General features: G+C 43.1%; 1 protein-coding gene and 1 non-coding gene across 3 annotated transcripts; both read left to right on the top strand.

Moving 5' to 3' along the window:
* Positions 1-14,720: 14,720 nt before the first annotated feature.
* Positions 14,721-45,004, top strand: Dbx2 (developing brain homeobox 2). 2 transcript variants are annotated; one of them, XM_001053826.6, is made up of 4 exons: positions 14,725-15,355; positions 29,142-29,237; positions 37,164-37,351; positions 44,357-45,004. In XM_001053826.6, the coding sequence occupies exons 1-4, from the start codon at positions 14,833-14,835 to the stop codon at positions 44,681-44,683; spliced, it is 1,134 nt and encodes a 377-aa protein (XP_001053826.1). In that variant the 5' UTR covers positions 14,725-14,832; the 3' UTR covers positions 44,684-45,004. The 2 variants fall into 2 exon arrangements, with proteins under 2 accessions (XP_006242348.1, XP_001053826.1); XM_006242286.4 differs by lacking the exon at positions 29,142-29,237 and having other exon boundaries at positions 14,721-15,355.
* An 18,430-nt stretch (positions 45,005-63,434) lies between these two features.
* Positions 63,435-63,538, top strand: LOC120093922 (U6 spliceosomal RNA). Its single transcript, XR_005487635.1, has one exon. It is a non-coding gene; the product is annotated as a U6 spliceosomal RNA (small nuclear RNA).
* Positions 63,539-71,915: the final 8,377 nt, after the last annotated feature.

Below are 71,915 nucleotides of genomic sequence, written 5' to 3'. Positions count from 1 at the left end.
AGCTCTGGTTGCTTAGCATTGTTGTACATATGGGGTCTCGAGCCCCTTCAAGCTCTTCCAGTTCTTTCTCTGATTCCTTCAACAGGGGTCCTATTCTCAATTCAGTGGTTTGCTGCTGGCATTCGCCTCTGTATTTGCTGTATTCTGGCTGTGTCTCTCAGGAGCGATCTACATCCGGCTCCTGTCGGTCTGCACTTCTTTGCTTCATCCATCTTGTCTAATTGGGTGGCTGTATATGTATGGGCCACATGTGGGGCAGGCTCTGAATGGGTGTTACTTCAGTCTCTGTTTTAATCTTTGCCTCTCTCTTCCCTGCCAAGCGTATTCTTGTTCCCCTTTTAGAGAAGGAGTGAAGCATTCACATTTTGATCATCCGTCTTGAGTTTCATTTGTTCTAGGCATCTAGGGTAATTCAAGCATTTGGGCTAATAGCCACTTATCAGTGAGTGCATACCATGTATGTCTTTCTGTGATTGGGTTAGCTCACTCAGGATGATATTTTCCAGTTCCAACCATTTGCCTACGAATTTCATAAAGCCGTTGTTTTTGATAGCTGAGTAATATTCCATTGTGTAGATGTACCACATTTTCTGTATCCATTCCTCTGTTGAAGGGCATCTGGGTTCTTTCCAGCTTCTGGCTATTATAAATAAGGCTGCAATGAACATAGTGGAGCACGTGTCTTTTTTATATGTTGGGGCATCTTTTGGGTATATGCCCAAGAGAGGTATAGCTGGATCCTCAGGCAGTTCAATGTCCAATTTTCTGAGGAACCTCCAGACTGATTTCCAGAATGGTTGTACCAGTCTGCAATCCCACCAACAATGGAGGAGTGTTCCTCTTTCTCCGCATCCTCACCAGCATCTGCTGTCACCTGAGTTTTTGATCTTAGCCATTCTCACTGGTGTGAGGTGAAATCTCAGGGTTGTTTTGATTTGCATTTCCCTTATGACTAAAGATGTTGAACATTTCTTTAGGTGTTTCTCAGCCATTCGGCATTCCTCAGCTGTGAATTGTTTGTTTAGCTCTGAACCCCATTTTTTAATAGGGTTATTTGTTTCCCTGTGGTCTAACTTCTTGAGTTCTTTGTATATTTTGGATATAAGGCCTCTATCTGTTGTAGGATTGGTAAAGATCTTTTCCCAATCTGTTGGTTGCCGATTTGTCCTAACCACAGTGTCCTTTGCCTTACAGAAGCTTTGCAGTTTTATGAGATCCCATTTGTCGATTCTTGATCTTAGAGCATAAGGCATTGGTGTTTTGTTCAGGAAATTTTTTCCAGTGCCCATGTGTTCCAGATGCTTCCCTAGTTTTTCTTCTATTAGTTTGAGTGTATCAGGTTTGATGTGGAGGTTCTTGATCCACTTGGACTTAAGCTTTGTACAGGGTGATAAGCATGGATCGATCTGCATTCTTCTACATGTTGACCTCCAGTTGAACCAGCACCATTTGCTGAAAATGCTATCTTTTTTCCATTGGATGGTTTTGGCTCCTTTGTCAAAAATCAAGTGACCATAGGTGTGTGGGTTCATTTCTGGGTCTTCAATTCTATTCCATTGGTCTATCTGTCTGTCTCTGTACCAATACCATGCAGTTTTTATCACTATTGCTCTGTAATACTGCTTGAGTTCAGGGATAGTGATTCCCCCTGAAGTCCTTTTATTGTTGAGGATAGTTTTAGCTATCCTGGGTTTTTTGTTATTCCAGATGAATTTGCAAATTGTTCTGTCTAACTCTTTGAAGAATTGGATTGGTATTTTGATGGGGATTGCATTGAATCTGTAGATCGCTTTTGGTAAAATGGCCATTTTTACTATATTAATCCTGCCAATCCATGAGCATGGGAGATCTTTCCATCTTCTGAGGTCTTCTTCAATTTCTTTCTTCAGTGTCTTGAAGTTCTTATTGTACAGATCTTTTACTTGCTTGGTTAAAGTCACACCGAGGTACTTTATATTATTTGGGTCTATTATGAAGGGTGTCGTTTCCCTAATTTCTTCCTCGGCTTGTTTCTCTTTTGTGTAGAGGAAGGCTGATTTATTTGAGTTAATTTTATACCCAGCCACTTTGCTGAAGTTGTTTATCAGCTTTAGTAGTTCTCTGGTGGAACTTTTGGGATCACTTTAATAAACTATCATATCATCTGCAAATAGTGATTTTTGACTTCTTCTTTTCTGATCTGTATCCCCTTGACCTCCTTTTGTTGTCTGATTGCTCTGGCTAGAACTTCAAGAACTATATTGAATAAGTAGGGAGAGAGTGGGCAGCCTTGTCTAGTCCCTGATTTTAGTGGGATTGCTTCAGTTTCTCTCCATTTAGTTTAATGTTAGCAACTGGTTTGCTGTATATGGCTTTTACTATGTTTAGGTATGGGCCTTGAATTCCTATTCTTTCCAGGACTTTTATCATGAAGGGGTGTTGAATTTTGTCAAATGCTTTCTCAGCATCTAATGAAATGATCATGTGGTTTTGTTCTTTCAGTTTGTTTATATAATGGATCACGTTGATGGTTTTCCATATATTAAACCATCCCTGCAGGCCTGGGATGAAGCCTACTTGATCATGGTGGATGATTGTTTTGATGTGCTCTTGGATTCGGTTTGCCAGAATTTTATTGAGTATTTTTGCGTTGATATTCATAAGGGAAATTGGTCTGAAGTTCTCTTTCTTTGTTGGGTCTTTGTGTGGTTTAGGTATAAGAGTAATTGTGGCTTCATAGAAGGAATTCGGGAGTGATCCATCTGTTTCAATTTTGTGGAATAGTTTGAATAATATTGGTATGAGGTCTTCTATGAAGGTCTGATAGAATTCTGCACTAAACCCGTCTGGACCTGGGCTCTTTTTGGTTGGGAGACCTTTAATGACTGCTCCTATTTCCTTAGGAGTTATGGGGTTGTTTAACTGGTTTATCTGTTCCTGATTTAACTTCGGTACCTGGTATTTGTCTAGGAAATTGTCCATTTCCTGTAGATTTTCAAGTTTTGTTGAATATAGGCTTTTATAGTAAGATCTGATGATTTTTTGAATTTCCTCTGAATCTGTAGTTATGTCTCCCTTTTCATTTCTGATTTTGTTAATTTGGACACACTCTCTGTGTCCTCTCGTTAGTCTGGCTAAGGTTTTATCTATCTTGTTGATTTTCTCAAAGAACCAACTTTTGGTTCTGTTGATTCTTTCTATGGTCTTTTTTGTTTCTACTTGGTTGATTTCAGCTCTGAGTTTGATTATTTCCTGCCTTCTACTCCTCCTGGGTGTATTTGCTTCTTTTTGTTCTAGAGCTTTTAGGTGTGCTGTCAAGCTGCTGACATATGCTCTTTCCTGTTTCTTTCTGCAGGCACACAGTGCTATGAGTTTTCCTCTTAGCACAGCTTTCATTGTGTCCCATAAGTTTGGGTATGTTGTACCTTCATTTTCATTAAATTCTAAAAAGTTTTTAATTTCTTTCTTTATTTCTTCCTTGACTAGGTTATCATTGAGTAGAGCATTGTTCAATTTCCAGGTATATGTGGGCATTCTTCCCTTATTGTTATTAAAAACCAGTTTTAGGCTGTGGTGGTCTGATAGCACACATGGGATTATTTCTATCTTTCTGTACCTGTTGAGGCCCGTTTTTTGACCAAATATATGGTCAATTTTGGAGAAAGTACCATGAGGAGCTGAGAAGAAGGTATATCCTTTTGCTTTAGGATAGAATGTTCTATAAATATCCGTTAAGTCCATTTGGCTCATAACTTCTCTTAGTCTGTCTATGTCTCTGTTTAATTTCTGTTTCCATGATCTGTCCATTGATGAGAGTGGGGTGTTGAAATCTCCCACTATTATTGTGTGAGGTGCAATGTGTGTTTTGAGCTTTAGTAAGGTTTCTTTTACGTATGTAGGTGCCCTTGTATTTGGGGCATAGATATTTAGGATTGAGAGTTCATTGATTTTTCCTTTGATGAATATGAAGTGTCCTTCCTTATCTTTTTTGATGACTTTTAATTGAAAATTGATTTTATTTGATATTAGAATGGCTACTCCAGCTTGCTTCTTCTGACCATTTGCTTGGAAAGTTGTTTTCCAGCCTTTCACTCTGAGGTAGTGTCTGTCTTTGTCTCTGAGGTGTGTTTCCTGTAGGAAGCAGAATGCAGGGTCCTTGTTGCGTATCCAGTTTGTTAATCTATGTCTTTTTATTGGGGAGTTGAGGCCATTGATGTTGAGAGATATTAAGGAATAGTGATTATTGCTTCCTGTTATATTCATATTTGGATGTGAGGTTATGTTTGTGTGCTTTTCTTCTCTTTGTTTTGTTGCCAAGACGATTTGTTTCTTGCTTTTTCTAGGGTGTAGCGTGCCTCCTTATGTTGGGCTTTACCATTTATTATCCTTTGTAGTGCTGGATTTGTAGAAAGATATTGTGTAAATTTGGTTTTGTCATGGAATATCTTGGTTTCTCCATCTATGTTAATTGAGAGTTTTGCAGGATACAGTAACCTGGGCTGGCATTTGTGTTCTCTTAGGGTCTGTATGACATCTGTCCAGGATCTTCTGGCCTTCATAGTTTCTGGCGAAAAGTCTGGTTTGATTCTGATAGGTCTGCCTTTATATGTTACTTGACCTTTTTCCCTTACTGCTTTTAATATTCTTTCTTTATTTTGTGCGTTTGGTGTTTTGACTATTATGTGACGGGAGGTGTTTCTTTTCTGGTCCAATCTATTTGGAGTTCTGTAGGCTTCTTGTATGCCTATGGGTATCTCTTTTTTTAGGTTAGGGAAGTCTTCTTCTATGATTTTGTTGAATATATTTACTGGTCCTTTGAGCTGGGAGTCTTCACTCTCTTCTATACCTATTATCCTTAGGTTTGATCTTCTCATTGAGTCCTGGATTTCCTGTATGTTTTGGACCAGTAGCTTTTTCTGCTTTACATTATCTTTGACAGTTCAGTCAATGATTTCTATGGAATCTTCTGCTCCTGAGATTCTCTCTTCCATCTCTTGTATTCTGTTGGTGAAGCTCGTATCTACAGCTCCTTGTCTCTTCTTTTGGTTTTCTATATCCAGGGTTGTTTCCATGTGTTCTTTCTTGATTGCTTCTATTTCCATTTTTAATTCCTTCAACTGTTTGATTGTGTTTTCCTGGAATTCTTTCAGGGATTTTTGTGATTCCTCTCTGTAGGCTTCTACTTGTTTATTAATGTTTTCCTGTGTTTCTCTAAGGGAGTTCTTCATGTCTTTCTTGAAGTCCTCCAGCATCATGATCAAATATGATTTTGAAACTAGATCTTGCTTTTCTGGTGTGTTTGGATATTCCATGTTTATTTTGGTGGGAGAATTGGGCTCCGATGATGTCATGTAGTATTGGTTTCTGTTGCTTGGGTTCCTGCACTTGCCTCTCGCCATCAGATTATCTCTAGTGTTACTTTGTTCTGCTATTTCTGACAGTGGCTAGACTGTCCTATAAGCCTGTGTGTCAGGAGTGCTGTAGACCTGTTTTCCTGTTTTCTTTCAGCCAGTTATGGGGACAGAGTGTTCTGCTTTCGGGCGTGTAGTTTTTCTTCTCTACAGGTCTTCAGCTGTTCCTGTGGGCCTGTGTCTTGAGTTCACCAGGCAGGTCACTTGCAGCAGAAAAGTTGGTCTTACCTGTGGTCCCGAGGCTCAAGTTTGCTCGCGGGGTGCTGCCCATGAGCTCTCTGCGGCGGCAGCAACCAGGAAGATATGCGCCGCCCTTTCTGGGAGCTTCCGTGCACTAGGGTTCCAGATGGCGTTTGGTGTTTTCCTCTGGCGTCCGAGATGTGTGTGCAGAGTGCAGTCTCTTCTGGTTTCCCAGGCGTGTCTGCCTCTCTGTAGGTTTAGCTCTCCCTCCCACGGGATTTGGGTGCAGAGAACTGTTTATCTGGTCTCTTTCCTTCAGGTTCCGGCGGTGTTTCAGGCGCAGGGGTCCTGCCGCTCCTCGGCCCTCCCCTATGGGAACCCAGAGGCCTTATACATTTTCCTCTTGGGCCAGGGATGTGGGCAGGGGTGGGCAGTGTTGGTGGTCTCCTCCGCTCTGCAGCCTCAGGAGTGCCCACCTGACAAGGCGGTGAGGTCTCTCTCCCACGGGGTTTGGGAGCAGAGAGCTGCTGTGGGCCGGGATCCGCGGGTTTGGGACTTCCCCGCCACAAGCTCTTAAAAGCCACATACATGATTACATCTGAGACCAAACAGTAAATTTTTAATAGCACCAAATGTTCAATCAGTGCTCAAGTGTTCCCATGTGTCTTTCTACCATTAATTTGTTCCAGTGAGGATCCAAGCATTGCTGTGTTGTGTTATCAAAAGGTCTTAGATCTCTCTTTAATCTATTAAAGTTCTTCTCCTTTTCTCAGCTTTATGAAGAAATGGATATTTGTTGCCTATAGAATGACCCGCATTCTTTGGAGGTCTCTCCGAGGGATGAACACACTTTTCTGTTCTATGTGTTACTTGAAGAGATCTGGTCGGATCCAACTATTTATATTTCTCAGCAAGGCACCATGAGAGGCTGGCATCTGGCTGGTTTAGGATGATCTCAGCTGGATCAGTTCTGAGCCATGCACTGTGTATTTGTCACCCCATGTTTCTGTCTGAGGTTGGAAGAAGAAACTCCCCTGCATTTTCTCCAGCCCACACTTATTCTATACTTGGCCAACAAGACTTTGCTTAGTTAGAGTGGAAGGCCTGTAGACTGAACGGCCAGTACTCGAGCCTTTGTCAGGAAACAAATAACACAGCATTGTCTCGTGAGATGAAGTCGACATGCATTTGAGTGTCCCGTGCCCGATTCATCTCTCTTCTTTGTAATTAGGAGACACTAATTCCGTCATTCCTCCTGCATTTGTTGTCTTATATACAGGCTCCTCTGTGAAGGGGTAATCACCCATCATCAATTGCTTGATTATGCTCAAGGACAGAATAATGTTCCAGTGTGTGTGCTAGTGAATTAATATCTTAGCACTCGACACTGCAAAGGAAGTAGCAAGTTTTTTTGTGTTGCTATTGTTATTATTATTAGCTATTTATTATCATTAACCGTGAACTCGCAGTTTTCAAAAACTCTTTGTGTGCTTCAGATCCATGTCGTGGACACTCACTTTAATACACAAGTCATTCCATCTTACCAGCGCCGTGCCATTTCAATGTGATCCCACACGGGTCTCCTTCTCTCTTACAGGAGTAGGTCTTCCAGGCCCACTGTGTCAGAGAAGCAGAATCGGACATTTCTGAGCATGTGTCTCCACATGTTATGTGGCTCCTGAAGCCACAAGCTGAGGCTTGAAACTATAGGTATCATGTAGAGATGACATCGTAGTCTTGCATTATGGGATGGACGGTGCACACAGTTGCTGTTTGTTTTAGTGTACCCACCTCTCTTCAATTTTTGCAGGAATAAATATCACCATATTCTTGGTCACTGGTTCTTCTCAATAATCGTTTATATCTAGTCATCCCAGCCTGCCTCTCTAGGTCCAAGTGCAGACATGTTATCGACGCTTTTGCTAACATCATCTGTACTGCAAATGGAGAAAATTAAGTTGCCGGCAGTATTCTGAGACTGAAGCTCTGGGGTTGTCATTAACCCTACTTTTCCTACCACATGTAAGAAAGTTGTCCTTGATGACTCAGTTTCTACAGGGATATTTCATCTAATGCCTTGACCTCAAATGTCTCTGACTTCCTGAAATGTAACTTTTAATTTTTTTTAAAGCTCTACTTTTAACGATGGTTTTTAAATGCTTTAACATCCACGATAACCCACCATCCACCAGAGGTGTGGAAGTCTGCCTTAGTCTCTCACCGGTGTCTGCTTCAGTGAAACGTTCCTTCATGTGCTTACAAAACATCCAATACAACCGACTTTCCAAAGAACCCTGAAGTTTCCACTTCACTGAAACCTTAGCCTGTCACTTGCTCCCTTGATTGTATACTGAACAGTCTCGTTAGTTTGAACTTCTTTGTCTTAGAAATCTTAGCTATTTAAAAAAATTATTCTTAAAAGTTATTCTTTGAAAATTTCGTAGATGTAGACAATGCATCTTAATTATAGGTGCCTCTTCTTCCCCAGTATATCTCCTTTATAGCTTCAAGACTACTACTACTACTTGTTCTTGTTCTTGTTCCTCTTGTTCTTCTTCTTCTTGTTCTTGTTCTTGTTCTTGTTCTTGTTCTTCTTCTTCTTGTTGTTCTTCTTCTTGTTGTTCTTCTTCTTGTTGTTCTTCTTCTTGTTCTTCTTTTTCTTGTTCTTCTTGTTCTTGTTCTTGTTCTTGTTCTTCTTGTTCTTGTTCTTGTTCTTCTTCTTCTTCTTGTTCTTCTTCTTGTTCTTCTTCTTCTTCTTGTTTTTCTTCTTGTTCTTCTTGTTCTTCTTGTTCTTCTTGTTCTTGTTCTTCTTGTTCTTGTTCTTGTTCTTCTTGTTTTTGTTCTTGTTCTTCTTGTTCTTGTTCTTCTTCTTGATCTTGTTCTTCTTGTTCTTGTTCTTGTTCTTCTTGTTCTTGTTCTTCTTGTTCTTGTTCTTGTTCTTCTTGTTCTTGTTCTTGTTCTTGTTCTTCTTCTTCTTCTTCTTGTTCTTGTTCTTCTTGTTCTTGTTCTTGTTCTTCTTGTTCTTGTTCTTCTTGTTCTTGTTCTTCTTGTTCTTGTTCTTCTTGTTCTTGTTCTTCTTGTTCTTGTTCTTCTTGTTCTTCTTCTTCTTCTTCTTGTTCTTCTTGTTCTTGTTCTTCTTCTTGTTCTTCTTGTTCTTGTTCTTCTTGTTCTTGTTCTTCTTGTTCTTGTTCTTGTTCTTGTTCTTGTTCTTCTTGTTCTTGTTCTTCTTGTTCTTGTTCTTCTTGTTCTTGTTCTTCTTGTTCTTGTTCTTCTTGTTCTTCTTGTTCTTGTTCTTGTTCTTCTTCTTCTTCTTCTTCTTCTTCTTCTTCTTCTTCTTCTTCTTCTTCTTCTTCTTCTTCTTCTTCTTCTTTTTCTTCAGAAGGAACTCATTGAGTCCAATCAATGTTGTACATTTGCCTATGACTCTGGGGGTATTCAATGGGACATTGACAAACTGCTATTGCCACTCCTTAAAGAAAAGTGACTCTTCTAATCCCATAGTAGCCAACAGCTGCATATAGCTTTTCATCTAGGGGTGGGGCTTTGGGAGCACTTTCAACCCCATGCTGGAATTTTTAATTGGTTTGATTTTGTGCAGAGAACCATAGTGGTTATTAGTTCCATTTCTCAGACCCATCCCCCACCACTGACACCCTGCTTCCATGATGCTCTCTGAGCCTTGGGGTTGGGGCAGAGAGTGTCTATACAGACGTTTCATGGCACTCGAAGTTACTGAGTCTCAGCATTTAGATCAGTTATGTGTGTCTGCATTAACCTTTGCCTAGCAATAAGAAGCTTCTCTGCCAAGGCTGGGTACAGTGCAAATCTATGGATAAAAACACAAATATTTAAAAGACCATCATACAACTTGTCCCTGTAGCAAAACAATGTTAGAAGGTTCCTCTACCTTGGACTGACGAGTCCCTAGCTACGGGCTTTGACAATCTTACCTCTCAGTGATTGTAACCATTTATTTAATAGTCATTCTACTATTCTACTACTGGTCTCTGCCTCCCTGAGATGTGTTCTGTCTCTCCTATCTCTCCTCCCCATTCTACACCGTAAGATCCATATCTTCAGTGATACATGGTGTTATCTAGGTCCCTTTGGAAAATCAGCTTGCTAGGAGAACTAACTCACTATGGGTAGGTTATCATTCCTTCAACTAGTAGGTCTTTTTGGAGTGGATAAGATAATAATTATCTGCTCACTGAAATAAAAAAAAAGAATTAGAACAAAATTGCAAACTCATATTCTCGAGCCTTAGCCCTGTTCTTCTCATCCGCACTGATTCTATTGTCTTGCCTTTACCCTCAACGAATAACCTCATTTTAAACTTCATGTTAACCATGAGTGTGATTTGATCCAACTGACAGTGGCATCATTGAGCAAGATTTTTAAAAGCAAAACACAGGGCAGCAGCTTTATGAGTGAGGGATAAATGCATCATTACCAATAAGGAAACAGATCCCGAGGAAGGCAAAAGTCTATTGTCCTGAGTATTCAGTACAATTTGAGTAACAACCCACCTGACTGTCTGGTTTAAAACAATAACCCTTCGTTCTTTCTCATGAGTTTGGGTCCATTGGTTGGATCTGTCGCTCTGGGATGAGCTGCTGACTCATGCAACTATCATCAGTTGGGATCTGGCCTTTCTCTCCTCCAAGGGAGGAAGAAGAGGCTCCCACGTGCTTTTTCCAAGACTCCACCTCTCATCTTGGCAATGAAAACAGATCGTGTGACTGGGCCCAGTTGTAGAACAGTGAAGAGTACAAGATATGGATATAAAACAAACCATATTAATTTGGATTGTCAAGGAAACCAAACCACTACGTAAGGAACATCAGGAGCTGGTGGCTTCCAAGCCCAGCTCCAAGCAAAGGCCCTCTCTTCTCCACAGGCTGTTCACCACAGAGATAGTAGCTGAAGGGCAGGAGCAAAACTCTTGAGATCCCTCTATGCTTCCTCAAATTCTCTCAGAAAAGGGTAAGATGTGTTCATTCCTTCTTGATTTAAATTGTCCCACTTGAACTATGGACGCTGCTTTCTCTCAGCCTTTAAGGACAAGGACCTTGATAATTCAAGCACTCTATCTCTACTTTACTTCAGTTCCCTTCAGAATAACATCTTTCTCCTCGTCACAGATGCTGGTCTCTTCTTTCTGCTCCAGAACTCCTTGTGTTGGGACACTGCATAGCCATGGCCATCCTGGGATCAGTAGCAATGATTACACATACAAAATCCTCACAAGATTGGACCCACATTTCCTCAAGGAGAAGACAAAGGGCTCATGGACTCAGTAGGCAAAATACAGGGGACTCACGAGGTGGTCCTACCAAGTGTCTCATAAGTAGGGTTGAGCCCCACTCTTCCTTGAGACTATATAAGCAGTTAACGGTTGTTGACAAGGAGACAGACTTCCCTTCAGCAGCTCATGGTTCTGTAAGTAACTCCTCATCTATGCTTCTGAAAGTAACTTGAGTAAACTCATTGGTTCATCCAGCTGTGCTCAGACGAAACCATGTATTTGGGCAGTTGGTGGTTTCCTGTGTGGGGTAAGTAGATGTTTGTTTGTGTTTCCCTGGAAGAATAATGCAACATTCTCTTTAGCCTTCCTCCTGTTTGCTCCTCCTTACTTAATTACCTCTTCATTCCCCTCTGTTAACCCTCAACAGACTTTCTTTCTCTTAAAAAAGTTCTGGCTTAAGTCTTTAAGGAACAAGCTGCTCTCTCTCTGTCTCTCTCTGTCTCTCTGTCTCTGTCTCTGTCTCTGTCTCTGTCTCTCTCTCTGTGTGTGTGTGTGTGTGTGTGTGTGTGTGTGTGTGTGTGTGTGTGATTTCTGGGATAGCATATTAGAGTAGTCAAGGATACACTTTGGAAAATGATCCCTGAGTCTTGTCAGCACTATTCAATCAGAGTTATTTTTAATCAAGGTCCTGAAGGCCCTGATCTACAGGCACAGTTGTTTATTGGTCTTCTGTGGACATGGAGGTCTTGGGTAATTCTGGCTTTGGCATCAGCATTCTCTAGGGACTCTGGTGGTTCTTAGTTAGATCTCTACATCTGAAGTGGACAAAAGCACAGCAAAAAAAAAATCATGTCTACCTGGATTTCATCAGACACAACCCATTGTATAAGGGAGACAGATGCACTGTGTTTGGTTGTCTTTTTGATGAAGGAAAGCAGTAGGCATATAGTCCTTCGTAACCGGGCCCCCATCCTTTGTTGTTGAAACATCCTCATTGACATCATTGTCTTTAGTTTTCTGACTTAGTCTATTTGAAATTTTTTTATAACAAAACAGAATTCTGGGTAATTTACAAAATAGAGAAATTATATCTCAGCATGGTGGGGCTACGGACGTCTAATATCAAGGTTCTAGCATCTTGCCAAAGCCTTCCTGTGCCATCCCTTGGCAGAATGGCAAAGTGAGGGAGACAGGTGTATAGAGTGAACTTGAAGCCTCTGGTGTTTTCATCCTGAGTATCCACCCATTCATGGAGGCAGAGTTCTCATGGCCTCATTGTTTGTGCTGTAAGGATTTCTACCTTCAAGCCCTTGTTGCTTTTCAGGTTTGCTCACAGTTTCCGTTTGCCCATCTCTCCAATGTTGGCATTCTCCAGCATTTTCTTCTTCGTCTCTCTTCTCCCCATGTATTCACACAAGAAGACTTCACAGATACCAGCACACCTCTCCACATTTTAGATCAACGTCCCGATGTAAAACTTGACCCCAGCCTGCAGGCTCCCATGCTAGCAAGAGGAGTCATCAAACCAAAAAAGCAGAAGCAACCTTGCCAATCCTGTTGTCTTCCACAAGCAAGCTCACTTGGCCGTGACACTGATGATTGTCAGATCAGACAATTCTGTGCTGTGGAAGCTAGCCCGAACATTGTAGGATGCCTACCAGGATCCCTCACCTCTATTAACAAAATTCCAGGAGACATCCCTGTCGTGCGTTCTGTCAGTCCCCTAGATCTCCACAGACTGCTGAATATCCTTGGGGAACAGGCACCTGACCCTAGTTCAGAGCTCCAGTCATAGACTCAACCTTTGCAACATTGGTCTCTGCCATTCATTTCTTCTTGTCACCGATTTTATTAAACCCCCTATCATTTTGTATCTTGATTTCTCCAACAGTGGTGAGCACGCTGGCTCAGTGAACAGTCAGTCTTGATTCAGATCCTTCTTGTCCACTAAAGAAAGAGGAAGGCCTACTTTTCATCCTCACTTGCACAAAGCAATAGGTGACAATCCAGCATGGCACCTAGGCTCACAAGGAGGGACACAGTGGAACTAAATGGTTAAGAGAAAAGCTGTAGAATCCCCACTTGGGATTAGCTCAGCCTTGGTATAGTTTTGTCTCTGTTACTCTGGCCACACTGGGCTCTGCAGTAGTACCGCCCCAATGGTAATGTAAAGGTGGTGTAAATTAGTAAATTAGCTAACATGGATAAAACATATGCTACCATGCCACCGTGAAGAGACGGGGGATACCATGTAGGAATGACAGCAACCAGCTAATCTCTTCCACCACTCATCTCAATAGTTATAACTCCACATGTCCATTTCAAATAATACTATAGTTATTTCAGAGACTCAGTTCTGGGAAGACTTCCAGAAGTCTCTCCCTCCCATAGTCCCTCCAGTGTGAAATCCTCCCACAGACATTGCTTATCAATTGCCACTGGGCTGAGAGTTCCTACAGGGCAAGGACTAGGTCTTTCTACCAGAACCACTACCTGCAACAACACATTAAATATCCAATGAAGGTCTGTGGGTTTAATCATTAAGTGAATGTATATTGATGATGCATATATCAGCCTCACAAGTAATTTTTCTCAATTACTATTGTGATAAAGGTGTCCACTATATCAGACAGCGATAGCAACTTCATGGATTCAGCTATCAGAGGTGATCTTTGAGAAGGATCTTTATAGTAAGTATAAAGGAACCAACTCACTGAAAGATGAGACAATAGCAACCAATTGTGCTTGTGGTGCGTGTGTGTGTGTGTGTGTGTGTGTGTTTTCTGTGGCACTTGTGTGGAAGTCAGAGGACAATCTTTGGAAGTCAGTTCTCTCCAACCACATGGGTTCCAGAGATCATCAGGCTTGGTGGCACCTTTACCCACTGAACCATCTTGATGGTCCCCAAAGGATGAAATCTTAAAAGGAAAATTGGCTTTCTAACCTGGCAACTCAAAACAGGGTTGTAAGTAAGTTGAAACCAAGCCCAGGTTATTTTTAGGGCAAGGAGTAGAACTATACATTTGACTCCAATCTTTGCAGAAACTCTAATGAAGTCTTATCCTAAATAAATCTGTCTAAATTAGGGAAGGAGAGTAAGTGTTAATTGGAATCACAGTTTTAACACTCCATTGATAGTTTCCAAAATGAGAAGTTTTTAAAGCCTTATAGTTAAAGACCTGTCCCTTCCTCCCTCCCTCTCCCTCCCCCCCTCCTCCTTCTTTCTTTCTTTCTTTCTTTCTTTCTTTCTTTCTTTCTTTCTTTCTCTCTCTCTCTCTCTCTCTTTCTCTCTCTCTCTCTCAGGCTTTTGGTCTGCCCAGTCTCCTACTGATATTGATTAGGGAATAAGATCTTTAGAAAACAAAAAGAAAGATGTCCCTTTAGGTACTTGTGGCAGCCAGAAGAGGGCATCTAATCCCCTGGAGCTGGAGTTACAGTGGGCTGTGAGCTGGGTGCTGGGAACCGAACTCAGGTCCTTTATTAAGAGCAGCAAGCAGAGTTAACCACGGAGCTACCTCTTTAGCCCCATCTGTTTCTTTAGATCAAAACTGATTACATCATCTCTTCTAGACTGCAGGTGTGGCCACCTCTTTCCAGAACCCTTTAAACGGATCTTATAAAACTTGAGATGAATCACTGGAAACGAATTTTTGTAAGAAAATAATCCAAGAAAAACACATTTCCTTTCTTTTTAAAACAGAGGCACCCATAAAACCTGCAAAAAAACCTTGTCACTGGTACTAAGTCAACGTTTTGATTCTCCCTGATGACAACCACGCTTCAGCGACCGAGTTCATGTCCAGTGGAGTTCATGATAACCAATATCAGAGGGCCGGGGGGCTCCAGCAGCAGGGTCAAGGTTCGGCTGGCAGAGTGGCTGGCAGAGTGGCAGCGCCCCTTTCGCGTTCCCTCCAGGCCCACCTCCTCAGCGAGAGTCCCCTCCCCTCGCCGGAGCCCGGACTCTCATTGCGCTCATTGTTGGCCGCATCTGTCACTGTGGGCTGGATGACATGAATGGATGGGTCGGACACACCTTCCATCCCGGTCGTGAAAACCCAGTCCGGATCTGCAGACTGTTCCAGGACGCTGCCAGAGGCGCTGCTGAGGGCTAAGGACGCACTCCGCAGCCCGGATCCTGCCGGCGCCCTGTCCCGGTCCCCGCGCACTCGCTCCCCAAGGCTCCCAGGGCAGCGGGCGCGCACCATGCTGCCCAGCGCTGTGGCCGCCCAGGCGGGAGCCTACTGGGATGTGGTGGCGTCCTCCGCACTCCTCGGCCTCCCTGCGCCTGGCTTTGGCAGTCTGGGCAAGAGTTTCCTGATCGAGAACTTGCTGCGCGCAGGGGCCGGGCCCACGCACGCGCCCCCGTCCCCGCGCCCAGCTGCGGGTCCCGAGTGTCCGCAGCTGCGGTCGCTGCCTGCCAACCCAGTGCCGCTCAAGCTGTGCCCGGCCGGACCCTTTGGTGCGCGCTGGGCCTTCCAGATGCCCCCTGGCCGGGCTCCGGGGGAGCGGGACAGTGCCTTCCAGCCCTCAGCCCCAGGTGAGCTTCGGTCGAGGGGAACTTCGGCTCAGGAAAGCCTTGGTTCTGGAGAGACTAGACCAAGGGGAGCCTCAGTTCAGGGGATCCCTGAACCAGGGGAATTTCAGTCCAGGAATGCCTCAGCCCTGGGGAGCCTCGATCAAGGGGAGGCTCAGCCCAGGCGAACCTCAGACCAGGGGATCCTCAGTCTAGGGGAGACTCAGTCTAGGGGAGACTCAACCCAGGAACGGGTCAGCGTAGGAGAACCTCAATCCGGGAAAACGAGGGAAACCTGGTTACAGGTGATACTCAATCCGGAGAGAGCCCTGTTGCCAGCTTCAGGGCCAAGCACAGTGGCCACCTGTGAGCCCTTCACCGCAGGAGTGCTGGCCCAGGTGGCCCACTGCAGCGGACTGAACTGGGGTGCAGATGCCATCTGCAGACACCAGTTCTGATTCCTTTTCTCTCTACCCTATCCTGCCCTCCTTCTTCCTGGCATCCTCCCTCAACAGGTTGACTGGGCTACCTGGGCAGTTTGATCCCTGCAGGTAAGCTCAGGGATTTGACATTTCTAGTTGACCAGCTCCTGTCCCCAAAGTTTTCTCTGGAAAAGTTGGCAGGGTGGTGCTGCCGCTTTGTAGGCCCGGAGACTGCCACTGCTTTGATAGGGGCTTGAAAAGATGTGCAAACTTTGGATTTTCCTTACTTTCCCAGTTTGGATCTCCTGAGGTGTAAAGTATCAAGGCCTACGCTTGCAGCTTGCATCGTGTTGAGCTCGCTGATAAATACTGGGTTGATAACTCAATTAGGAAGTTCACATATGAACAGGAATTTACCGAAAGAAGGGCACTTTGGGTTTATTTAAGTGCTTACTGAAGAAAACCTAACTAGTGTGATTGGGAGGAAGGCTTTGGGCAACGGAGTTAAAGGTAACGCTGAAACCAGCCATTAACAAAGTCGCCAAGCAATTGGGAAACTGAGATCCAATTTTTTCCCCTTACCGCGTCCTTAGATGATCTTAACTCATTCTTTTAATCCCGGTGGGTTTGTCCGGAATGACTAACACGTCTTTCAGCAGTTTCCATTGTCCCAGCAAACTGCCAGATCAAATTTATTGCTAATGGCTTTATAGAATTTAGCCTGTTTAGAACCTGTCCTGGCCTTTCACTTGAAATAGCCACTAACAGAATGGAACAAATGAAATTATTAACACCGGTCTCATTCACAGAGTGTAAAAACTAAATTGCTGGGAAAGCCATTTGCGCCCTGGGAGAAGAGCAGACTCTAGTTAAGGCAAGCTCGGTGTGCCTTGGACATGTTTCTATGCCCTGGAAACGTGAACACTGCTCTTTTTGAAATATTATGAAGTCAGAAGTGTGTGAGATAGGGTCACATGATCATGAATAAGTAAATAACGTCACACAAATAACAGTTCAAGGCAATTTGGTGGTTTGCATGATTTGACGGTTTGGAATTGTGTTCATAGACGTTGTTTTTAAAGACTTTTTAAGTTGCTGGTGACTGACTTTCAGGCTTGTAAAATTACTTAATGGTAACCCTTGTTGACCTCTCAGTGGTCATTGGTAAATTAACATGGACAGCTCAGTTACTCACAAAATGATTTCATATACACAATCCACCCTAACTATTGTAATTAATGGAGAAAGGATTTTCAACACTCATTTACAAGAATGTATTAATTCTGGTATACTTACTCAAGTGTCCAAATGCAAAAAAAAAAAGTGTTTTTTAGGTAATTAAGAGGGTATAACTTGAAATACCCCACAATCGTCTCCATGTATGTTTTACCAAATGTTTTATTCAATCCTCGTTGAGTGAAACAGATCCTTTTGTTCCACTTTCTCCTGGCTTAATTTTAATTTGAACAAGCAAACCTTTGTTTCAAAACATACTTTTTGTGAAGAAAGGACCCACATTTTGAAGCTCCAGAAAATATCTAAAGACAGTAGGAAATACCACTTCCCCCCACCCCCAGTAAATCCGTGGCCACAAATATGCTGCCTAAAACCGGATTTATACTCCTTTATGTTTATAATCTAGAAGAGAGTACAGTTTTCTGAACATGGCTTCCTTTCTAAATGGTGCTGTCCTGTTTTAGTAAATACAGGAACCCTTTCATCCAGCAGTTTTAAGTTGTAAGCTGACAGTAACTTTAAGGATGGATCAGAGGGGGGTCAGGTGAGGGGGTGTGGCCAGCCTCACTCCCTCCGCTGGGGGCTGACCTCACAGCCTTACACATGCTGTGCAACCCACCCTGTAAGTCTCCAGCCTCTGACTGACACTCTGGACGCTTCTTAGAAGAGCTCTTCCCCTCTTCCAAAGACAGCACTAGATCTCTTTTGGAAATCACGAGTGAGGAATTAGTAGTTGTGTTCTTTTGTTTGTTTGGTTTGGTTTTGGTCAGTGGTAGGCATAGAATGGGTGCCTTATGGGTGGCATGCAAACATCCTACCGTTTTCTGTTGAGCACTCTCAGCGAACTGGTGGGGAATTACCACAGTTGCTTTCCACAGATCACACGGTCCAAAGTCTGATCCACTGTCTGTATCCTCTCACTTCATTAATTTGGTTATGTCCCGTTACCGACACCATAGATCTCATTCACTCGGCAAAGTGTGAGGTCCATGATGTGTCCACCTCTGTTTTGGGTGATTGGCACGGTCACTGAATGGGCAGCAGCTTTTTCTACAGCCGGTGCTCTCAGCTACCAATCATTGGCACAGTGGCTAGTAGCTTCTTCTAATCCTCAGAGTAGGCCAGGAGGTAGCTGTTGGCACCGCACTTGTTTTCCATAATAAAATTATTTCACTTGCTAGTTTTGTTCGTGGCCTAAGTGCCATTTTAAATGTGCATGGATTCCCCAAAGAGAAAACAAACCAAAAAAGAAACAAAAAACCCCCAAAAAAACCACCCCCCCAAAAACCAACCAACCAAGCAAACAAACAAACAAAAAACAAAAACCCAAAAGAAAACCCCCAGTCTTCAGTTTGCTACCTCTTCTTGGTCCTGCATTGCCTAAAAGGGATATTAAGACCTCATGGAGTCCAGCCGAAGGAGTAAACCGGGAAAAGGGTCTGTAGCTGAGAATGGGTTCCAGCTCCACAGAACCTGTGCAAGCAGAGTGTCCCTGCCTGGTCCCTGAGAATCAACGAGTTCGAATACTTCAGGGAGAAGAGGCTCTAGGCAGCGTGCCCCTGCCGCCAAGCAGCTTCTGTGGTTTAAACCTGGCAACACCAAAGGCCTCTCTGAAGGATCCGGGGAGACATACTTACTGACAGCCGGTGAAGAACAGAGTCACTTCTACTTTTTATCTGAAAGAAAGACGTCTCCGTTATAGCTTATTAGTGGGAGACAGAAGGCTTTGCAAGTGAAACTCTAAATCTGAAAGATAACTCCCCTCACCCACAAAGCTTTTTATCTGGAGAATACCATGTACCTTAGAATGTCCATGCCCTTTGTATGTAAAGGAGTGTCTTGAAACTTATAAAAGAAAAAAAACCCCATGAATTTCTCGTTAGTTATGAGAATGTGATGTGAATTTCCTGTGGGTGACTGTGCCAAAGATTTTCTTCCCATTAGGTGTAACAAGTAACTGTGCGTTTTAATGACGTTTGCTTAAAATGTTTAGAAAGCATTGGATACAAAAGTACTTTACTAGTTATCAAATACCATTTGTGTGTTTGAAAGGGTTAGAAAGCAAATTTTTACCCTGGATAAGTGAGTCAAACATTGCCTAAGTTGTCTTAATTTGTGTGTTGTATTGTGTAGCCCAGAAAAGCAAGATTGGTGGCTTTTTTTCCCCACCTGTCATTCATCTGGGGTTGCTTTTGACCGTGAAACATTTAACGTGTTTTCTATCTCATTTATCATTCATCTCTCCAGAGAATTGTCACCCTGTGCATCCTTAACTCTGTCTTACCTTTGCACTTAAGCCTTGCATAATGAATGATATTCTAGTCCCCCTTCCTTGAGATACACCGAGACTGTGACTCTATAAAACTGTTTTAGGTGCTTGGGGACAAATGGTTCGGAAGTCTTTAAAATCGGATTCTGTCCACAGCATGCCATGTTTACTGATAAGGCCTTCCCTAGCTCTGTCCTTGGTGAATCGAAACCTTGGAACCAGGAATGTTAAATGACGCCGACCAGAACCAGGGCGTCAAGAGCATGGGATTCAGAATGAGATGGTAGCCATTAGCCGAAATTTGCTCCAGTCTGCAAATCGCCTCTGGCAACCTTGGCTGGAAGTCACAGAACCGAATTCTTAGTATATCTGCATATTTTAGCACGTCTCTGTGGTTAACATAGACTTACATGACTCGTAAAAAAATTCTGAGCCAAATATTTGGTTGCGTACTCCCCAAGTTAACCAACTTCTTTAGATTCAAGAAGCAGTTCATATCATGGGTGGCATTAACAGGCCCTTCGGTGCTGATGGAGAAAGCCGCCCTCCCTGCCTGATTTGGAAGAGTGTATACTCGTTGCAGTTGCCCTCACCACAGCACCTACTTGCCTCCCATCAGCGAGCACAGGCTTCTTTACTCTGACGAGGGAAACTTGTATGGAAGCCATCGCTGTTTCGTAGCACACAGCAGGACCAAGTGACCTAGACAAATTTTAGTTCTTTTCACGTAGTTCCTACTTTAGTGACTTCAGGGGTTAAGAGGTACAATGGCTTGAATGTCTACCACATAGAATGTAAACAGAATTCAGGACGGTTGTGGCTGCACCAGATAAGGGTGCCACTCATGCTGGGCAAGTTGAGATGAATCCAGGGTGATTTTATCTGTCCTCTGGTGCTAGGATTTTACTTGAGCCCTGTGTGTCCTACGCAGTGCTGCATCACCTCCTCTTTATGTCTGTGTCAGATTCCGCTGTCTCCCTTCTCAGTGTGCTGCTTCCTTCCTGCTCTTTTTCTCAGCAGAACTCACCTCTGCTTACTCTAAGATGACTGTGCTTAGCCAGGTAGAAATGATGCCAACGTATCAGGAAAGGACCGTGGTCCATACCTAAGTTCTGCTTAGTCATTGTGTTTGAAAATGCTTTCTGCCTCTTTGGTTGCAGAAGTACATGAGGGAAAGTTTTAAGGGGCAAACTCGCCCCTCTTTTCAAGTGGACAGTAGTTCACTTACTCTACCCTTTCACGACCAGATTTGTGTTGTTGACGTAGCCTATGACTTCAGACTCCGTCTCATTCCTTTGGATTTCTGAACCTGGATCTCACGACATAACCTATTCAGGCTTGGAACTATTTCTACTCTATACAAATTTAGACCTTTGAACTTGTGCTTCTTCTGCCCCAGCCTCCCAAGTGCTGAGATTACAGGTGAGTGCACTCTTACAGTGATTCAGCACTCTTAAAGTTTTCCCTGACTCACGCTCCCCAACCCCCGCGGAGGAGTGCATATAACAAAGTGCACAGCTTTCTAAAGTCAGTGTGAATATGTTTCCGTGCGAATGCACCTGGCGTTTGCCAGTAGTAAAAAGGGCAAACTATAAACGGAAACAATATGATTTTTATCTAAGAGCTGCTCGTTATAATCCTCATTTTAAGGCTTCATTAGATCATTCCTCTGTTTTATACGACCCGCATAAGAAATTGGACTTTTTTGCCTTAATAGATAGCACGCTCGCTGGGCCCTTGTATATTTTATGCCAAAGCACTTTGTGTTACTTTCAGTAATGTTTCCACTTTTAATGGAATCTCCGTCTTTCATTCCCTTTAGCCTCCAGTCAGTACTTAACTTGGCAGGGCTGAGCGATTCATCACTTTATACAAGGTTACCATAGCTCATTTCCTTTTTAATAACATTGTTCGTTTTTTTGTCAACTGGCTATTAGCTGTGAGTGTATCGGGGTGCGTTTTTGTGAGTTATGTGAACAGTAAACTTAAGACGCTGAGGTTCTTTCTGAAGTCGGAGATCAAAAAAGCTGCCCTGGAGTTTCGGCCCTCTCTGTTTTTAGAACTATTGGCATCTAGGAAAAGGAAAGGAGTAAAGGAAGAAAGAAAAGAAGCCAAGAAGTTTGATCCTTTTCATGTACATTGCGGAATAGTTAACAAACTTCTCAGTCTATACACGGTCCTGAGAGGGTGGGATTATTCAGTTTTCTGTTACGTGGGCAGGTATCCTTGGCATCTTTAATTTGGTTAATTCTAAGTGACCATTGGAAGTAGAATGAGTGATATTATTTAAAGCTGTGACAGCCAGGAGACTACCCCAAACTTAGTTGGGTCACACCCGTTAACTTCATAGTTACACTGAGTCTGAAGTCTGAAATGCCCTCTGAGCCTGGAAAGGAGGGACAGGATCACACAACATATTCCCATATTTTCTATAGGTGCTTTGCATTATAGATCAAAACTCAATGGCTCGTAGATATGTCCTGATACACAAAGCCCACGATGTTTACTTTCTGGTCCATGCAAATTTGCCAACCCTTCATCCAAAGCAAACAGGGCAAGTTGGGGATATCTCAAAGTATCATGACAGTGTCTGGCTCTTGAGCAACTGACCATGGTTTTAAGGTCTGGATTCCAGTGCTTCTTGTTACTGGTTGTAGAGCGCAGAGTGGTTCCAAGATGCCTCATTTTGAAATGAGAACAGAGGTTAGCAGCAACATTTACCTTTGAAGCATATGCCTCAAATGCCCCTTGATAAGAGACGGGAAAAAGAGCCGAGAGGCGTTTCCTCTGTGTTATCATAGCTAAAATACTGTAAGAATCCACATCAACATTTTGTAGATCAGGGAAAAAAAAATCCCAATTTATTAGTTTTCCTTTCTTTGGTGGGCTGAGTGAGCTCAGCTGAGTGGCTTTTACTTGGGATGTCCTGAGGCTGTGGCTGGATGTCTGGGTTCTGTGGGCTGCATGTCCACGGTGCCACCGCAGGACTGGTGGTTGATATTGGCTGCTGACTGGGTGTTCTGCAGGAGCTTGCCGTCCAGAGTTTGATTCTTTAATGTCTTGACTTTTTCATTATAAAGTTTCTGGGCTCTAGATGGGAGAGATCAGAAAACAAGCCCACGATGCGTGGTTTTGGAGCGCTGGACATTCTGGAGCCTCTAACTAAACACGGCATGCCCTGGAGGTTCTAAAACGTGACCCTGTCAACCCCTTGATCGACAGCATCACCGAGAGCGCTCTATGTTCCAGAGGGGAACAAACAGACTGCCCTTCTCTGTAGTAGGGAGACTATCAGACTGCTGTAGCCATTTAAAATCTGCCAAAAGGGATGGCATGAGCCCTGTTGGACCCAGCTTCTGGTAGACCTGCATAGGAATTGATCACAGAGTGTTTAATAGTTGGGATTCAGGGAGATTTCACAGAAGCGATGTTTGGGGAGCTACGGGCGCCATTGTTCAATAGTATTCTCTGTAACACCTACTTTATGGTACAAAGACCAAGACATGGCCTCAAATCCAGCTAATTTCCTCGGAGCTGTGTAACGGACCATGCTTGATGAGACAGCAGAATCAGCGGTCATGGACTCCTGCGATAAGGGTCCAGGGTGCTAGTAGGTTGAGGGGAAGCCAGGCGATCTACTTGTTGGTCTTGGATCAAGATGTTGGTGCAGGGAGTTAAATATATGCTTCTTGGTAGCTGTAACCACAGTGTGGTGTCACCAGACGAGGCGCTTGGGCCCCTTTCAACACTGAACCAACACTGCCCATCGAGATTGTCAAGTGTAGCTTTCTTCCTATCACCAAGCTAGTCTGGAAAAGACAGTTATTCCTTCGACCGGAGATAGAATGAAAATACTTGCTTTGGGATTAAGACCTTCCCCTCAGCAGCTCCATGGAACTGTTGTTAGCTACACTTTGTGCTGTTCCTTCCTTTGACCTGGTCTCAAGCATCTGGACTGCGGTCCTCAACCTGCCCCACAGTCCATTCCTTTGTACCTGTGGTCTTTCCTAGCTAGAATGCCCTCCTCTTCCTTTGTCCATTTTAGGACTTTCCAAATGATTTTCAAACATCCAAGGATGGTTTTCATACCTAAAGACGCTGTTAGCCAAGCCTTCCTAACTATAGTTTTTTTTTGTTTCCCCTCTCCCCCTCATCTTACATTTCAGAATGCAGAGATTACAGGTGTGCAATCTCTGTGTCCAGCTGCCTGCTTAAATATTTCTGCAGAAGTCTGGACTGGACTGTTTCTTTCCCATGTTGGCACCGTATCTCCCTTCACTCACATGCGATCGAGACAGGGGGAAAGGCTACGGTCAATTGAGCGCTACAGTGTGTAGGTCTTGTTTCGTGTTTATTCACTGATGCCATCCTGGGTGGACATTACAATCACCTGTGGCATTTCTGAACCAATGTCATATGAGGGGCCTCTTACAGAAGAAGTCAGATTTAGCCTAGTTGGTGTGGAGCGTGGGCATTAGTATTATCCCGATGATCCTTTTTTTTTTTTAAAGATTTATTTATTTATTTTGTATAGGAGTACACTGTAGCTGTCTTCAGATACACCAGAAGAGGGCATCGGATCCCATTACAGATGGTTGTGAGCCACCATGTGGTTGCTGGGATTTGAACTCAGGACCTCTGGAAGAGCAGTCGGTGCTCTTAACCGCTGAGCCATCTCTCCAGCCCTATCCCGATGATTCTAATGTGAATTCAGAGATGAGAACCATTGGTTGGAGAAACAGTACGAAGTTCTTAACTTTTATCTTCCTGGGGGAATGCATAAGGCTTGGTAGAACAAAACAATTTGGAATACTGGGAAATTTATACCACCGTTTCCCCCCTTCAACTGGGAGATTCAGATCTGTAAGTTCGTTCAAAATAAAAGCAAATTCTTCAATGAATGGGAAGTTTCCCCTTTGTCTTTGTAGTCCTGGCAGACAGTGCAGACCTTGGCACTTGGTAGAATGTAGTTCATATTTGCCATGGACTTCAAGGCCAGAATCAACGGAGTAGCATTTCGCTGGAATCAGCTTCTCACGAGCCGTTGGCACACATGAAGATCTGTTATTTTCTGGCTGTCAAATATCTGAAGCAAAACCCAAAATGCTTACTTCTGCCGCATCCTGAGGACTAGAAAGGCAAAAGGATGGACTCTAACGTGTTTCCCTCCTGAATGAAGCTGAAGGTTGCAACTGGATCACACCAAAGGGTTGCTTCAAACTGACTGTGTAAGAACAGGAAGGCTCATTAAGCAGAGAGAGAGTTCATAGGCCTAACTGCTCCAGAGAGAGGTTCTACCCTTCAAAGCTTTGTCTTTGGGTCCACCCTGATCTAGACAGTCCCTTCGGCTGTGTGCTATTTTGAAGTTGCAGTTAGGTTTCTTTTTATTCCCAGAGCCCAAAAACTTGGCTCTTGAAGGATGTCATAAAAACGTTAGAAATTATTAATTTTCCATTATGCTTTCTCTAGGAGGCTTTGCTCGGTTGATTTTACATTTGGCTTAATAAGTGAGTTTCCTCCCCTCTTCCTCTCAAACGTACTGCGTGATCCTCACCGATCACGATGTGTTCCTGAGATTTGCTCATCGCCGAGATCGCTGCCAGGATCTCACTGGTGAGCTTTGCGTTCTTTCCCTGGGAGAGATCTCATCTAGGCTGGTACCACATCTGCTTCATACTGCGAAGACTCACGTTGTTATCCCTCCCTTTACTGACGTTACCCCATCAGTAAAGAAGAAGGAAAATTAGGAAAAAACAATTAAAACGTAACTTTAGACAATAAGAGTTTGAAAGTCATTCTTTCACAGTGGGCTCATAAGTGGCTGCCTTTGTCTGTGGGACACTTACGAACGGAGCCATGGACTTCGTGTACATTAACTAAAACTTACTGCACTTGTTATAAAGGGATATTTCATCACTAGTCAGCTGCCGGCCCTTAACTGAAGTTCTAAGTGGTCGGCGCTGTGAGTGTCTTTCTTCAAGTGAGTAGACTACTCGATTCAGGACTGTGGAAGGCTCACGAGTTTTGTGTGCAAATGTCTAACTTTGGTTATTTGGATGCGGACAGAGTTCGGTTTAGCTCCAACATGTTTAATCCATTTTGTTTAGGACATGTGTACTCTCTAGAGACAGGATGTTAGATTCCTCAGTGCGCTGTGGAGTTACAGACGTCTCTATTGGTAGGCCACATGGTGTGGCTGAACAATCTGACCTGAAGCCATTTGCTTTTCTCTCCTGGGAATCCTGGCATAATTTCACTCTCTAGAACCCACCTCCAGTTATCCAGTAACTGGGGTGTCCCTACTCTGCTACCGAATAGCCAGTCATTGTGTGAAAGCCAGGATGGCTAATTTCGCTCATCTTTAACATTTTTGAAAGAATTCAGGCACATTTCAGATGTCTGTTGCTTTGAAGTCTGGTGAATGGAGAAATAGTGTTCTAAATTCATGGCCAGTCCAGGGCCAGCATACGACAAGGACTCCAAAAACATCACCACTCCAGCTACTGACTAGGGAGCCTGCAGTGATAAACGGTAAAATAACCACATGCAGACTTCAGTGATGTCTGAAATGTTTATTGAGAGCATCTTCTGCCTTCTGGAGAGCATCTTCAGAGCAGTTGCTAAGGGCTTAAAGGTTTCAGATGTCTACCAGCCTAACCCTTGCTCTCCTCAGCCTTCAGTTTGCCCCCTACTCACGGCTTCAAAGGAAGTATGTTCTTTACAAATATTAAAAATGTCATGTCTGTTTTGAGGGCTTTGGGTTATTTCTGACGTTGATCTCCTATGGCCATTCAAACACTCTCCCGTCACAGACTCAGATGCACTGGCACTTGGCTTCTGTCAGATGTGAAAAAGGGGCCCTTAATTGGAATTTCACAGCCCTTTCCACATAAGCCAGCCTAAATAAGGTGTATTTATGTATAGCATTCGGGGGCTGACTAATTTCCTGTTAAACGTGTGTGTCAAAGAGATGATTTGAGATGGTGAAATCGTTCTGTACAAAAGAACTGCCTGTCTAGTCATGTCAGAGTATGGAAACCAGTTCCTATTGCCCCAATTAGAATGATGACTGTAGGTTTTGATTATATTTCTGTCGTTACAGATTCTTGGTGTCACTTTGCTTACAAATTTCAAATAGAGCAATGCATGGCCTATTCAATGAGAACTTTTCTGGTTTAACGTCCGAGCATATGCTTTCAAAAGCACACTTACCACTCGGGAGTTTGATTGTTGTCTCATAGAAACAACTTTTTTAATTCATTATTTTTCCATCATTTGGGCCACAGACTAAGTGTGGGAAATATTTTCTTAGAATAGGACAATGTCCACTTTATTTATACCTTGCATTGTTTTGTGTGTCACTAATGTATGGCCTTCTATGTCCTATACTTGGACAAATCCCAAATGGACATACGCAATTTTGATGCATCTAGATAACATGGTAGATGTTTAACATTGTATATGTAGTTGCAACATTGTTGAATCTTTCTCCCCCCCCCCCCCCCCCCGCATAGTAAGAACAAAGAGGAGCTTAAAATCCCAATAGCCATGATTAATTTTGCAAAGAAGGCTCATTTTGGAGAGGTAACAAGTTAACAGAAATGCTTGAAAATAAACTCAAAGTTGCAACTTTATATAGCCATACTAGTAATGGAAATGTAGTCTTAAAAAGATCATAGTCTTCTTTAATTTTTTTTTTGAGAATTTCAAGGGTGCTGTGTTTACATTTCCAGTCCATCTTCTCTGCCTTCAACCACCTCCACATCTGTAACCTCACCACCTCTCCTTCATGCATGTATGCTGAGTCCCTTTGATGTTGCTTATATGAATGTGTGCTTAAAGCTGACCACTTGGGATTGGACAACCTATCAGGCAGCTCGTCCCTCAAGAAGACCGCATTTCCCTCTCTTAGCAGTTGACCTTTGCCTGTCGCCCTGCATCTGGGGGTGGGGCCTTGTGAGATTTTTTTTTCCATCTATGTTGGGATGTCAACTGGTGACATTATGCAGGTCTAGTTTAGGTGACCACATGGTGATGATTTCATGGACTATTCTTATAATATAAAATGTAAAATCCAAATAAAATGATCACTTCTGTGACGGTTTTATGGTCAACACTAGAACAATTCACAATAGTAACGACACTATTTCTTTTATTAATTTTGGAAAACCAAACTATGTTCTGTGTCCTTTCCTCTCTTTGCTTAGTTACCAATTTCAAAACAATGTTAAAACACTTTTTTTTAGAAATTCAGATATTAAATAAGTAAACAATAATATTGACACCTCAACATCATGTGATAGGGGGATAGATACTGGGTTTTTAACTAGTTTACAACTTTGAGACCTCTGGGATTCTACAAATACCATAAATATTTTTCTTGGGCAATCTATTTGTTTTGTGGTAGCTTTTAAAGATTTTGGTTAAAACAACTACATGCTTTTTGGTGTAGGACCGCAAGTCTGAAAATATCACGCTCTTTAAATAGGCGTGTAGGCATGTCAGAGAAGATTATCTAGTGTGATCAAGAAAAGGAGAGATGGTGACACGTGAAGGAGAAAGGACGATAAAAATATTTTCAGGTTGAGATGTACATTTCAAGGTCAGGAGTCTCAGAAGAGGCCATATTTGAGAGTGTTCTGGGGTGGAGAATTAGGTTAATGTCTTATCTCTCTTCTCTTCCTCTTCTTCACTTCAAAGACCATTCATTCAATTTTTAAAAAATCTGACTACAATATGTTAGACAATGCTGCCAGGTATGTCAGGGTAAAAGCCGGCACCCAGTTTTGGGAATCATGACCGAAATTTATACGGTACTGATGCATTTTATTAAAGAAGACGGTGTGTTAAGCACTTAACCAGGTCTGACACTCCTTTCTTAATAACAACGGTCTATTGTAGTCTATGGAGTGAGGAACAGAGTTCAAAATTTTTCTGAAATTATATTTAAGTAAAATGATTGTTATCTCTGTGGTGGTGTAGTTAGGATATCAGAACAACATACAATAACAGTAAAAAAAAAATCATTATTATTTAGATGCCCCAACTAGGTCTCCTTCCCACACGTGCAGGATTCCGTGAGCATCTCTTAACAGGTTTATGAGGAACCTGTGTTTGAATAAACTGAGCAGAACAGAATTAAGGGCTGACTCACTATAGGGCAGACACATTTTCTGGCAGTGAGATTTACCTCGAGAGGCAATGTGATTGTTTGCAAATACTTTGAGACAAGCGTCTGTGATCAGAAACAGCTCTTTTATCATGGAGCTGCTCAGCACATCCCGCTCTCAACCATCCTGAGAACCCAGCCAGCCACATCTTTAATAGAACCTGAAAATGAACGCTGAAGTTGACATAGTCTCTTCAAAACCACCAGACATTTAAATTGTTTCTTGGTGAGTAGAATGTTTAGAACCGTGCCATTTAATATTGTAATCCTCAGCCACAAGGGTCCCTTTAAATTTTAATTAATTTGGTCTGAAGATTTAGTAACTGCTCGAGCTAGCCTTTGAGCTTGGCAGTCGCCTTTGGCCAGAAGCTGCCATGTTGGCCCGGGGCAGATGCAGAAGACTAGTCCATCTCTGCAGATGTTGCTTGCGTACTATTACCCTAGTGTGCCTTGCATAAAAGAACAGTCGCCATTCATTATTTGTAATTACAACCACGCCGGCTCCAGTCTTTCCAACACATCTTCCAAATCCCGAGGAAAGTACTTGGCAAGAACTTTGACACTTTAAAATGACTTTAATTTCGGTAAAGCGTTAGTACCGAGGGGAGGTTCGGCAATGGAGTGCTTTCACTCGGGGGCCTTGTGGGGAGCTTGGAATTTTGAATATTGTGTAAAAGAAACGGTTAATCAATGAGATCAATGCTTTCTCTGCAGTGCCTTCCAAACCCTTTCTTCTGAGCGCCGGGCCATTCTACTCTGCGTGCTGCGGTGGGTCCTGCAGGCGCCCAGCCTCCCCCACAGCTTTTTCAAGTAAGTTTTAATGCTTCATCAGCAATGCCTCCGTTATTCTGTAAACCAAAGCAGCAGGATTTAATGTGCTCCGGGAAGCTAATTGGCAGTGCACCGGCAAGGAGCTAATTCCTCACTAAAAATCACAGCGACCCTATTCAGGAGGTTTCTAGAGATTATCAAACCTAGGCACAGTGAGCGATTGTGAGCTGGTTTTCGGGAGACACTAAGCCCAGAGCTGACCCGCCAAGCCGAGGGCCTGTTTTCCATTTGATAGAACAGATCTCAGAGGGACTTTTCTGGAAACCCCGTAGCCACACTCCGTTAAAGAAGGGAGAAAAAAAGAAAGCGGGCAAAGAGAGGGCGCTATGCAGTGTTTTCATTTGGCTTAAAATGACTAAGAAAGTCACAGGTCTAGAAAATAATTAGCAACTCAGGATGGTAAAAGGTGGTAAATGTTTTCAGGGCCAGGGTCTCTAAACGTTATAACGTCTGGGAAAGAAGAGGAGGAAATGAAGGGAGCAATGTGGTGCCCACACTCTCTCATGCATCAGGTGTCTTAATGTGTCAGTAAAAATCTACAGGCAGAGGATGGGCCGTAGTGAGAATCAGGCAGTGGGGGCACGGGAAGGCTCTTGCCCAGGTACACAGCCATGGCAGGTGAGAGTGGAGAAGGGTGAGTCCCATGTCAACGGAGGCTTTCAGCCACCATGGCCCTGTATGTGTCCATGTGTTTTAGGGAAGTTTCAGGAGAGCAGTTTCCCCACAGAATGACTCTGGACAAGCGAGGCAGCAAATGTTGCTGTTTAATGAGCTGCAGGCTTCTGAGCTTCTCTTTAGGAGGCTGATACTTTCCCACAGAGCCCTTTACACGGCTGGGATGCGGCTACAATGGGCGACAGACCCGTGACCAATCCTCACTTTTGCTGGACTCATCCACACGCGACCTCACCACAATTTTTCACTCTGCAGATGAACTTTAGGGACCATTTCACAGTGAGAGGGCTTGGGCAAGGGTCATTTGTCCTTTTGTGTGGTCATAAAGCCAGGCTCTGTGCGTCAGTCTTTTCTCCTGCTTGCCATTCCAAGTGAGTTTCTGGTCGCCATTTAAAGCCCTTGGCTGAAAAATAAAACAGTGAATGGAGCTGACTTTTATAGACTCGTTCTAGCTCATCTTCCCATATAGCCCCGTCCACCTGAAAGGGGATTTTAGTGGCTGAGCTGAGTGTATATAGGGACTTGCTGAATACACAGGGCCCATTATCAACTGTGGGGATTGTGTATTAACCAGGACCGATGCACTGCCATTTTGGCGGTGACCTATTAATTGTCGATTTAACTAGAATGTATTGAATGTGAATGGCGAAGTAGAAACCATGACTAAACCTTTTCCTCGCTCCTTCAAGGTGGTCCTCTATGAGGGCGATTGGAAACTTGTGAAAATCAGGGCACCATTTATCACCAGAGAGAGGAGTGGCAGGCCAAGATGTCTGGAGAAGATGTTTAAACCCAGATGCTTAAACCCCATCCCAGGGGCACCGCCTTCTATCGAGGAGGTCTCACACTTGAGCTCACTTGCTTTATCTTGATGCTGGTTCCCTTCAGCAGGTTGCTAATGCTATAGTTCAGGTGTGGGGGACCAGGAACCAGAGTCCTAGGGATGCTCGGGCACGCGGGTGTACATGGTGGTGCCGTGTATTTATTTTATGGCAGTGTTTTTAAGAGTCTCTAACCCATAAACGTTTGGGCCAGTTTAATCAATAAGGAAGGAAAGCATCGGCGCAGTTTTAATAGAGCACGTCATCTTCCCGAGAGCTCCAATGATTATTTTAAGAAGGTTGCGTTTTCTCTCATTATTTCCCAGTCCTTCACACCCAGCGCCCTCTGCGGAGCTGTTGTAAATGACGCTCATCCCTCAGGGCTTCAAGCCCCGTGTTTATCTTGGGGGGTTGGGGGGGCTGGAGAAGAAAACACTTGGCTTGAAAGATCAGAGTGGCTCGGATGGAGGATAGAATCTACTGCCCTTGACTTGTCTGCCCTCCAAATGCTGGCCTCCTAAGTCCATGTAGAGAGCCTGCATGTGTTCTTAATAAGTGGCGCTGTGCCACACTATCCCTCATAACTCCGAGGTGAATTTCTTATTTTTCTGTTTATGATGTTCCTTCACACTGGCGGCAGCTAATAACGTGGTGCGATCTCGATGTGTGTAGAGAACTCTACAGAAACGACCGGGATAACCAGGGAGCGGCTAATGAGCTTTTACATCCGCAGCGCTTTTTTTTTTTTTTTAAACTAAAGGAATTTACTAGATTTTCTTTTTTTAAATAATAAGTGTTTGTGTCCAAGTTGCTAAATTATTTTCCATTGCAGGAGAGAGAGAGAGAGAGAGAGAGAGAGAGAGAGAGAGAGAGAGAGAGAGAGAGAGAGAGGAGAACTGTTCGAGTAAGTTTGTGTTAAGTTTCCACTTGGACAGCCAAAAGTAAGATTTAGAACTAAAACTTGTACCAAGAGACGAAGCTGATGGCCACCCTCGTTGCCTCACAAGGTTGACTCTGCTTTTGCCCAGAGCCCAGGATCTCCTCAGCACATCTGTAGTTAAGCAAGGGTGATGCCGTGTCCACTCTCAGTGCGATGCGTTTGCTTAATGTTGATGGAGTTTTCTTGACCCCTCAGATTTAGGACTGACTCCCTGTTGGAAATGTGGAAGCCATCATTTGCTCAATGCCCTTCTCACACGCAGTAGATGGTTTAACAGGCACAGTGCTGACACTGAGAACAGGAGAGAAAATTGAAAGGCTCCCGTAAATGCTGATCCCTCCCCTAAAGCATTGCATGGAAAAATAAGAACCTTTGGTATTACACTCATAAACTCAAAAAGAACGCATCCCCCAGCTAAAATGAAAAGGAAAATTGTGGAAATAATGTAGATAATGACTTTTTAAAAAAAAATCTACCTTTAAAAAAATGAAATCTTAATGAGAGAGGCTAGCAAATTGAGTTAATTAGATAATTATTTCATTTCGTCTTTGAGTGCCCAACTTGACCTTTCAAGAATTTTATGCCCCAGAGGACAGAACTTCAATTTGGAATCAACTTTCCATAAATCTGAGCAGACTTGTTACTAGGACGAACTGCCCTGCCTTTCCTTGGAAGATGCACTTACATTTGACATTTCCAGTTCATTATTGACGCCTTTCTTCCTTGTTAAAACTTGTTAAAGGACATTGTATTCTCCACAAGTTTGAGTATAGCATTTTGTGGACAGCAGCAGACAAGGGCAGTAGTTTTGCTGGGTGAAAGCAGTTTGGGTCTGTGGGTCTCACATTCACCGAGGGGTAACGCACTAATAGTGCTGCCAGCTGACCTGAGTGTTGGTTTTACTGCTCTCAGATTGAGTGATGGGTGGTCTGAGGAAAGTGGCTGGAGCTGTGGAAACCTAGTAAAGACTAAATACAATTCCTAATACATATATGCACGCAGATACAAAATATTTAATACATAGAGAGATTTAATTTAACCATTCTAAAATCTTTGGAGGGACACAGCATATTTTTTTTTAAATTTAGAAGGAAGCCCGGTTATATTGCCTAGAAGATTATTATGAATCTGTAGATTTTTTGAATATAGGTATTGACTTCTCGAAGGTGACGGAGTGGTGTCACAGAGATAAATGACATTCGGTCAACCAAGAAGAATCTTTGAAGGATCAGAGACTCAACACAATAGGCTTTCTAAGTTGATGGCTCTATTCAAAGCCCTAGAGAGACAGAGGCAGCATCAGAAGTCATTCCTAAGGCTCAGGTCTTTCCCTTTTTTCCCCCTGCCTGAGCGTTCACCCCAGATGGTAATGTGGGGACCTCCAGGGTCTGTGGGCTTCTTGTCTATAACCCATTCCCCAAGCATCACATGAAATCAAATATAAGGCTTGTAAAAATATCTTGGTTTCCTAACAGAGTTTTCAACTACAGAACAGAGGAGGGTAGGACGGACTGGATAGAACAGAGTGTGGAAAAAGTGTAATGCCATCTCAGTGTGTGCCCAGAGTGTCAGTGGATGCCACAGGCAGTGCAGAGGAGGAGGAGACCACATCCCCACAAAACCCTGAAAGGCTCAGATCGCCCATGGCTATTTGGTTTCCGAGACCCTTTTTTGTTTGTTTTTGGATTATTTTATTTCTTTACATTTCAAATGCTATCCCCCTTCCTGGTTACCCCTCCACAGACCCCCGTGATCCATCCCCCTCTTCTTCCTCCCCTTTGCCTCTATGAGGGTTCTCCTCTACCCACTTACCCACTCCCGCCCCACTGCTCTAGCATTGCTCTATGCTGGGGCATCAATCTTCCACAGGACCAAGGGCCTCCCCTCCCACCGATGTCAGAGATGGCCATCCTCTGTTGTATATGTATCTGGAGCCATGGATCTCTCCATGTATATTCTTTGGTTGGTGGTTTAGTCCCTGGGAGCTCTGGGTGGTCCACTTAGTTCATATTGTTTTTCCTATGGGTTTGCAATCCTCTTCAGCTCCTTCAGTCCTTCCCCTATCTCTTCCATTGGGGTCTCCAGGCTCAGTCCAATGGTTGGCTGTGAGTATCTGCATCTGTATTGGTCAGGCTCTCGCAGAGCCTCTCAGGGGACAGCCATACCAGGTTCCTGTCAGCAAGCACTTCTTGGCATCAGCAATAGTGTGGGGTTTTGGTGTCTGCAGATGGGATGGATCCCTAGGTGGGGCAGTCTCTGGGTGGCCTTTCCTTCAGTCTCTGTTCCATTTTTGGTCCCTGCCTTTCCTTTGGACAGGAACATTTCTGGGTTAAGCACATTGAATAGAAGATACTCAGGTAAAGCCCGAGCTAAGAGGAAGTCAGAGAGTGAAAGACCTTTCCAGTTACCCCACCCTCCTCAGCAGAGAAAAACTGGCATCGGGAGACAGACTCCAGATTTAAATAGTGAAATCTGAAGAAAGCACTAAACAGAGGCTAGTGGTAATTTAGCCCGCCCTGTTGGAGAGGCCTGGATCAAATAAATGGCTACTCTCTCCCCAGCTCTGAGAAGCTACTGAGTTCATCAGAAGGGTGAGAGAGCTTTCTTCCTCAGAGGGCTGTTGGTGGCCTCCAGCTTGCATTATCCTGAAAGAACCCTTAAGAGTCGGAAGCTGTCTAGGTTCAGTGCTGTTCCCTGAACTCTTTAACTTCCTCAAAGCCGTGGGGGTGGGCTGGGTATAGTGGTCTATGGATTTGTTTTTGTTGTTTTTTTTTTTTAATGTAGAAACCGAACAGGGCTTTTAAGAAGTGGGCTGGGCTGTATGACCCTTGGGTAGCCTACTTTGGGAACAGAGGTTGGGATAAAACATGGCAGGGTTCGAGACCACAGGAACGACAAAGGAACTGTGCCCCTCTAAAGGTTGCTACAGTGGTTGCTTGTGTCTGCTAGAAAACGGATCCCAATGTAAACCGTAAAACAGCACGCATGGACTACTTGTCCATACTTCTGTAATGGCCTACCTTAGTGCTATATTTGATATTCTGTCGAAATTTTCTCCTCTGCACTTTTACCTACTTGTAAGTCTATTGGTAGTCGGGGGCTCTGAGGAACATGTATCTCTGACGAAGCCGGTTTAGGACCTCCTGTAGGAATAGGCACAGGACTGAGGCCAGGGTGGGGTCAGGAAGCCAGAGAGGCTAAACCTCTCCTGACACCCCTAGTGCACTGTTAATGCAGACAGCGTGTGTTGAGTTGTCATGGTAAAATGACATGCGTGTGAGATTGGATAAGAGGCGTGTGGGGGCACCAATGGGATAGACACATTGAAAGGACAGGAAGGGTATAGGGTTCTTGGTGTCGGCCATAGCTTTTGGTCCTTCATTGTTACTACTGTTCAGCTCAGTGCACCCAAACCCGAGAACCCAAAGAAACCAGGCCCAGGAGTTAATACCTGAGCTTGGTTATGGGACCGGGAGGAGGTTTGCTCTTCACAGAGTGAGGTTTGGCCTCAGTTCGCGTCCCCGCCATGTTAGAACCGCACCTAGAGGTCCTCTACGGGATCCCATTGCTTTTAATCTAAAAATAACTTGCTAGAATTTCCTTTTTAAATATATTATATATTTTTATTGGATATTTTACGTATTTACATTTCAAATGTTATTACCTTTCCCCCCTTCTCCTGCTTCTATGCTCCCACTCCCACCCACCCACTCCCACCTCATCGCCCTGGCATTTCTCTACACTTGGTCTTCATAGGACCAAGAGCTTCTCCTCCTATTGATGCCAGACAATGCCATCCTCTGCTATATATGCACTTGCTAGTGTTTCTATTGAAAGTTTTAGGGATATATGAATGAGTGTCATTCCCCCATTGCCTTTTCTTAAGACCTAAAATTTGGCATAGGCATTTAAATCGAGGAAAATCAGAAACCCTAGGTATAACTCTATTTAGGAAAAATTCCTTTTTTTCTTTTTTTTATCACCTTTGTAGTCTATAAGGTTTTTGTATTTTGGGTATAAACGCAGAAGTTTTTGTTAAATCATATTATTTACTTCTCGGTGGTCCGTGGTTCACCCTGTCTCTGAGCCTTCAAAGCCCTTTTAGTCAAACTATATCTCGAGCTTGTTTCTCACACACCCCCAGTGGCTCTAATCTACCTCCCAGGTTATCTTCTGTGCTCCTCTCCGTCACACTGCACAATAGAAGCCCCGTGTGTGACTCCTCGATGCCACCTTTTCATCATCTGGTGTTATCTGGCATCACTGGGGATCAGCTGGCATCACTGGTCCTCATTGGGCATCATCAAGCGTCACTGGGCATTACCGGGCGTCATCTGGCGTCACCGGGCGTCATCTGGTGTCACCTGGCACGCATGGCCCTTGATACTGCTTGATACTGCTGCTGTGAAGATTTTCTTTTGGGTATCGTCTAGTCTGCCTCCCACTCTGGCTGGCTGTGCGTTGGCTGTAGTCACTCCGGCTCTGGCTGCTGCTCCTCTGTGGCTCTGCGCGGTCGGTGATGGTCACGTGCTCACCTCACTCTCAGAGCCCTTGAGCTTCTTCTCATCAACTGCGAGCACCTTAAGGACAGGTTGAATCTATTTTCAGCCCTCACTCAATGCCAAGTTGTTCCCAGCTGGGACATAGATCCAAGCTTAGACTGTAGACAGTGGGCACGGATTTTACGTCCATATTCCTGGGATGATCGCGGTAGAGTTTGCGTCCGCCATTGAACCCCTTCTCCTTAGCACTTTTCCCTGGTTGTGAGCGCAGTGCGTATCTTGCTGCCATGCTTTAGAACATCACACGTGGTCCTTCCTTTGTTGCTGTCTGTCCTTCCTCTTCGTCTTTAGAGGTGGGATAGTTTATTCACTTCTTTGGGTGGTTGCCATTCTCTCCTAAGTTTTGATACTCTGGGCTACGCTGTTAGATTGGATACAGTTGTCAGTCAAGGGTGGCAAAATGCAGAGGAAAGAGCCAAGCTGAACTGAGACTGTCTGGCTGGACCTCAGCCTTGTGTCCTTTGCATAGAATTGGACCTGCATCGTTCCAAGAACTTTGGAAGTAGTTGGTGGTGTGTGTGTATGTATGTATGTATGTATGTATGTATGTATGTATGTATGTATGTGTGTGTATGTATATATATATATGTATGAATACATGTATGTATGTATATATGTAAGGACCAAGTGAGTTACCAAGGGAGAAGCAGATTTGTGGGACCGTTGTTCAGGGTTGGGCTTTAAGCTACCTTTGTGCTATTTTATTCACTTCTTGGAGCATCTTTTGATGATCAGCCTTTTTTTGGGTCATCAAAGAAGTCCACAACCCAGATAGCTTAAGCAGCATAGCTCTTGCTATAGAGAGAACCGACTACCACCGCGTCAGCTAGGAGATACCGCTGCTCTGAGAGTCGGAGGGCTCGCTCTCGCTAACCCTGTGCCCATTTGTGTTTCTTCTCCCTGCCAGGAGAGGAGCACGGGCTGCCTCTGCTGACCCAGGACTCAAATTCCAAAGCTCGAAGGGGGATTTTAAGAAGAGCTGTGTTCTCGGAGGATCAGAGGAAGGCCCTGGAGAAAATGTTTCAGAAGCAGAAATACATCAGCAAAACAGACCGAAGGAAACTCGCCATCAGCTTGGGACTGAAGGAGTCACAGGTACAGTGAGGAGGGAAATGCCTCCCATGCCTAGTTTCAGCAGGAGCTCAATGGAGTTTGTTCTTTTGGCAAATATGTCTTGTGCCAGGTTTGTACCCCAAATTGTTCTGAATTTTGGTAGGGGGAGACCCATGGACAAGTCCTATGTGGAGACAGATTTACAGACACTGAGGTGGCAAGCAGAGCTACAGAATTCACTCTTCTGAAAGGAAGGGAGATATCTATCTCTATCTATCTATCTATCTATCTATCTATCTATCTATCTATCTCTATATATCTCTATCTCTATCTATCTATCTATCTATCTATCTATCTATCTATCTATCTATCTATCTATCTATAGATATATCTCCTTGGTATTGTAGAAAGAATTTCTTGTACTCTGTGTCAAAGTGTCACCTGTCAATTAAAAAAAAATCTGTGGACAATGAGCCGAGGCAGGAAATAGGAGGAGGTGGAAGTGTGGGAGTTCCAGCAGACAGATGGGGTGGGGAGGGAGGAATTCTGGGAAAGCAGGCACAGGGAATTTGCATCAAGGCTGGAGGAGACTGTTGCATGAACCTGAGGAGAGGTAACTAACCACGTGGTATGAGTTAGGCTAGCTTAAGCGGGATAAATAGACTATGAGCTAGAGGAAACGACTCAAAGCTATTGACCTAGGCATTTATTCATATATAAGAAGTTTTAGAAGAGGCTGGGTAGAAAAAGCTGACCATTATAGGTATTTTTTGTATATATGGAATATATATTTATATATGTGTGTATATCTATGTATATATATTATATGAAATATCCTGGCACTATATATTATATATGCATGTACATATATATATATATATCATATGATACATTCTTGGTAATACACACACACACACACACACACACACACACACACACATTATGTGTGTATTGTCTTTAACCCAGAGAAGCAGACTAAATAATCACCTTCAAAAGCAGTAGACAACCTTTCTTCCTTTTCCCTTTCAACGCAAAATCAGAGAGTGAACGGGAGACTCATGGACACCTCTGGTTGGGCTTCTTTACTCTGAGGCCTTCATATCGGCAGCATCTGTGCCTTCATTTGTGAATGCAAAGCTCGAGAGTGCAGAGTCCTCTCAAGATGGCCAGTTAGCTCCTAGGACACTAGCACTTCCCTATTTCACCTTCCTTAGAAACACCCCCATTCCCTGCAATCCTGCTCATTTTCTAGAGGAAAAAAAATGCAGAAGACCGAGTGTACGTCTGGCGTCACGTGGCACAGGTGTTTGGAACGTCATTTCTATCTCAGGCAGCCCAGTATGGGACTTCTTGTTTCCTTAACCTTAAGCCACCATCTGCAGCGGTGCAGGGTGTCCACATACAAGGTGTCTCAGTTAGGCTTCCCATTCCTGTGATGAACCAGTATGACCAAAGCGACTTGGGATGGAAAAGGTTTATTGGGTGTATGCTTTATGTCACTGTTCACCACTGAAGGACGTCAGGACAGGAACTCAAACAGGGCCAGAAACTGGAGGCAGAACTGATGCAGAGACCAGGGAGGGCTGCTGCTTACTGGCTTGCTCCCCATGGCTTGCTCAGCCTGCTTTCTTACAGAACCCAGAATGACCAGCCCAGCGGTGGCCCCACCTACAATGGGCTGGGTCCTCGCACATCAATCACTAATTAAGAAAATGCTCTACAGATTTGCCTGAGGCACTTTCTTAATTGAGATTCCTTTCTCTCAGATGACTATAGCTTGTGTATAGTTAATGTAATATATAGTTAATGTATAGTGAATATAAAAACCAGCCATCATAAAGGGCAAGTAACTGAAGAGTGGCAGTAGAAATACAGCAGGCACACCCTACTTTCCTTATAGACCCACACCCACTAGGATATTTTGATTTTGGTATAAAGGAACTGAAGTGTAGACGACAACATCTCAAACATGCCCTAGTGTATGGAATTACACTGCCCCTTGATTCCTTTCCCTGGGGAAATGGTTTATCCCATAAGCTGCCATGTTGTCCCCAATACTTTTTAGTTGTAGAAACCAGTCTTTCCTGACAGAGGGTAATTAGGCTATAACCTTAATTGATTGCTTTGAATTTCATGAGTCTCAGAGCAGTTTTGCATATGAATGGACTCTATGGCTGCATCTCCAGGGTCTACTTTGTAACCTGGGCTGGGTGGGCCATCACAGTGTTGGTATCTTAGGAAGTTACTTAGCCAGTGGAAGGTAGATAACAAGATTAGGGGGCTTGCCCTGGTGGGTCAGAGCCGTAGAGAAGCCAGGCCAGTAGTTTGTAAAGCTTTTTCAGAGCTGCAAACTGTGCCTCCCTTGTCTGGAGATGGCCACCTTTGTCATGGTCTTCAAATCCTAGGAAGTCAGGTGACAGAACTGCCTGATGGGCCTGAATTAGGGTGGCAGGTACCTCAGTAGACCCGGTTGGGGTGCCACAAGCATGGATAAGAAAACCTGTGGTAAAAGGGGAGACCACATGAAGGTCAGGATTTCAGGGGGCTCAGGGTTATCAGCTTGAACGGATGCTGAGAGAAGGAAGGGATGCTTCACGCTGAGCAGGTGTGGCCTTCTCCTCCACACTCCACAGACACACTTTGATATCAAACCTCACAGCCTTTTATAAGCTCCAGGGATGGCTGCAGTCTCCAAGCCAAGGAGACGAGTGACTTTATTTGTACACTATCACTCGGCTCTGAGGCCAAGCACATAGTTTCACGTCATTACCTTGTTTTCAAAATTCAGGTATCCCAGAGCGAACGCTTTTTGAGTTCCGTACTGAATTTTGGGGAGCACTTAATAAGCAATTTGGCACTTTATTAGCTTCCTGGTTTATCAGCTATGCCAAACAAGAGGAGAATTAGCGAGGTTACAAATGAAAGCTCATATAACACTCGAAATGTATATAAGAAAAACTCAAGTTAATAAAAAAAAACAAAAACAACAAAAAAACAAAAACAAAAAACCAAAAAAACAAATGAAAGCTCCTGTTACATGTCTCCAATCCAGATTAGTTTTTATTGCTGTTTATAAACGCTTCTTGGTTCAGTTTACCAGAATATCAGATCTTAAAATGAACTTACGTATGGGATGGATATGTGGAAATTGCAATTATGTCCACGTTTGCATGATGCTTTCCAGTGATAATTGATGCCTTTTATCCTCACAAGGATCCTATGAAGTACCTGCTATTCCTTATATTATCCGCCCTCTACAGAGAAAAACTGGTACTGGAATGCGTGCGTGGGTGACTCCCTATCTATGTAAGTGAAAGGTGCTTTGCCTGTTCTTTTGGCTTTTCACAAATCATCTTTACGATGACGATCAAAAATAGGAGACAAAAGCCCTGATAGCCCCGTCTAGTTGGCCCAAGTCCTCCAAGACCACATACCATCCCAGCTCCCAGCAAGGCAGATGAGTATACAGTGTTTCTGCCACTTGCGTGAACAGATCCATTCAGTCCAAGTTCTTCGTTGCGTGCTTTCCACAGCATTCAGTCAGGGAGATTCTTCATACCATGGCAGATGTCCCTGTACTGCTTTGCTGTGTCACCACTGCGTGGTGCACACATGTCACTCTGCTATTGATAGACAGGCCTGTGTGTCCCCCAGCCTGGGATGTCATGTGCAACCCAGTTGGTCACATGGGCTGGTCTGTTCTTTTTTCTCAAGTGTTATGGGATGAGTCCTTTGTGCCTGACCTGTACATCTTTTTCACTCTCTCTCTCACATGAGCCTCATTGCATATCATCTGTAGGCGTATCCACCATCAAGTAGCTTCTCTGCTCTGGCATATATTACTTCATGTACCTTCTCCTTCCCCCTACCTCAGACTCAGGCCAACTCCCATTCTGTTTTCTGTTGTAGCACAGAGGCTTAAGAATATAAGCATTTTGTATGAGTGGGGCCATAGAGCGTTTTTTATTAATTGGATTATTTTATATAACATAATATCTTCAGGGTTCATCTATAGTGTAATAAGTTACAGAATTACCTTTCTTTCTAAGAGTGAATAATATTCCATTATATCACTGTGTGATTTCTGCGTAGCTGTTCATCTATTGATGACCTCGATTATTCCCAATATTTGGATATTATAGATGCTGCTGCTGTGAAGATACGTATACAAATATCCTGCGGATTCCCGCTTTAATTCTTCTGGGCTGTTCGTTGCTTTTCTGTTTGTGTTTGTTTGTACAGAGATTTCTCAGTTTTATGTAGCCAGTTCCATCTTCTCGGTTTTATTGCCTTGGGTATTTTATGGGTTGCTTTAAAAAGGATTTGTGTCCTAAAGACTGTAATTATAATCTCATAGATTTTCTTCTAGGACTTTTGTAGTCTCCTTTTTTTATGTTCAGCCATTTCATCCTCTCGGAGTTGCTTTTGTGTTTGTTGAGAGAGGTGCACCTGCGTATTTCACTAAATAGGTGCATTTGTCCACGGGTTGTGGAGACAGTATTTCATGGTTTTTTTTTTTTTTTATGACGATTACTTAGATCAAGATCCATCTCTGTATCACTCTGCCTGTCTCTGTCCTTGTACCTCACACACACACAGACACAGACACATACCTGTGTGTGCACACATGCAGATAGACGCACATGGAACCATACACAGACACATGCACACATTTGTAGATACACACACAAACAGTCTCACATGCACAAGCACATAGTCATTACGCACATACAGATAGGCAGTTGGATAGACACACCTAGACACAGATACCCAGAGAAAGACAGACAGACAGATAGACAGACAGACAGACAGACAGACAGACAGACACACACACACACACACACACACACACACACACACACACACACCTGTGCACTAAGGAAAGAAGAAAACAAGTGTGTCGAGCAAAGCAGAAGCATCCCTGGGAACCACAATGTCTTTGCACTAAGGGCTTGGCAAGCCCTTCAGGAGCAAATGCCTGCTGCTAATTATGAATGCATCTGGAGCAGAGCTGAATGCCCTGGTGTGCACGTTTTAGAGCTATTTCCTTAGCAAAGGCCTTAATCTCAGCACTGTAGCCAGTGCGGCTGTCCTGGCACTCAGTTGCCTGGAGTGGGTTTCCTGTGCTGACATTTAAAAGGGAAAGGTGAAAAGACTCTTGTCAGTGTGGAAGGAAGATCTGGTTTGCTTTCTTCAGTGTGTTTGTGTGTGTGTGTGTGTGTGTGTGTGTGTGTGTGTGTGTGTGTGTGTGTTCTATCTAACGTAGTTTAGGCTGACCTCAAACTTCCTACCTAACCAAAGATGAGCCTGAACTCCAGATCTTTCTGCGCCTACCTCCTGAGTGCTGGGGCTGCAAGCATGTGCCACACACCATGCTTCCATGCATGGTGTGTGTGATGCCGGGGTTTGAATTCAGACCTCACACATGCTAGCCCAGCACTCTATGAACTGAGCCATGTCCCCAGCCCTCTCAGCTGTATATTTCTTTAATTATTTTCTTGGGTAAGAGTTCTTATTTTAATTTTTTATAGTTTCCAATGGACAGCTCCATACGTGTTTATCAGCAGTTCTAAACCCCTGGGCCTCTCTCGACCCCTTTGGGGGTCACACATTAGATATCGTGCACATCAGATGTTTACATTCGGATCCACGACAGTAGCAGAATTTCAGTTATGAAGTAGCAGTGAGAATACTTTGAGGGTTAGGGGTCATCGCATCATGAGGCTCTCTATCAAAGGGTTGCAGCATTAAGCAGGTTGAGAACCACTGCTGTGTAAAGTACATTCGGATACCTGTCATCTTTCTCCAGCCTCTCTCTCCTCCCGTTATCCCCCTTACCCCACAATGACCGTTCAAGCACTCGTGTTCTAGACTCCCTGGATCTAACTAGTGTTTTTGTTTGTTTGTTTCAGAATGAAAATGTAAATAGTTAGTGTAGAATATAGTGAATCAGCGATGACTGTTTTCTGTTTTTAAAATGTCGGGGAAGTAGTTGGGAATTCTCCTGCTTTAAGGAGAGTGCACGGTGGACAGGGGTGGTTTATCAAAGAGTCAGGCTGGGTGTGGTGGGGGGGAGCCATGATTCATCTCCAACCACCATCAAACACTTCTGGCTTAATTACAGCCAATTGTTATTTATTGAGACTAATTATCATACTTTGATAAATCCTGGGAGTAATCAAAATTTGGAAGCTGTATAAAGCCCACATTTATCAAAGCATTTCAAAATGTACTGTTAATTTAATGTTGCAAAGTTTGTGGTGAGGTCTGCATGTTAACACGGCCTAGGGACCAGGGGTTGAAGTTCTTCACTGTGCTCTCCTGTGTGACCTTGGGTTGGTTAATTCTCCAGACATGTTTCCTTAGATATGACATGAAAATTTCATCAAACCATACAGTCTACCTATAGTACACACACACACACACACACCATTTACACATACAAATACCCTGCACGTACGCACATGCATATACATACACATATATAGACACCCTCCCACATACACATATAAACACCCCATATATAAACATATGTGCATGCATACATATACAAAGACACCACACATACACACACATGCACACACAATCCCCATGCAATGAACTAACCAACCAAATACAATATTCCCAAATCAAAACACGTAGGTGCTATACCAGTCAATATTTCTTGGATAAATGTTTTGGCATGGACCAAATGAAATGATGTTTTAAAATATTTAAAACTAAGTTAATTTCAAAAGCCACAGAAATACAGAGTGTAATCAGTGCACTGCAGTCATTCTAGTTAGAAGAGTGGTCGTGATGTGTGGTTGATTTCTCAAGTACCTTTGAAGGAACCCACAGGAAAAGCCACAGGGGGGTCTCTAGTTAGGCTCCCAGAGTAAGAGATTCTGTAGAACGTAGAGTAGAAGCAATTAGCAGTTAGTGTTGAAGAAGGGGTCTGAATGTGTGGTCACCTAGCATGTATGAGGCCCAAATCAAAGAAATAAGTAAATCACTCAAGCGCTATGTGTGGAATAAGGATTTCCTTCCTGATTGTTTTCTCCACAGGTGAAGATTTGGTTCCAGAACAGAAGGATGAAATGGCGGAATTCCAAAGAAAAGGAAGTGCTCTCCAACAGGTGTCTCCAAGAAGTGAGCCTTCAGGAAGACAGGCTGGCACAGCCTGCTGCAGGCTGTCCTCCACAGTGCCCTTCAGTGTGGGAAGTCTCCCAGCCACACTCAAGTCCGAGCTGGAGGGAAGAGTCTCCGGAATCTGTGGAAAGACTGAGCCAGGAGAATTCAGGGGTCCCAGAAGCAGGTTCACTCCGAGGTGTCTTGTACCTGTGTCCTGAGAAGGGACCTCGAGACAAGGATGGACTCTGTAGCGCCATATGACAGGAGCGTGCTCCATGTTCATTGAAAAGGACCCTTAGCCAGTAACATTGGGATTAAAGCCAGTTAGACCGTGCCTCAAAACTGCCTTAAACTAATACCTTGGTGTGATGTCTGAGCCATTGCCTAAGGAGAGCCACCCTACTGCTTCTTATTTAGCCCTAGACTAAGGATCAATGTGTAAATGGAATAGAACCTTTCAGAAGATATGACAAGACTGAAAGAAGAGCCAGGATCAGCCCAGAGCCCGTCTGGTTACCTGTATATGTGCCTGTGCCTACGTGTCTGTATGTATATGCTCATTAAATACATCAGCAGAAACTAGCTCTCTCCAGGTTTTACACGGAGCAAATTCATTGCATTTCGTCTGAATTAAAAAAAAATCAGGCCAATATTCATTTTTCAAATAGTGTAAAATCTGGGCTTCAGTGCTGCACGATTAATTATTCCTGTATAAATTCTCGTCTTCTGGCTTCTTTGGTATCCAACTGTAAGTGAATTTTGGCAAGGTTAGCAGCTCTAGTGAGGTTACCCAGGGCTAGACTCACACTGAAGGAAGAGAAAGGGGGTCCAATGGGAAACTATCATTTTGAATATAGTTATTAGTATCTCTGGTTTCCAGTTCTGAGACAGATGGGGCCATCAGTGAAGAAGGTCCACCATGTTGAGACACTGATAGTCGTTTGGTCTCTTGTCTTTGGGGGTTTCCTAGGTCAGAGTTTTCTAAATACAATAAATGCCTGAGTGGGAGGAAGGGCTTGTCACATCAGTGTTCAGTAACTTTTTGATCATCTACGCCAACTAGTTTGTAATCGGTGGCCAAGATAAAGTCAAGACACAGCATCTCTGCTCTTAAACAGCTGCTGACAGGACTAAAAATCTCAGGGCTGATGGTCTCTGTGGTCAACACTGATCGCGCACTACGTAAATCTGAATCTCCCACCTGGTTCGTTCACACTACATATGGTATGTGGTTTTATATATTAAGAGACACCACCCAGATGTTTTACGATGACGGTGTAATAGTCTTTGTGTAGAAATCACATTTCTGGTAACAATTTTCTTAGTTAATCCAAATGTATTAATTCTAAGTCCGCAAAACAAAATGTTTTAGTTTGCAGGAAATGAAGCAAGAGAGAGACGGGGGCGGGGGTGTCAATGATGTGGTTTTGAATGAATCTGTGGACAAGAACACAACTTGAAGTCTTTATGCGGTATTTGATTAGTGACCATGTGAGAGAATGACGTGGACTTATAGCTTGTTCACCTTCTTGGCTACAGGCTTCAAGGGTTTATTGTGAAAAAAGTGTAACCAACACCAGAAAATTACGTTTTTTTTTTTTTAATGGAGTTTGAATTGGTGTCTTCCTCATCTTTATGTTCCCTAAAGGTCATGTTAAAAGGTTGTCTTTGAGCTCCGTTGAGGGATGTGGGATCCAGGGACCTGATGACTATTTACATTTGAAAACCTGTTCAGAAAGCGAAATTCTAGTGTGCATTCTTTGGTGCTAAGTTGCTGCATTTGTAGGCTGCTCTTCATGGCCAGAGAACTAGGCTGAGCATCCAGGGTGTGTCAGGTCATTTCGTCCTCATGGCTGTAACCCTGTGACACGGATGGCGTTCCTATTACTCCTCAGAGGTTGCCTCCTCTGTGAGGCACTGCTCACAGAGGTAATCACTCAGGGTCTCAGGGTGAATGTAGTAAGTGTCTGTGCCCAGTTTCATGACCTAAAATCTTACCAACCCTGTGGGACACACTGCACCATAGATATATTCACACAGGCTACAGGATGCCATGTGGGAGGAGGCTTCGGGGAACTCTGGTAAGATTTCCTGAAGGAGGTCAGGAGTATGCGGCACTAAAGAGCCGCTGGCTTGGACATACTGTTCTCATCAATATTCTCAGTTCTATTAGATTTTGAAGTCTAGGTAAAGAGTTGCAAATCTTCAACGTTGAGGCCTCTGTGGACTGTAGTCTCAGAGAATTACCTCAGTGCACAATTCACCCATAAAGCCCTTGTATGTAGTCATGTCTTGAGAATAACTGAAACTTGGATAAGAGAGACTACTCCAGGCCATTGGATAACCCTGGGTTGTACCAATGGGTGAACTACTGCCTGAATGACTTCCCCTCAGGAGCTCTGAGATGCTCTTCATACAAGCCATAGCCATTCGCCTGGTGCTCAAATATTCAGGTCAGTATTTTGTCTTCCACCCTGGAATGTGATCCAGGCTTAGAAAAGCCACCCTTTAGGAAAATCAGTCTAGTGGCGTATAGCGATAACACACATAGTGCCCTCACAACAGGAGCATAGCCACGTACACACTGTGTGCCCTCATATACAAGCATAGTCATAATAGATACAAACTTGCCCTCACAAGCCTAGTCATGGTACTTACGTGAATACCTTTACAAACATAGCCAGGGTATTCACACATGTGTGCTCTCCCACACGCAACAAAGTCAGGGTACACAAGTGTGCCTTCATCTGTATAACACACGCCCACATGTGCCTTTACACAGAGCAGTGCAACAATACACACATGTGTGCTTTCACAAGCACAGATGGGTACACATATGTGCCACCAGAAGTGTATCCATGGTACACACCCAGTGTCCTCACACACAGTGTAGCCCTGCTATACATGTAGCCTTTCTACATTTTCTTTGCATCCTTTGGTCTGAACTGGAGCAAATGGCTAGGGCTTTGCACTAGAGGATTTCCTTCTTGTCCTCTGCTTCCGACCCCCTCAGCCTGGCCCCGTGTGAGCATTTTCTGTTACAGATCCCTTTCTGGAAGCGATAACATATTAATATATTTCTTGTCTTCTTTCCAGAGAAATACTGCTTGCAATTAATACCAGAGAATCCTGGTAGATGAAATATTAAAAAGGACAAACCTCAAAAGACAATTTAATTGGTTTTTATGTAAATGAAACAAATACATATATATTTAATATTTATGGATTAGAAATATATAAACAGGTTAGAGATGACCATGGGCTCTGGAGACAATGAAGATGGTTTTATCACCAGTATTTAAAAGACAGCTGTGCCTTTTCAATAATAAACAAGAAAACCAAGTATTTAGTCAAGTGAGTCTCAGGATTTAAAACCCATCTACATCACTCTGTCACAGCTGTCCAACTCCCATAGTATCCATACTCCCCTCCTCTAGCACCCACACCCCGCCTCCAGCATCCATACTTGCTATAACTTCCGGACTCCTCCAGCATCTGCACCCCCAACTTCCAGCATCCATACTGCCACCAGACTCCCCAAATTAAAACACATATATTTTTTTACTTCAAATATAAAATTATAAATATTCTATCCTCTAAACCACCTCTCTGATGTCTCCATCCCTAAACTTCATTCTTGCTAGTGTTGAACAAGACCCAGCCATTGTGGTTTTTGACACAGTGAAGCTTATTCCATGTGTATTAGTTTGCCGGACAACACCTCTAGCCACTTGAATTCCACCTCAGTCGTTTTCTTTCTTTCAGTATCTAGAGGGCATTGTGCACAAGGCATTGTCCTACCCTCAGTGTAGATGAAGAAGAAGAAGAAGAAGAAGAAGAAGAAGAAGAAGAAGAAGAAGAAGAAGAAGAAGAAGAAGAAGAAGAAGAAGAAGAAGAAGGAGAAGAAGAAGAAGGAGAAGAAGAAGGGGAGGGGGAGGGGGAGGGGGAGGGGGAGGGAAGAAGAAGAAGAAGAAGAAGAAGAAGAAGAAGAAGAAGAAGAAGAAGAAGAAGAAGAAGAAGAGGAGGAGGAGGAGGAGGAGGAGGAGGAGGAGGAGGAGGAGGAGGAGGAGGAGGGGGGGGGAGGGGGAGGGGGAGGGGGAGGAGGAGGAGGGAAGAGGAGGAGGAGAAGGAAGAAGAAGAAGAAGAAGAAGAAGAAGAAGAAGAAGAAGAAGAAGAAGAAGAAGAAGAAGAAGAAGAAGAAGAGTCCTTGTCTTCAAAGAGCTTCTAAATTAGCTGCCTTACCACACAACGTTTAAACCACCGTATATCATTTCTGGCAAGCTTCAGTAATTTTAAGGGGTCTGCAGATCTCATCTGTCTTTGCAATGAGAGGTCTTACATGCTCTGCTAATCAGAAAACCAAGGCATCCGGCATTCCTTCCAGACACTGTTGCCACAAGAGTCAGGAGTCAGAAAGACTCGAGGAAGAATTCACTAGCTTCCTTTGTCCACAGTGAGACCTGCCTCATTTCTTTTTTCTCCCCACTAGGGAAGAGAGGCATGTAGGTGGGAGAAATCAGGGTGGTGAGTTCTGGAATATATATGGAAATTGCTGCAGGATTCATTTGTATCATTTTCCAAACCATTTCTGAAACAAGCATTTACCGCGACGACATAGCACTTGATCCACAGACGACTCCGAGCATCTAGCTATCGCTTGGATTACATTGTGTTATTGGTTTTATTTGTGGTTATAAATAAATCCACTTGAAAACAGCTAATGAAGGGGCTGGAGAGATGGCTCAGTGGTTGAGAGCACTGACTGCTCTCCCAGAGGTCCTGAGTTCAATTCCCAGCAACCACATGGTGGCTCACAACCATCTGTAATGAGATCTGATGCCCTCTTCTGGTGTGTCTGAAGACAGCTACAGTGTACTTATATATAATAAATAAATAAATCTAAAAAAAAAAAGAAAACAGCTAATGAAGTAAAGGTTATGAAATCCCAGTCGACAGTACTCTTGAGAAAGAAACCAGTTATTTTTAATGTGTGAGTCTGTAAATACATATGCCTAATCAGATTTGAAATTGTAGTGTATATCTAGGTTCTCTGTGTTTTTATTTTTTATTCTATCTGTTCATAAACCATATTCCCACATCATTAAAAATTACTCAAAACTATGATGGATGCATTGTTCTATTGTAGCTTTTCTAGTTCTTGGGCCGAACCAGGGAATGGGCCAGAAGATGCCAGGATTTGGGAAGAATAACCACAGGACCTTGTTGTTCAGAAAAATAATCTTATTGCATTTTTAATATAAAACAATTATCAGCAGATGAATGGTAGTTGAGCAAGTGTGGAATTATACTCTCAGGGTTGTTCAGTCTCATGGCGTATCAAACATACAAAAGGGACAGTGGTTTCTAAAAGGCCACAGTGAAGTCTATCAGAATGCACTCTCCATTTATAATCCAAGCAGATGCAGGTGCTTACTTTCAACAGAGCCAGCAGCGGAAGTCAGAATGTGGAACGGAAGCCTACCTCTCTCCATGTGTGTTTTGCCGTCAGATTGCTACATTACTTAACTGTGTGTATTTCTGAGTCAGAGTTTTGAGTCTGTACTGCTGTCCTCAAAGTGCATAGGACAGACCTTCTGAGGGCCGGGTCGTCTGCCAACGCTTTGAATTCCGTACCACCTGGAATTCTCACGATTTTGTGGTTCTTTTCTCAATATTTGTCTAAATGAAAAAAAAATTATGGGTGTGTCATGTTGAGAAGTCTTTGAGATTGGAACATGCCAAGGTTAAGCAGAGAGCTAGGAAACCCTGGGTATTATTCAAACCCCAAACAGAAACATCCCGCCTGTAATGTTAATCGAAGCTGAAAACCCAAGCATGTCATATTTGAATAAAATACAGTGATATAATTATTTCAGAAGGAGCGTACGCATGCACGCATGTGTACACACACACACACACACATGCACACACACACACACACACACACACAACAGAATCACTGCAGAAGAAGACCCTGCCAACTCCTAGTGACTCATGATTTACTTTGTATGGCTCCTCCCGTCTCTCTTAAGATGGTGTCCTCCAGATGTTTTCTTCCATGTCAGTTTTTTTCTCTGCCTTTCCTTCATAAGGACCTGCTACTGGGGGATCACGTCTCAAAATCCTTAAACGTAATTGCCTCTTCAAAGGCACTCTTCTCAAATGAGGTCAAATTCACAGGTCTCAGACTTTAAACATGGACCGGTCTCATTTACAGTACCAGTACAATTTATCCCAATGTATGTATCATGGTTAAAGGTCCAGAATCAATAAAACACGAAGGGCAGGTCCTCTCAGCATTCTTCCCAATGCAATTTAACGTACACTGCCATGATTCAAGCTTTTATATCAGCCGAGCCATACGCTACCTGTAAGGATATTTGGGCAGGACATTTTTATTTTTTGGTAAAATTACTTTCATTTTGGATATTTTTTTTATGCACAGGAAAGTTTTGAGAAAACACAAGGCTAATTTCTAAAGCCCTCACATGGATTCCAGATGTTTTATCCAGGAAGGTGTTTCCTTATTATACAAATGTGGTAGACATAAAAAAAAATGGCATTGTTCAATTTATGACTCACACATGAACCATTGTTTTTGTGATGTAGCTATTTTAAGTAATTCATAAACTAAACAATATTTTGGACACATACCACATTTGTGTAATGAGGAGACACCTTCTTGCATTAAATAGCCAACATCTGGGATCCATGTGGGAATTTCTTTGAAATTTTAAATAAAGACAAATTAGTGTGTCATAAAACTAGCATGGCAAGTCCGAGGTGCAAGGGTCTGGTAATCAAAGATGACATCATCAAAGATTGACGTAATTCGGCACCGCAGTGCGGCTTAGAGAGTGGGGATGACATCGGCAGAAAGAGCCCAAAGTACTTTCCCAATATTACTAAGGACAGAGAGAAATGCAACATGGGCAATGCTGATTCCAGGATCAAAATTCAGTCCAAGTGTATTTTTTATTGGTTATTTTATTTATTGACACTTCAAATGCTATCCCCCCTTTCCAGTTTCCCCTCCACAAACCTCCTCCCCCCGCCCCCACCTCTATGATGTCTCTCCTCCACCTGCCCGCTCACTCCTGCCTCAGTGCCCTACATTCCCCTACCCTGGGATCCTCCACAGGACCAAGAAGCTTTTGGGGGTTCTGGTTGGTTGATGTTGTTCTAGCTATGGGGTCGCAAACCTCTTCAGCGCTTTCAATCCTTGCCCTAACTTCTCCATTGTGGTCCCCACACTCATTCTGAAGTTTGACTGCGTGCATCAGCATCTGTATTGGTCAGGGGACAGCCATACCAGGTTCCTGTCAGCAAGTGCTTCTTAGCATCAGCAATAGTGTCTGGGTTTGGTGTCTGCAGATGGTGTCCATTCATGGGATGGATCCCTGGTGGGGCAGTCTCTGGATGGCCTTTCCTTCAATCTCTGCTCCACTGTTTGTCCCTGCATTTCCTTTGGACAGGAGCAATTCTGGATTAATATTTTTGAGATGGGTGGGTGGCCCCATCCCTCATCCAGGGGCCATGCTTATCCACTGGACAGGGTCTCTACAGGTTCTCTCTCCCCTTTGTTGGGCATTTTGACTAATGTCCTCCCTGTTGGATCCTTGGAAACTCTTGGGACCCTGGCATCTGGGACTTTCTAGTGGCTACCCCAAATTCCCCCTACCCCACTGCTACTCTTCTCCTTTCAATTTCCTGACCCTCTGTACTTCTCCCCCATCCCTTCCCATATCTGAACTGGCCCCCCTTTCCCCCTGTGCCTCCTCTCTTTCTCCCAGATACCGCTATTCCTCTATTTTCCGGAGATTATTTTTTCCCACTTCTGAGCAGGACCGTAGCACCCAGACTTTGGTGTGTCCTTCCTTCTTCTTGGGTTTCATATGGTCTGTGAGTTGTATCGTGGGTGGGCCAAGCTTCTTTTGGGCTAATATCAGTGAGTGCATACATACCATGTGTGTTCTTTTGTGACTGGGTTACCTCACTCAGGATGATATTTTCTAGTTCCATCCATTTGCCTATGAATTCCATGAAGTCATTGTTTTTAATAGCTGAGTAGTACTCCATTGTGTAGATATACCACATTTTCTGTATCCATTCCTCTGTTGAAGGGCATCTGGGTTCTTTCCAGTTTCTGGCTATAATAAATAAGGCTGCTATGAACATAGTGGAGCCCGTGTCTTTGTTATATGTTGGAGCATCTTTTGGGTATATGCCCAGGAGAGGTATAGCTGGGTCCTCAGTACAATGTCCAATGAGGTGTGCCTCATTCATGAAAGCGAAGATCAGTGAAGATGAGAGACCCACAAGTGTGGCACAGCTAGCTGTACCAGCAAGCCAAGCTCTGTCTCTGTCACTCCTCGGAATCTTATTTATCCCCTCCAAACATCACGTCCCCTCCACATGCCTTGCCTCAGCATGTGCATCCAATCAGCCTGGATCCTTGAAAGTGGCAACAGACTGCAGCTCACTCCCAGAAGGCTTTTGGTCATTTCTTTCTATGGCATCCCAACAACTGCAGCCCAACTACACAATGTAAGGAGACCAGTACACGTGTGTCATTAAGAAAGAATCTTTCATCGTGTGTCTTTTCACGTGTTTGCTTTAGCAGAACATCCTCTCTCCAGTGTCTCCTTCAGGGAAACGTTCCCTCACCAGTCTCCCTTAGCCTTTCACCTATGTCCGCTTTAACGAAAACGTTCCTTCATGTGTTTGCCTCAGCAAAACACCGTCCAACAGACTTTTCCAAGAGTGCTTACGTTCCACTCTCATTCATGCCTTGGCTTCCTGAAATGCTGGGCTGGAATGATGGACTATAACTTGAAATTGTAAGCTGAATAAACCCTTTCCTCCCCTCAGTTGCTTTTGGTCAGGATATTTTGCCATGGCAACAGAAATGAAACCAAGTTCAGTAACTTAAGAGAGAAAATGGGGGTTGGGGATTTAGCTCAGTGGTAGAGAGCTTGCCTAGCAAGCGCAAGGCCTTGGGTTTGGTCCTCAGCTCTGAAAATAAAAAAGACAAAATAACAAGGAGAGAAAATGGAGTCCTTGACAGCGAATGCTGGTAAGCAAGAGTTTTATAACGTGTTTGGTTCAAAGGACAGCAAGGAGGACAGAGTGGCTATAGAGTACCAACAGTATGGAGTGTGGTACAGAGGTCAGAGGTTTAGGGATGTAGCACAAACTATGTCACGTCTCTGTGTTTTCCTGGAAGTTGAGCGAGAGAGGGAGCAGGTCAATGACACGAGCTCTTATGTCTTTAAATGGCCATTTGGAATGGACTACAAAGAGAAGGGTGTTGGGAGGTCAGTCAGGAGGATCATAGAGCAACCCTCTGAAGAGAAGATGGTCACTTGAGCCATGGTAACAAAGGCACAAAGAAGTGGTTACATTCTGGAGATTTTAGATTCAAAGCCAACCATGTTACCTGACATTAGATATGTGCTTAGCTTGGGGTAGACTGCATACTTGGCCAACTTCGAAACCCTTGTTTCAAGATTCTCTTGCAGGCAACAGAGAGCTGAGTTTGGTTTTGTCTAATCCATGTCAACCATGATCACGTTACCTTTGTCACAATCACTGATGCTTTTGGAAAATGTCTTACGTATTTGTTCCTACTTGAACTGCCTCTCAAAGCTCTCTCCACAGTGTAGCATTTTTTCCCTCTAGCATTACAGCATTTCCTTTACACCAATAATAATAAATAAAAGCACTTGGGCAGATGTCCAGATTTTAGAATCCCATCTAGCTAAATATAACAGTGGAAGATATCCCTAGTCTGCCTTCTACTCCTGGGGAGGCAATGAGACCTGGACTTTCCCATTCAGATTCAGCCCTGTATACTGATGTTGCTCTATTCTCAAAGCATGACATTTAGCAAGATGGTCGTGTACACGGGGACTTTCTTTACACAATGACTATAGCTTCTAACCATGGCATGGTGCCTATGTTGGTTTGTATATGATTGGCCCGGGCTGTGGCACCACTAGGAGGTGTGGCCTTGTTGGAGTAGGTGTGCCACAGTGGGTATGGGCTTTAAGACCCCTGTCCTAGCTGCCTGGAAGGCTCCTAGCAGCCTTCAGATGAAGATGTAGACCCTCAGCTCCTCCTGCACCATGCCTGCCTGGATGCTGCCGTGCTCCTACCTCTATGATACTGAACTGAAACTCTGAACCCAAAAGTCAGCCCCAATAAAATGTTTGTCCTTTATAAGAGTTGCCGTGGTCATGGTGTCTGCTCACAGCAGTAAGACCCTAATTAGGACAGTGTCTTTTTCATATCCATTCTGTTGGCCAGGCCAGAAGAATGTGGGCTATTTTCATAGTGATCACAGCTGCCTTCCAAAATCCATGCTTTGGACATACAACAGGGCAACACTTCTTAGGAAGCCTGGGAGTGGACATATGACTTGGCTCTTTGTAGCACACCACTTCACAGCCTGACCCACCTATACCCAATATGCTTGTTCCTCCCCATTTTTCCATCCTATGGGATACTTAGAGAGTACACCATGAAACTCTGTGATAGGATTACAGACTCTCCGCCAGCTTGTGTCTTTGATGATGACACAGAGAATGATACTCTTCCCCCTCCTCCCTGGCTAGCAAGTTGAGATGTTCGGGTTGATAACTTTGGGCTGAGGCCTGGAGTCCACTTTTTCATAATTTTCCAGGTGATAGTGACCCTTCATATTAAATGTCACAGGATTTAGAAAACTAAACCCTAGACAAGAGCAGGAAGGAAACAAGTGAGAAATGTGAAGGTCTTACGGGCTGCATCAATACCAATAAAGATGAGAAAAAAATAGTAAATATCTAAAACAGAGGTGGAGAGGGACAGGCTAGCAGAGAAGGTGGTCCGTTAGCTTACAAATGCAAGTTTGTACCCCCCCCCCTTAATTTATTTTGTTTCTGTGTTTTCCCATGAAACACTTAGATTGGGAAACCTTTCTAATTAGGAGTGAGCACAAGAGGTCTCTTGGTCTGCTGATAGTGTCAGGAGAGGAACCCGGGAGGGATTTTTATTCTCTTAGAATTAGATTTGGAGAAGAATCCGGTACAGAAAATCTTGGTGGCAGTCTAGTTTCAAAGGGGAAGGAGAACTGGGCAACCACACCATTCTTCAGAGCAGCAGCCAAGGAGACTATGCAGGCTTTGTACCACCCAGAATACCCAAGACCTGCACGTGGGGCCAGACCCATATGGACCAGAGAGAAGATCCTTTGCAAAGGAGTTCACGCTCACAGTGGGACATGCGCTCACTGACCACAGTCACTTCCGGAGTAGACTTCTGGGCAACAGATCTAGAGTAAGTTGTCTGAGAAATCGGGACATCGAAAAGCATTTCCAGAGCCATCTTCTTCCCAGGAGTCTTTGGAGCATGCTTTCCCACAGACAGTGTGGGATTCACACTTCACTGAATCAGATTCTAGTAGGTTAGATGAGTCAGGCCCTGGGTTAGGACCTGGAGATGAAGTCAAGATGGGAAATATGGAGTCTTTGATGCCAAGCAACCTAAGAAACTACTAAGAATCTTTAGATAGAATCACTAAACAGTTTGGCAGTTGGGAGATTTTGCAACATAATTTCTTAATGGGTTGACATTTATACATCAGGTCTCTCAGGGAGAGACACCAAATGGGGGAAAAGCCACTGCTCTGCCAAGGGCCTGTGAATTCCTTGCAATGGCTTGTGGGTTTTTAGAGTGAAGTATGGGGAGGTTTCAAGGAAGCGATGATGATCACACATGCTGATACCTTTCTTGATGTGTTTGGATCCCAGTAAGAGCTAATGACCTCTCTGTAAGTCAGTGGCGCTCTGAGAATGTTGTGATATTTAGAGAGGGTTTTGATAGTCATGACTGGAACTCCGCTAGCAACGTCAAAAGGCAGGGCGTGGTGCTAAGCACTCACTCACACACAATGAAGAATAATCTGGTCCAAAATTTCAGGAGTGCCAAAGTTAAGAGTTTGGTTTTGAACAGGTTTTCAGGGATTTTAGGGACTTCCTGAGGCTTAGTCACACATAGCCCCCAATGTTGAGTCAACTGATCCTGGATCAAAATACCTCTCTGAAGCGCTCTAGTCCGTCTTCATTCAGGAAGCAAGTCGGGTTCCCAGAGCCTCATTCCAAACTGAAATTACTTTAGAAGAATGGTAGTAGCATTAGTTTAATGGTTTTGATATTTGAAAGAAAGCACAACTTTTGCAACAAGTCTCTACTCATTTTCAAATCCACGTGCACTTTGATTTAAATATGATCAGCATGTTTTCCCTCAGATGCTAATAAATCAAAGTATTACTTTAAGTGGATCATATGATGTTAGCAAAGTCTTTTTTTTCCAGTAAGTCTCCAAAGGGTCTTTGAATTTCAAGAGAAGGTTATATCCTTAAACTAGAAACTTTTCTAATGCATATGCAGGTTGTGTCCACACGTACCGTTCCATCTGGCTTCAGTAAAATCCTGCAGTCTCTTCCTTACTTTATCATACTTATTCAGAATACAAATGCATGGTGGGTGACTCACTGAGTGCTGATTAGTGCGCTTTGTTCTAGTAAACCCCCAATAAAGCAACATCGTAACCACTGCCCAATTACAGCACTTAAAACAGTCCTGGAAAGTGACACAAAGCTCACAGGTGACAGTCGCATTATTCACTTTCATGAAAATCTCACTAATTTGGAATTTACAAAACTCTCTGCTGTGGTTTGGGGATTCATTAAAAGGCTGACCATGTTGCCCAGGTTTCTACGTCAAGTAGTAATGCACCATGACATCAAACACATTCTATTAAGTCATCCCTTTCCTTGTTTGTTGTTCTCAGACTGAAAGGTTAAAAAGTAGGTTTGTAAAAACCGGGCTTAGAGTCACTGATCAGTCTACACATTTAATGTCAGCGAGCTACCTAAGTGACACCCTTATGCTTTTAACTTTGTGTGCACTTGTGTGTTCCTGCATGTGTACACGTGTGCATGGGGGTGTGTCTCTGAGTACATGTGCACATATGGTGTATGCGTGTGTGGAGAACAGACGTCGATGTTGGGTGTCTTCTTCAACTGAACTCTGCCTTAAGATCCGAGACAAGGTCTCACACCGAATCTTGAGCTTGCAGATTCAGTCAGGCTGGTTTGCCAGTGAGCCTTACGGATGGGGTTCTCCTGTCTTTGTCTCCAGCCGTGGTCTTACAGGTGCATAGGACTATGTCCAGTTACTTCATATAACCCTAGGCTCCAACCTAGGTCCTGATGCTTGCACTTCATTGACTAGGCCCTGTATACATTTTTGATAGATCATGTTCTCCTTTTCCACTCTTAATATTAAGCTTGAAGCCCTGGAAATTATTATGATGGCTACTGCTAAGTGTTCACATTCATCACTCCTCCTTCGAATGGGGAATACTGTGGCATTTGGAGAGATGTCATCCATTACATAATTGATTCAACAAATCTTCCTTTGCTCGAGGTTGCAGACTAGGAGCTTGAGGGTACAAAGAATGAATGGAAAAATGTCATCTATTTAGGGTGGGGGATTAAGTAGACAATCCTCTAGACATCTGTCAAGCCTTTGTTATGTTGCAAGCGCAGACTTAGGCCATGCGAATTTGTCTGGGAAATCCAATGAGCCTAACCTGCTGCCTTCCCAGTTACTCTGAGTGAAGATTTTGAGGATCTGACAATGAAACAATGGGCAGGCCATTTCTGCCAAGGAGGAAGCTTGAGCAAGAAGGTAGCAGGACACCCTCTCTTTGCTCCAGACACTGACTTTCTCTCCCAGTGTCCACCAAAGAAAATATGATACTGTAAACCCCAAACAAGTAATGCAGAGCTTCAAGAGATGAAAGGATTTCTATTTGGAAATAATATATTTGTACCATTGTCTGAATTTGAGTAGAATTCTAGACAGAATTCTTGGTCTATATTTAAACCCAAGAATTAGCACGTAGGTGGGCATTGGTCACTATTAGTTCTCAAGTGGAACTTTAAGAGGATTGACAAGGCCGTGTTTATAGAATATAAAGAGCCAATAGGGAGGCAGAAATTATTGATCCCTTGTTTCACCATGTATGTTCTTCGGCAGGCTAAGACTCCTCAGGAGGCTCCTCCACCCATGGTGCTAAATTTATCTTCTATATGTTAGACCTGTGTTTCGTACTTGGTTTTACACTTTCAAGAGATGCATATTAGAGAAACTTTTCATTTCCCTGAAAATCCGTAGGAAAGGCTAGTGATCTTATCTAATTTCTATCTCCTGACAGATCCCAGTGCTATTTGAGCATCAACAACTCCATCTCTCAAAGGCACAGAGGGACACATCCCAGGTTTGGCTGATGATACTGACCCAGTGTTCTGACCCGTGCTGAAGAAGTGTTGTTCACATTCATTGTCTGCCAGAACTGCTGGGAACACTGCTTCCTGTCTGAGAAGTTGCTAAGCGACTAAAAAAGAGAGAGAGCGAGAGAGCGAGAAAGGCAACAGATTTGTTTAAAATTGTGCTAAAGAGAGATTTCCAAATTGAAACACCGTAGTTAGTGTGCTTCTTTGTGGTGAAAGGGTGGAAAGTTGTTAAAACTAAAATCAACACGTGAAATTCACACAAAAAGATTGAGTATATAGTCATCGTACTGGCACATGGACGAGCTAACTCTCCATGGGAGGAACAGTGAAAGCTATGACAAAGACATGTTACACCTAAAGCTGCAAGCCCAGAATACCTTCATTTGTTTAAGCTAATGAAGTCTACTTAAGCTGGCTTGCATTCCAGGTTTTATTAACTAACAATGCAAAGAGTTTTGGCTTGTGATATGGCTATGCACCCATGTAACACATGTTTTCAAGAGAAACTTAGAAGTCAGTCTATTAGAAGCTTGACAGAGATGGTAGAAATCAGATTTAAAAGGAAGGGTTTAGTAAAGGTACTTAGGTCTTGAATAATAGAACACATTCTTTTTTTTTTTCCAAGGGAGAGAAATGGTCTCTCATGAGCTGACAGCTTTGGGGAGGATTCACAGAGTCAAGTTCATGAATGCCATGAAGACCACTAGGTAAGGACTCAGAATGGAGCCCTGTATAAACAAGCTGCCGTAACCATGGCGGAGCAACAGACAGACATAATGGGGAGAGCGGTGTCTGCACCAAATCATTGCCTCCTGTCATAGACAGTGACACAAACCCTGCATCTGTCAACTTCATTGTGGATGACATGATCTCTCCTATACCTTTGTGCCTAAAACTGAGAAGAATTGTTTTTCCAGGAAGTGGGAGTTGAACAGATAGGACCGAGGTTCAAGAAGGTTGCTATGAAGTCATAGACCATGCTTCTCTAGTAACCAGTAGAAGGCCCTTTCAACACCCTATAAATAAGAAGCTGGAGCTGCCACTTAGCATGTGTTATGAGTAGCTCAGCAGCTGGTAATGTTTGCTTCCTGTAAATGATACGTTTTCTTCCCATTGGTTCTATCCTCAAATTATTGGTATGCAAATTACATATTTTTTATTTTAATTGGATATTTCATGCATTTACATTTCAAATGTTATCCCTTTTCCCTCATCTCCCATCCCCCTCTCCCTGCTTCTATGAAGATGCTGCCATTCCCATGCACCCACTCCCACCCCAACACCCTGGCATTCCCTACACTGGGGAAACGAGACTTCACAGGACCAAGGGCGGCTTCTCCTAAGATGCCGGACAATGCCATCCTCTACTCCTTAAGCGGCTGGAGCCATGGGTCCCTCCATCTGTACTTATCGGTTGATGGTTTAGTCCCTGGGAAATCTGCGGGTGTCTGGTTGGTTGATATTGCTTCTTTTTGTTCTAGAACTTTCAGGTGTGCTGTCAAACCGTTAGCATATGCTCTCTCCATTTTCTTTTTTGAGGCACTCAGAGCTATAAGTTTTTTGCCTTAGCACTGCTTTCATTGTATCTCATAAGTTTGGGTATGTTGTGTCTTCATTTTCATTAAATTATAAAAAGTCTTTAATTTCTTTATTTCTTCCTTAACCAAGTTGTCATTAAGTAGAGCATTGTTCAGCTTCTATGTGTATATGGGCGTTCTGCTATTTTTGTTGTCATTGAAGACCAGTCTTAGTCCATAGTGATGTGACAGGATGCATGGGATTATTTTAATCTTCTTGTGTCTGTTGAGGTCTGTTTTGTGACCAATTATATGGTTAATTTTGGAGAAGGTTGCACGAGAAGAAGGTATATTCTTTTGTTTCAGAATGAAATGTTCTATAGATATCTGTTAACTTCATTTGGTTCATACCTTCTGTTGCTCTCTTTAGTTTCTGTTGGGTGTTGAAGTCTCCCACTATTATTTGTGTGATGCAATGTGTGCTTTGAACTTTAGTAAAATTTCTTTTATGAATGTGGGTGCCCTTGCATTTGCAGCATGGCTAGTCAAACTTGAGAGTTCATCTTGGTAGATTTTTCCTTTGATGAGTGTGAAGTCTTCTTCCTTATCTTCTTTGATATCTTTAGGTTGAAAGTCGATTTTATTCAATACTAGAATGGCTACTCCAGCTTGAAGTATGGGGACCATTTGCTTTGAAAAGTTTTTTTTTCCCAGCCCTTTACTCTTAGGTAGTTCTGTCTTTGTCACTGAGGTGTGTTTCCTGTATGCAGTAAAATGCTGGGTCCTGTTTACTTATCCAATCTGTTCGTCTATATATTTTTATTAGGGAATTGAGTCCATTGATCTTAAGAGATACTAAGGAGTATTCCTGTCATTTTTTGTTGTTAGAGGTGGAATTATGTTTGTGTGGCTCTCTTATTTTGGGCTAGTTGAAAGAAGATTATTTTCTTGCTTTTTCTGGTGTAATTCTGATAGGTCTGCCTTTATATGTTACTTGACCTTTTTCCCTTACTGCTTTTAATATTCTTTCTTTGTTTTGCGAATTTGATGTTTTGACTATTATGTGATGGGGGAATTTCTTTTCTGGTCCAATCTGTTTGGAGTTCTGTAGGCTTCTTGTATGTTTATGGGCACCTCTTTCCTTAAGTTAGGGAAGTTTTCTTCTAGAATTTTGTTGAAGATATTTACTGGCCCTTTAAGTTGGGAGTCTTCACTCTCCTCTATACCTATTATCCTTAGGTTTGATCTTCTCATTGTGTCCTGGATTTCCTGGATGTTTTGGGTTAGCAGCTTTTTGCATTTTACATTCTCTTTGACTGTTGTGTCAGTGTTTTCTATGTTATCTTCTGCCCCTGAGATTCTCTCTTCTATTTTTTCAATTCTATTGGAGATGTTTGTGTCAATGACTCCTGATCTTTTTCCTAGGTTTTCTAACTCCAGGGTTGTCTCCCTTTTTTATTTCTTTATTGTTTCTATTTCTATTTTTTCAATCCCGGTTGTTTTTGTTCAATTCTTTCACCTGTTTGGTTGTGTTTTCCTGTAATTCCTTAAAGGCATTTTTGTGTTTCCTGTTTAGGGCTTCTACTGTTTTACCTGTGTTATCCAGTATTTCTTTAAGGGAGTTATTTATGTCCTTCTTAAAGTCCTCTATCATCATCATGAGATGTGATTTTATATCAGAATCTTGCTTTTCCAGTGTTGGGACATCCAGCACTTGCTGTGGTGGGAGAACTGGGTCCTGCAATCTTAGGAGTGAGAGTGCTCTGGGAGACCAGCTCTATGCAGGCAGGTTTTAGGTCCAGAGGGCTGTGGGACAGCCCCAGCTCTGGGCGCAGATGGAAACCAGAAGGTTCCTGTCCCTGGCTGCTCTGTGGTTCCTGTGCCCTGTGTGCTCTTGGTGGGTTCTTCTTTGGACAGTCAGTGGAGTGTAAGTGGGGTCTTACCTGTGGGTTTAGGAGTGAGAGCGCTCCTAGCAGACCATCTCTCTGCGGGCAGGTTTTGGATCTGGAGGGCTGTGGGACATATTATTTTTATTAGCCAGTAAGGAAATTATTATACTTTGAGCCTTAGTTGGCATTGGTACTGTTCTAAAGGCTCATACATTCCCTGTTGGGCATGTCACTCCTGAAAAGTCAGTGCACGGTAAGGGCATCGAATAGATACACAGAAAAGTGCAACTGAACAGTGGATCTGGAAACAAACTCACGGAACTATGGCTACTCGATTTTTTGAGGAAGTTATCAAAATAAACTATACTAGAGAAAAGATAACCTAGCCAATAAAAGCTGCTGGCAAGATTGTATATCTAACTGAAGGAGAATGAAACTAGGTACAGCGCTTGTATTTTGTTCAAAACCAACTCAAACTGAATCAAGGACCTTAATTTAAAACGCAAAATGTTAGAACTTTTAGAGCAGGGGGGAGGTGAAATGAGCCTTTCACAGGGGTCATGTAATATCACCAAAACCGACAGATTTTTACATTATGATTCATAGCAGTAGCAAAATTAGATAAGAAGTTATAACAAAACTAATTTTATGGTTGGGGTTCACCACAACATGAGGAACTGTATTAATGGGTCACAGCATTAGGAAGGTTGAGCACTACTGTCCTAGAGAAAAAGAGAGAATGTACTTCAAGATAGACACACACACACACACACACACACACACACACACACACACATACACACACACACACATATACACACACACATATACACATTTATACACACACACACACACACACACACACACATATATATATATATATTAAGGCAAGAACTTTCTGAACACAGCAGCTCTGGTAGCACAGAAAATAGCCCCAATAATTAGTAAGTAGGACTCCTTGAAATAAAAAGAAAACTTATACAGCAAAGGAAACTTATAAGGTAGAAAAAACAGACTAATGAGTGGGAGAAAGGCTTTGGCAGGTATGCTTCAGACAGGGTTAATATCTGAAATATATCAATAATTGTCAAAATTAGGCACTCCCCTCTAAATCTTCTGGTCAACAAATGAGCTAGTGAAATGAATGGACAGATGGCAATCAAATAAACAGGAATGCCCAACAAGCACTTACAGAGTGTTTAGACCGCTGGCCACTAGAGAAGTGCGTATCAAAACTATTGAGTATTAAATGTACTGTGAGGGTGCTCGCTTTGGCAGCACACACAGTCACCTTGGGATAGCATGGAGATTAGCCTGGCCCCTGTGAAAGGATGACACGCAATTCTGTGAAGTGTCCCATAGTAAACAAAGAGTCCACTGTGAGGTCACATCAGCCCTTAGTTAGGACTTCTATCATGGAGAAAAGGGGTGGCAAGAGATGCTGTTGTTGTTGAGGGGAACAAGGGATGTTTGTTCATGGAGGATGGGGATGTAAACTACTGTAGACACACTGGAAATCAGTATAGAGTGCCCCCCCAGACAGAAAAAGAACAGCCACAGTCCTAATTATACTGCCCCTGGGATTGCACTAGAAGGAATCTGTAGTCCACACCAGGGATGTATCAAAGAGATGCATCCCTGTCCACTGTGGCATCATTGACATTAATAAGAACCAAGTCAGTCTAGACATCTACCAGTAGACGAATGGTCAATGAAAACATTGGGTATACACAGTGGGATTTTATTCATATGCAAAGACAAATAGACCATAACATCTTCAGGGAAAGGATGCTTCTGTATTGGATTAAATCTACACAAGATAACTCGGATTCAGAAAGACAAGAACTGTGTGTTTCTTTCACAAGCAGATCCCAGATTGTATTATTTGTATGTGTATGAATGGGGTTTTGTGTGGGTGTAGGTTATGAAACTAGGAAGGAGACTATGAGAAGGGAGAAAAGAGGTGTCGAGGAAGGGAGGGAAGTATAGGACGAGGAATGGAAGAGGGACTTTTATTCTTCTAAAGTTGTTGCCTGTGGGGCTCACTGACTCTATCTGACAACCTAAGGCTAGTCCTGGAAGCTTCTAGTCTCCGTAAGATCTTACTAGGATGAGAACGTTTTCAGTCTCTGAGACTCACTGCTGAATAAGCTCACCCCTTTCTAGTTCTTTTCTGAACTCTGGCAGGCTGGTTCAACTCAGCTGTTCTGGATCAAACTCCTCTCCAAGCCAACTGATGTGCTCTTGCTTCTCTTGGCTTCTCCTGAATTGCCCTGATTGGCCTCATACTAACTTTGGCAATCTGTTCCAGTCTTCTGGCCTCTTCTCCTTCTCTGGCTTGTTCTGTCTTCACTTGTGTCTAGCTTGTTCTCTCTCTGCAACCGGTTTCTCTAAAGTCCCCCTGGTCAAACTTCTTCCTTCTCCGTGCTGCTCTCTTAAGTAGCTTCCCTTTCCCCTCTCTTCTCACGAGAGTTGGGCATGGCCTATTCTGTCAAATCTTTTCTGATTCGTCACTTTGCCATTCAGGTAGGCATCACTTTCCAACATGGCTGCTTCCATCTTCAAACTAACTTGACCTTCATTGTTTGGGATAAAACGTGAGTACTAAAGGGTGTGACTGAATTCCAGCCAGAGGGAGTAAAGGCCCATGCTAACACTGAGCCACACCTCAACCAGGGATGAGCATTGTCAGCAAGTAACACAATCTCAGGGGTCCCCGCGTGATTGAATATCCTGCAACCACAAGAGACATGAAAAGAGAAAGGAAGCCATAGGCTATGCAGACAGGTGCAGGGTGGGGGTGGGGCTGAAGAGAAGGTTAAAGAATCACTAAAGTATTTTGTTTGAAAATTTCACAATGAGACCGAACAATGCACATGCTCCTCGAAAGTTATTAACGTAAAAATTCAGAAGAAAAGAAATTGATTAAATGGAAGATAAAAGAACAATAAATAAGAAATATACCCAATGAGAAGTTGGTCATAAAAACAAACAAACAAACAAACAAACAACAAACCAAACAAACCACTGGATGGACATAAAATAATTAGGCTGAACTAACCAAATGAAAGAGGAAAATCCAAATTAAGAAAAATCATGGGTGAAAATGTGAGATTCTAATGGAGACCACTGAAAGATAGAAAATTATTGCAAAATATGTTAAAAATGTATTCTTAAAAAACCTAGAAAATCTAGAAGAAATGAATACATTTCAGGCACGTATGACTTATCAAAAGCAAATCAGTGAAGTTAATACAGTCAGTAGGAAGCGCACCATGGAGTTTTATCAACAGGACAAAGAAGAGCTAACACCCAGGCTTCTCAAACTTCCCCATAAAATACAAAGGGAAGAAACACCACCAAAATCATTTGACAGTTCAGAAGATCTTACATCACGTCCAAGTCGGTTTTCATCCCAGGGATACAAGTTCTGTTTGACACACTGAAATCAGTAACTGATTCTGACCAGACATGAGACCATGGTAGAAAACCACACCGTCAGCTCAACTGATGCAAGCAAAGACCTCAGACAAAATCTGCACCTCGAAAGGGACAACTGAGTCTGTAGCCAATGAATTGGAATTTCTAGTTGTACACCCAGGAGGTCTTACCTCAAAGTGAGTCAGATATGATAGTCTGGCCTACCTACAGGTGTCTATTATGAAAGCTGCCTTATGTCAACAGTGGGGACATGGAGACTTCTATACATAGAATACTTTGTCCTGTTAAGAACCTGACACTCTGGCTTGAAGTGATAAACCCAGAGGTCAATGTGTGACTTGGAGTCAAACACTTAGGCTAGTCTTGGTATACGAAGGACTGACTTATTTCCTGGCTCTAGAGATATTTTTTTGTGGAGGGAAATTGAGTGTAGCTATACCCATTGATCGAACAATATCACATGATTACATGTGAGCTCAAACAAGCCCAGAGGACATTCTGTTAAGCAAACATGCAGAAGAGTGCGAGGAAGAATGTTTTGTGGTGAGAACTAACTGTGCCTATAGAAGGAAGAAGAAATCTAAATAAAACAGGCTTTCTTTTCTTTTTTTTTTCTTTTTCTTTTTTTCGGAGCTGGGGACCGAACCCAGGGCCCCAGCTCCTTGAGCTTGTTAGGCAAGCGCTCTACCACTGAGCTAAATCCCCAACCCCCAGGCTTTATTTTCTTGAAAGATGAGCTGTGCATTGAGGTCTTAAGTTCATGCTCAGGGATCTTTAGGTTTTGAACACTCAGTGCTTCTATCTAGTAGATATGGTACAAAAAGAGTAAATGACTCAAGGAATATGATTGAACCTGACTGTTTCTATCACCTTTAGTTAACTTAAATTCTTTATAAATCACATCTTCGGGGCTGGGGATTTAGCTCAGTGGTAGAGTGCTTGCCTAGGAAGCGCAAGGCCCTGGGTTCGGTCCCCAGCTCCAAAAAAAAAAAAAGAACCAAAAAAAAAAATCACATCTTCAAGCATTGTTAGGTCACTTTAGATTTAAGCAGATTATAGAAGCAGGACATATTTTAGCAATTATTCCAAGATCACATATATAGCAATAGGGGAACACTAGCTTTTAGATATATTTCAAAGTCATACAATAAAGTGGAAATTCAGTAATTGACAAAAATTCCCTTCTAGGGAGGAAAAAATAGGTTTTTCATTCTTTCCACCATTTGAAGCATTTAACAAATAATGATCAGAAACTATATGTTCCAGTCTGCAAAACGAGTTCATCATCATTAAAAGAAACTATGATTTAAGTATCAAAGGTTTGGCCTTTCCATGTTGCGTCTTTAGCAGACTTTCCGGCTTTTATTCTTTATTGAGGGCACCAGATGTTGTCTGCACGTGTAAGCTACACGGGCTTCATAATACTTTACAGTAAAAAAGCATTCTTGGCACCACCTCACTCCTTTCTTGTACATGAGAGCTCTTGGGACAAATAACACAAGTGAATTTCAACAGTGGATAATTCCTCAAGATTTTCTGCTCAATGATTTTTATATAAATTTCCCCCCTTGCCCCATTCTTACAGAGATTATGACCAAAAAGCTGTGTTAAAAACTTCAATCCCTATATAACAGGCCACAAGAACATTATAAATTCAAGGCATTTCAAAGTGGTTTCATTGTTCAGAAAGCCATTAGAAGGCTTTGAACATTCACTGCTTAGTTTCCTAATTACTTCATTTTAAAATTTTAAGCAAGATTTGCTCCTTTGGACGTTCACACAGATGTTAAAGAAAGGGATTGGCTTGGGACTTATGAGGCCCGGGATGGCAGGATATTTTAATTAATGTTAATTCACAAGAATGTCTCAGGTTGATGTCAATGTAGCAAATACTTCCCTTGGTGTGTAAGTCTCCATAAGTCAAGGGGCTCCAGTGTTTGTCTAAGAAGATACATTTTCTTAACGTGCTCTACCAAGAGTCCAAGTAGAGAAAGTGAACATCTGTGACTACCTGTGAGGCACAAGGTGGGTGCGTGGATTCCCTTTGCTCTTTCCCACTCCACATGCATTTATTTGTGTGTTGATGCTGTGGAATATTACAACATTGTCTGCTGCGTCATTGTGCCTACAGCTTCAACACTGACACAGTAACAATATCTAAGGAGGGCAGCATTCAAATACTCATTAGTGTCAATTTAAAGTCCTTTTGTTTTAAATCTAAGGTCCTGTTAGAGATCATATTTTTGCTTATTTGCCTTAGCTCTTTAATGTTTGTTTAATGTTTGTTAATGAGTTTGTAAGTCATTGTTGATCTTTCACGTTTGATAGTTTAGTCTTGGAGAATGTTCCTCGGTCTGATAAGGCTTGGTGATTTCTTTACACCAAACAAGACTCATTCTTTCGATATATGCCCAGAAGATATGGATTCTTTGTATCTTGGAAGCTTTACTATCACGTGTGCGTTGCTGACATTTCAGGTCAGCTGTAAGAGAATTATTTCATCATTCTCTGGGGAAGTTCAAGAATCTGTCATGATGGCTAGTGGTAGGAGTCAAGGGAGCATACTTGTCTGTACTCTTTGAAGTCTTCCAATTGCTAATATTGTGGGATTTTAACCTACACTATATTCTTTTGTCAACCTATGGACTTGTGAACGTCTGACTGAGAGCTTAAGTGCTGTGTAGGCATGCTACAATAAATTTAAATTCTAGTCATATACAACAACACCAACGTAAATGGTAACCGTGACAGTAACCATTGGAAAGTTTTGTAATCTCCCCATACCTCCAAGACAGGATCTTATTGTAGCCCAGGCTAGCCTTGAACTCATTCTAACTGTCCTGTATTTAGCCTACTGAGTGCTGGAGTTAGAGGTGTGAATCATTGTGCTAGGCTTAAGGGTCTTTACCTCATCAATCCCGTTCTTCTATTCCTGTCACAGTATTAGGGTGATAGTTGAAAGAAAATGTGTCGAATGGAACATATTATATAACTCATAACTGCAGCTTGTAAGCCATTAGTGGAGATTTAAGGGGGACGGATTGCAGATGACAAATCCTTATACAGACTGCCTGTCTCTGATGTGAAAACTTGCTCTCCTTCCCTGCACCCCACTGCTGGCCCTCCCGAACTCCGCACAGGTATGTGACTTCCTCCATACTGTCTCTCTCTGTCTCCATTTCTAGTGACCCCCTACCCCGATTTCTTTTCACTAAACCTGATACATCCCAAGAACTTGGCAGATGTTGAATTGGTAGTGAATTCATTAATTCCAAGTCCTACTTATTTCCTTATTATCACTACTTATTACCCAAATAAAATAATCTTTCATATTTTCCCCCCAATAAATCACTGAGAGATACTGATTAAATTCTAGGTTGTGCCCTGCAGGGAAAACCAAGGTCGGCGTACATGCCTTTTCTCTTCAGACTGTTTCTTGCTATCTGGGTCTATTCCCAGCAGCTAGGTGCTGTGTTGGGAGAGACAGCCAAATAAGTTCCAAGAAAGGTAAGAAGAGTAAAATGTGTGTGTGTGTGTGTGTGTGTGTGTGTGTGTGCGTGCGTGCGTGCATGTCTGTCTGTCTCTATCTGTCTCTGTCTCTGCTGCCCCCAACCCCGTGTGTGTTTGTGTGTGCATGTGCATGCATGTCTGTCTGTCTCTATCTGTCTCTGTCTCTGCTCCCCCCACCCCCGTGTGTGTTTGTGTGTGCATGTGCATGCATGTCTGTCTGTCTCTATCTGTCTCTGTCTCTGCTCCCCCCACCCCCGTGTGTGTGTGTGTGTGTGTGTGTGTGTGTGTGTGTGTTTGTAGATACATTGAAGAATGGCTACATTGGTTAGACACAATAGAGTTCAGTTCACGCAATGGGAAGAGTCATCAGGATATATAGAGATACAGAGAGAGGACGTGAGCCAGTGTTTTATCAGGGGCGCAGAATTCATACGCTGGATTGCCCAGATGGAAAGGCAGATTGGAACCTGCCTTGATTGGCTCCACCTGGTGGCCTCAGGCTGACCTCTCTAGGAAGGAGGAAGGGAGAACTCACTAGTTAGCAGGTTGGACTGAGCGGAGAACCTTCCCCTTCTTCCCAACCTGCATCCTAACGTTCCTTTGAATTATCGGAACCCACTTTCCAGGCTTACCAGCAACTCTTTGGAGTCTTTTATGTGCTTACTGTGCAAATACACGAAAATGCTCACAAACCAGTGAATCCAACTATTTGCCTGCTTGCATTCCTCATAGAACGGTTAGTGGTAAACGCAGAGATACACGCGACACACGGGGTTGTGGCGCTTTCACAAAATACAACATCATTTCCCGGTGTCTTGCTCTTATCAGCTAGATATGCCTAAAGGACCGGGTGCTGACTAATCAAAAGTTTAATAGTTGTGTTTTTTTTAAACACTTCAATTCTTTTACAGGAAATAATAAATTTAAAAATGCGAGGGCAGGTAAGTAGCTTTGGTATACATGGATGAAGCTGTCGAAAGGCTCTGTGGATGAAGCTGTCAAAGGGCTCTGTGAAAGAGAGGGAACTCTGGTCTAAGTCTACAAATCACTTACACAAGCTTATTCTCAACCAACTCACACATTCTTAGTGTTGGGTCTGTAGCAGTGGCAGTGATAATCCAATGGGAATTCTATATAACTACTACATTTTGTTTCTTTGGGTTTCAATAGAGGTCTATGTTGCCTAGGTTGGCCCAGAGTTCATATTTGTAAGTGATTGTGTTAAGTAGCTGGAGCTCAAGTTGTGCACCACAGTCCTCAGCTACCAATGATCAAGCACCTGCATCTTCCTGGAAATATATACTTACAGTGGCTCAATGCCTGTAATCATATCACAATGTTGCAGAGGCAGAAACAAAAGCAGACAGGAGTAATTAGCACAGGATAATATGAGGGGAATAAGTAGGCTGGGGTTTCTCGTAAACCCTGCCAGTCTTGTAGGCTTGTGTGTTTGTTCCTGTACATGCCGACGGACCCATGCATCTGCTACCGTTTATTCTCCAAACCTTTCCACGTTGAGTTTCCTAGAGCTCCAAGCTGAGATGCTCCTAGTACTCTTGGCTGCACAATTCTCAGCAGAGAAACCATGCCTTGGGCATTCACATTCTTGGGTTCCTTTGGTGAAATTGTCACCCTGCCCTCAGGATGCCATGTTTTCAGTTTTATTTCTGATTCCAGGCGTTTTATAATCTGCTCCGGGGCCTAATAAGTCACTCTAGGTAGCACTTTAATTGCATGAAGGCGGGACCCTTTCAGGATCGTATACGGAGCTGCGTGTCCTTGTGCCAGGATGAAGATGCGAGATTCTGAGGAAGGGGCAGTGATTTCTTGTGTCCTAGAAGAGAGAGAAAATTCTGGAAAGAGCCCACTCATTCTCATCTGAATCCGTGCTTGTGTGACCCGAAAGGTGCTTTGTCATTCATTGTTGTGACTCATCACCCCAGCCACTGAGTTTCCAGCTCTTTTGACTCATCGTGCCAACAGCCACCTAACACGTCAAAACGGTGAACACGTTGCTCGATAGCAATGAGATTCATGAAAACTCACCATTGTGCTTCACAAATTTATCTGCCCTCAGTAAAGCAGAGTTGTGAGTAGCCGTGCAGGGAATGAGTCACTTAGAAATCTGGTATCTTCTTTCCTCACAGATGGGAAAGTTCTTTATGAAGAATTCTTAGGAAATATTTTTCAATATTTTAAGAAACGACTTACTTTATTTTTGAAAAGACTTGTTTACTACTTTTATTTTCTCATCAATTAGAAGTAAAATTTACATTTATGAGAAAACAATTTGGCACACATTATAAGCAAAAGAGGGGAAATAAGAAGACTCGGGATTTCATTAGGCAAGTGTGATGCAGCGACTTCTTGGCGTACTATGTAATCCTTCCTGACAGTGTAATTTGCCTGCAATAGGACATCTATGTATGTATGTATCTGTGTGGTGCAGGATATCTGATCACCCTGTGAACCCTGAGGTTGTGTTATTTACTGGAGAAAGGCTGTTTCTAGTCATGGTGTGGCTTAGCCTTAGCACAGACCTTTAATCTAAGAGCTTTGGTTGAATATTGTAAACACGATAAAATAAAGTCAACCATAGATCACGAGGCTGAAGAGGCAACTAGTTGACAATAGAGCCATAGAGAGTAAGAGGGAGACAGGAAGACGGTTAGAGATGCACAGGAAGTAAAAGGGAAGGACATTCCGTTTGAAGGGTTTTTTTTTTCTTGTTGTTTTGTTTTTTGAGACTGTGAGAGAGGGCATTCATTCTGGGATGTCTGCAGAGGAGGAAG

This window comes from Rattus norvegicus, chromosome 7 (assembly GCF_036323735.1).
Source record: "Rattus norvegicus strain BN/NHsdMcwi chromosome 7, GRCr8, whole genome shotgun sequence".
Taxonomy (NCBI): domain Eukaryota; kingdom Metazoa; phylum Chordata; class Mammalia; order Rodentia; family Muridae; genus Rattus; species Rattus norvegicus.
The sequence above is the reverse complement of the archived record's forward strand: the minus strand, read 5'-3'. Positions and strand labels throughout refer to the sequence as shown.

Excerpts from the sequence above, each read along its gene's own strand:
- Dbx2 (XM_001053826.6), top strand. The coding sequence starts at position 14,833 with ATGGATGGGTCGGACACACCTTCCATCCCGGTCGTGAAAACCCAGTCC. Across the intron at positions 15,356-29,141 it reads CTTCCAGCCCTCAGCCCCAG|TGCCTTCCAAACCCTTTCTT; the intron begins GTGAGCTTCGGT and ends CTTTCTCTGCAG. Across the intron at positions 29,238-37,163 it reads CTCCCCCACAGCTTTTTCAA|GAGAGGAGCACGGGCTGCCT; the intron begins GTAAGTTTTAAT and ends TCTCCCTGCCAG.